At 33.4% G+C, this 72,089-nt stretch overlaps 2 protein-coding genes across 3 annotated transcripts; one reads left to right on the forward strand and one right to left on the reverse strand.

Moving 5' to 3' along the window:
• Window positions 1-417: 417 nt before the first annotated feature.
• On the forward strand, window positions 418-4,580 carry LOC124536327 (xylose isomerase-like). Its single transcript, XM_047112852.1, has 7 exons — window positions 418-553; window positions 1,362-1,508; window positions 1,587-1,866; window positions 2,150-2,599; window positions 3,058-3,155; window positions 3,953-4,110; window positions 4,461-4,580. The coding sequence occupies exons 1-7, from the start codon at window positions 475-477 to the stop codon at window positions 4,548-4,550; spliced, it is 1,302 nt and encodes a 433-aa protein (XP_046968808.1). The 5' UTR covers window positions 418-474; the 3' UTR covers window positions 4,551-4,580.
• Window positions 4,581-11,578: 6,998 nt separating this feature from the next.
• On the reverse strand, window positions 11,579-34,812 carry LOC124536333 (uridine-cytidine kinase-like 1). Of its 2 annotated transcripts, none has more exons than XM_047112860.1 (12): window positions 34,645-34,812; window positions 30,962-31,083; window positions 29,889-30,068; window positions 24,121-24,227; window positions 22,777-22,947; window positions 21,895-22,031; window positions 18,556-18,742; window positions 16,793-16,882; window positions 16,072-16,231; window positions 14,490-14,635; window positions 13,368-13,565; window positions 11,579-12,945 (listed from the first exon to the last, which is right to left on the reverse strand). In XM_047112860.1, the coding sequence occupies exons 1-12, from the start codon at window positions 34,695-34,697 to the stop codon at window positions 12,829-12,831; spliced, it is 1,668 nt and encodes a 555-aa protein (XP_046968816.1). In that variant the 5' UTR covers window positions 34,698-34,812; the 3' UTR covers window positions 11,579-12,828. The 2 variants fall into 2 exon arrangements, with proteins under 2 accessions (XP_046968816.1, XP_046968817.1); XM_047112861.1 differs by lacking the exon at window positions 34,645-34,812 and adding an exon at window positions 34,249-34,638.
• Between the last annotated feature and the right edge of the window lie 37,277 nt (window positions 34,813-72,089).

Consider the following 72,089-nt stretch of genomic DNA (forward strand, 5'->3'; position numbering starts at 1 on the left):
ATATTAGTGTTCGCTTGGTTTCATGCACTACTTTCAATTTTACTTTTTGTTTAGTCCTTATGAAATTATACTGAAATTCTTTCAATGAAATCAACAACTTGACTATGACAACTTTACTTTGAATAAAATTTCCAAAAAATAAATACTTCAATAGGCTTGAAATGAAATCTCCGGTCCCTTGGACGTGAGCGTGGGTTACGCTTGTTGCTTAAGGACGATGGAACCCAAAATTAAGGGCAAACTGAACCTTTGTACTAAAAAATAACTATAAACTTACAATTTGTTTGTTTAACAACTCGTATTTCGTACTAAATATGTACAGGTTTGAAACAAAGAGCCATCCGACACAATTCCGCTCTGCTGCCTCTATTCACTCGATATTATATAAGATTACCTCGCATCCGCCCCTCACTCAGTTGTAGGATACATTTATGAGAGAATTACATAGTTCTAAAGGGAAAATATTATTGAAACATGTCGTACGCTCAGCCTGGGGGTAAGAGACAGAAGGTCCGAGAAGTGAGAGGCGCTGATAACGTTGATTATTTTCAAGGTAAGAATAACTAGCTATAATATCAGTTTTAACGTTGAATATTACTTTGTATTGCTATTTTAAAGGGAGAAATTGTAAGAGGCATAATATTATAGATGATACGGTTTTTGCCCTGTTAATGGTGTGACTTATCCACTATCAGTGCCATGGATTTTCTACATAAGATCATGTAGATAAATATACTCTTTTAAATATATAGTGGCAGAGGCAGATTTACAAATCTGCCGCTAGTAGGCTATTCAATTTTTGCCGCCCCTACTTTTTTCTAATATTTATGATTTGTGTTCTATCGTCCTCATTACATCGGTTTTTGTCCCGTTATTAGTATGATTATAAACTAGGTGATATTTCTGTCAGTTACTAGATTAGTTTTCCAACCCGCTATGTACTGACGAATATACGGATTATGGACGTAATGTGTATATATTATGTATGATAATAAGTTATTTTTTAATTTAATAATAAGTTTTTTTTTATACATATAATAGTAAGTTTTTTTTTTAATTTCTGTAAGATAATACATGACAATTTTGGGCTAAATTTGCCGCCCCTCTAAATCTGCCTACTTAGCCTATACAGAAAGAGGTTTTCTTGTATATTGTCTATTTCATGAGTTCTCTATTTAAACTTAATTTTTGTTACAAAACAGAACACCATTGTAATTGTCATTTTTGTTTAATAAAGTAAGGGTATATAAATGTTATGATTGACAGCAACAGCTCTAGATATCTGAAGTAAGGCAGTGACTTATTTTTATTGACTGTTACGATACTACAATTATATTTATTCAATGTTAATTATATTTTAGGCATAGAGAAAGTAGAGTATAATAACATGGCAACATCGACGGATACAAATAGTTACCGTTACTACAACAGTAGTGAAAGGGTTCACTCTAGAAGCATGGAGGACTGGCTTAAATATAGCGTTTCGTTGACAGAATTTAGATATAATGGTATGAAAAACACATTTTTTATTTAAATACAATTTAATTGACGTTCCTTTACAAATATAATTATAAATTTTCATTAAGGTTCAGACACACAAGGCAGGCCAACGTTCTGTCGTTCTTGGGATGACAGCTCTAACACCATAGACAATTACAAACGTTGCATCAAAGCTTTTTACGATTTCTGTACTAAACTTGGCATCAAATACTGGACCGCATTCGATACGGATTTAGTTCCGCAGACAGATAACTGGGAGGAGAACAAATCCAATTGGGATGAAATTGTTGAATATATAAGTGAATTGTCGCAAAGAAGCCAAATTAAATTGATGTGGTTGGCGCCTGATTTACATTCGCATCCGAAGTGAGTATTAATGAAATAAACAATAGTATATGTTTAATTTTGCCGGTTTTTTGATTTATTCTCATTTTGATATTAGTATCTGAAGGCTTATAAAAAACAAAATCCAGGTAACTGGTTTGAGAAAAAATAATAACAGTGATTAATAACATTATTTATTACCTATGTGAATTAGTCTTTTTACTTATTGGCCTTCCGAAAATGGAAACTATTTGTATAAAGTATATAATTATTAATTTCGTTATACAAGAGCTAATGATTTATTAATATAATCAATAATTTATAGATATATATCAGGTGCATTCACGAGTAACGAGGCATCAACGTTCGTGCAAGCGGCGACACAGATAAAAAAATGCTTAGAAGTGTCACAGCGTTTGAACGTGGAATGCTTTCTCTTATGGCCATACAGAGAAGGCTACAACGCCATATTCCAGACAGAAGTTGCCAAGGAAATAAAATTATTCTCAAAACTTTTAAAAATAACCGCAGAATACAGAGACAGGCTTAATTATAAGTGTCAATTGCTTATAATGCCGTATTACAGCAGCTTTGGAAAGAATTCAGGCGGTTATGGTAATTTAACATGGCAACCCCAAAACACTTGGAACGGGGATATACTGAACCGCTATATGTGGGATATCACGAGTTGTTTATACTTTTTGAAGTTCCATAACTTGGATCGTTATTATAAAGTCTGTACTCCGCCTGGACACCACATGTATATGGCTGGCGTGTAAGTAAACTCTACTATGTACTACTAAAAACTTTAGTATAGTTATATTATTAAAGTTATTCATTTCGGGATATTTTTTATTTTTGTCCGGTAGAGCTCGATATTACGACATTATATAAAAATAACCATTTTAATTTAAAATCTTTGATTATGTATGTATGTGTATTGTATATAGGGAACAGTTGTAATAAAATATATACTGTTTAAATTTATGTTCGCGTAAATTATGACATACAAACATATAACATTACGAAAGGCATTATTTATTATGTACGGAAACACCTATTTTTTCGATTTTAAGAAACTAAATGTAAAATAAGAGGTAGTTTTATTTGTTATCTTACATAATGCTACATTATTATATTATTATTGACTTTGTTTTTACTCAACGCAGCAATCTTGAAGATTTTACAATTAAAAAAATTTAGTTGTCTATAAAATATTATTTTCTTCAACAGATACAACATGTTCGGTGGTGTTGCCATAACCAATCAGTTCGATCAATCCGACATCAAAACCATTACATTGATGATGAAATGTATCATAGATCAAGTAAGTGAGTCAGTGTAACAATAAACACAAGGGACATAACATTTAGTTCTATTTCCCATTGATGATGAAAAAGATAATTATTTTTTCTAACGGTGGATCTGCAGTCACCATCAAGTCTATCGATCAAAATTAAAAAAAAGTAAAACTGCTTTAATTTCTAATAGATTATGTAAAACAAACAAAGTTTAAGGATGCCATTTAATGAGTCGGTCTTTCAATCCAATTTGATTCGATACGAGAATTAAATTATTCCATCTTCCCCTTTTAGCTAACAGTGAATCTTAAGCCAATGTTTTCCAAACATTCAGTATGCCATGGTATTGTAGCATAACCACAGCGAGATCACTCAATGTGAATTGACTTCCCTATCCGAATAAATCCATACCAGTCGCTCCACTAATCAGACGGGACATACTAAGCAATATTTTAAAGGCGGTTTTTGGAATGTTCCTGTTATAAAATAATGCATTGACCAAAGATAATTAAACCCCTTAACTATTATATTATATTATACTGTCCTGGGCAAAAATTCTCTCTAATGCTAAATATGCATGTGTTAGAATTTTTTTTTTTTACAATTACAATTGCTTTTACAATTACTTTTTAATCGTCATTTAACAACTATTAAGTGAAGCTACTAAATGTTATCATTTACATGCAAGTCCTACTAATTGTACGTCGTCTTGAAGTCACAACCGTTTCAAACGATCCACAATTAACAAACGTCCTACGGTAAAAATTTAGTAAGCAATAATAGTTCTTAATGTTGTAAATATATTCTATTGTTTCCACAGAGTTCAGCTCCTTCTGGTGGGATCAATCTAAGGATAGTTCCGAAACGCGATTGTGACCTCCGTGATCTGATGACGTCACAGGTCAAGTACATCGACGCTCTCGCGAAAGGTTTGAGGGTAGCCTGTAACGTCATTTCTGAACAAGTCTTCGTGAAACACATACAGGTAAGGGTTTGAAAAAACGTTTGAATTTGAATTTTATAAAGATCTTTAGTTGATAACAGGAAAGAGAGAAAGACAGAATTGTCTCTGTACATTTCATTTCATATTAAAGTTTTTTTGTCTTTTCTTATTGATCTAACGGCCTGTGAAAAAGGCCGCAATTTTAATAAAAAAATCCTTTTGAATAACCACAGGCATAATATACGAAGCTCATATAAACATACATATAAGCTTCCGATAAAATTATGTATTTCATATAATCGTAGAATCCGTTACTTTTTTTTCCATACTATACAATATTGTCAGTATTTCTTGTTATCAAACAACTCATAACGTTCATGGTTCTCTTTCAGCAACGTTACGCTTCGTACTACAGCGGTATCGGCTCTCGTTTATTGTCTGGCGACGTTTCCATCGAAGAGTGCGAAGAATTTTACAAGTAAGACAACTTAACTTACCGTAATTTGTTACATAATTAGTTAACGTAAACAACACACAACACAACGTAAGTTTTTACACACTTACCAAAGATTATACGGGATTTCGACCTTCGAAGTTTATTTAGGATGTTTCTATTTTGTACCGACAAGCAGGTTGAGATAAATAAAAACCTCTTCTCCAAACCGCTTAATTACAAAGAAAAATTTTATTTGTAAGGTAAGAAAATTTTTTTTAAAATATAATATTGTTTTCTTGAATAATGTTTTTGTAGGTAAAAGTATTGGTCGAACAAAATCGTCCGTAGACTTATTTTTAAGAGAAATACACTAAAGAGGTTTTATTTAAAATAACATTTATTTTTATTTCAGAAAAAATCAAGCTACCAGTGAAGTAATTTGTACGAAATCCGAACACTACAATATGGTATTTCAACGCTATTTAGATACATGCGATCATGTATAAGTTTTATATTAATCGTATCATGTCTGCCTGGTAAAGTATAACAAGTTAAATATGGGAAGAATTATATTCACGAAATTTGAAATGTTTAATACAGAGACTAGACCATGGATACTTAAATTTTATATCTAAATATAAAACCTTAAAAACAAGTTATTAAAGTTTAGTTATTAAATTTTAAGTTGAATTCTTGTTAAACATAATTTTAAATATTCATTCCCAAATAAAAAAAATCTTTTAAATGATATAGTAATCAAATAATTGTATTAAATGTTTGTCGTACATATTAAATAATACGAAACGACAGACTAAAGAAGTTACCCACCGATATTAGTAATTAGTAAATGTTTGTTTTAATATTTTATTATATTTGCACAAAACTGGCAACATTTATAATTTAATGTTTGTTTATTTTTCATTTAATACATAGGATTTTAAAGATAGTTTTTAGTTAGGTAAGGTTAGTTTTGTTTTGTATAAGTATGTGTCACAAGATATGTATTATAACAATTATATATATTTGTACAGACATAATTAACTTAATGCTATTGATTCCTACTTTCTACCTGTGATACTTTTTATGCGTATCAGCAAAACTACACATTCATTTAGATTGTAAGATAACATAAAAAGAACAAGCGATTTACGTTTATTATGTAAGGTCGATTTGTATTTTGTTAAGACAAAATACGTTTTAATAAAATATTATTACGCTTAATTAATATAATAGGTTAACTAAAATTAAGGTTTTAATCAATCATAATTCACTTTGTTTCAATTTCAAATCATTATGTAAAAACAAAAAGAATTTTTTTTTTGTTAAAACAATTTAATTAAGAGGCACGAAGGTAATTATATAGTACGAAACAACTTAGATGTAGCATCGGCAAATTCAATAAAACCGATGACCGTCGATTTATACAACCAACAGCTCTCTATCGCGCCACTCGACACTATTCGTCGCTATAGATTCTCGTGTTAGTTCAAGCTGAGTAAGTAAGTGCATGTAAATCGACGTGATAAATTGACGAATATATTAGATCATATGATATTACAAGTTATTACGTTTGTGTAAAGATCATATTCACATAAGAAATTAATATAGATTATTTGGGATGACGTACTTAATTCGGATGTGATCGATTTTACGAATTTGCCTATGCTACATTTAAGTTATGTCGTACTATAATTCTGTAGATACATAAGTATATTATTATGCTTTTGAGCTTTGTTTTTTATTATACTTTACATTAATCATTTGATAAAAAAAATTCCAATTGTTTTTTTCTCCAATCATTCAAAAATTTACAATTAGTTCTGGTGATAGAAAATTGTTACAAGTTGTAAGCTCTAATATTCAATTGATCGGTTAATTTGACCAGTTCATATTTCCTTAACGTTTATTCTGCGAGTTAAATAATAATGTCATATTTTGTTACTCGCACTTATAATCTGTGATACTACCGAAATGTGTTCGATAGCCTAAATGTTAATTCAGTAATAGATAATCTACACTTTAAACAGATTTTACTCTTTTAATTCTAAATACATTTAGAATATTTTATAAGGTTATTTTAAGTCTTAATATTGGAAATGAAACTAACAATAAATATAAGTTTTTTATTTAATAAGGTGATTTTTAAAATACGTTGAACGCTTAAATGCGCAAACTTATTTGCACAACTAAGCGTGGGAATTTACAGGCTGTTGTTGTTGTTGTTGTATTCATTCACGTAGATTAAATACGAAGGGGCGTATTCGTAGTCGAATTGAGTCATATATAGTCCATTCCAATGACAAAAGGAAACATTCAAAACATACCGTATTTTTCAATATCACAAGTGTTTTGTTGATAATTCTGCTATATGATTAACTTCAAACAGTTCTTGATTAATATATCTTCATTTGTAATACAACAATATTTCACAAATGCAGAACGCAAATGACATATCAATTCAAGGTCAAAGTTGTTTATTTACCTTTTCTCCTCTTCCTATTGGAATAGACTATAATTGAGTATCAAGCCAAAAACAATTAAATCACTAATCTAGAAAATATAAATCAGTTAATTGGATATACTGGTAGAAATCGTCTCGTAAGGAAAAGTGTTATCCTCTAGGCGACCTTTCCTTCTCTTTGTATTATGTATGATTTTAAGTAATAATGTTATTTTAGTTAATTTGTTGTTTTTTGTTTTAATTAATAATATCAATTCAGTTACTTCATGATTCTCAAACGTTCTTGATCTATTTAATTGTCTGTTACTTTATACATAATATGTAGTGATGATATTTATTATCTATGATACTTATTTTTTAAATACTACATAACTTTTTATAAATTAATGATGTTTTAAATGATATAATTCCTTTTATAATTAACAATTTTGAATAAGACATAGATATATTTTAAATTTGGATAATGATAAGTAATCAGTAATCATATTATTTTTATAGATTAATTAACATAAAGGTTTGGAAAATAAAAATAAAAGATCAACACATATAATTATTTATTTTATTTCGTATTTTCTTTTTGTTTTTTTTTTTTTGCTTTTTATATATTCACAGCAACTTATTATATTCATATAAAACACAATTCTTGTGCTCAAAAAGTAGATACACTAAGTTACACGTCACTAGGGAAAGATAGTGGGAATTAAACTAACATTCCAACAGCGACACGTCAGTCGTACAAGATTTGCCACAGATACATTATAAAAAAAAAACTTTTTTTTTACATCCACAGACGAATGTATTAATTTTAAATCCGTCATAAATCATATTTCGTCGTTGCTCCTGCAAAAGTCGCTAAGTGATTTTTTTTTGTTTTTCAATTGTTACACAATTTGAATCGTTATTTCCGTACGCACGAACTGTAAAAACAGTTTTTTCATTACTTCTGTTGTTTTAAAGTTTGCAAATTTAACTATGCGATATTCATACATCGAAATTTCCAAATATTGAAATAACGATTAAAACGGCACAGCAATCGAAAAATAAAAAAAAAACATATAGATTTGATTGATAGATTTAATTAAAATCGGCTTCATAGTATTAATTTATGTGTATTATCTATAGAGGCGATGTAAGTCGCGAGCACTTAAATAAAAAATATCGTCCATTTTGCTATTTCAAATTAAAAAAAAAAGTATGTACTATGTTATCTGTGGCGACGTTTAAGTAAATATCAATAAGCTTGTCAACACATCTGTATACATTGCGACATTAAGTCATTCTTATAATAATATCTAATATATAGTTTACGTGTACAACATTTCATTCTTAGCTCACTATTTTACATTAGCAATAAATTAAAAAAAAAATGACACATTAACTTTTAAGTATTGAGAAATTATTACTCTTAATTAAATAGTAAAAACTAAATGTTCTAATAAATTAAAGGAAATTCAAAATAATAATCCTAAAATGTAAAATAAATTTGTAAACTTAAAACGAAGTATTTTTGTTTTAAAACTATCAACATACATATTATTATTATTATTAAATGAACACTCATATATACACAAAGTAGATCCTATATTATTCAGTTTGAATTTATTTATTAATACTGCAATAAATAAAAATGGTGAACCAAAATGGCAGTACTTGTCGGAATGAGCGAAGACACATGATTGGCTAATTTAATCTGTGGCATGGTGCTAAAACGTCCTATATCAATAACCCTTACATTTGAAACGGCGAATCAATGAATATTGTTTTATATAACATATGCCTTTTTGGTATTAGTTATGTTAACACTTAAATTAACATGTTCATGGCTATTTTAGCACCAAGTGACAGAAATACACTCGGAACACATTTGTTTCATAATAAAAGCACCACGGTTTTCTATCTAGTTACTGATTTTGAGAATTTATTGTAAAATTTCATATTCATAAATAAAAAAAAAGTCTTATTCAATTATATTTGTAAAGAATATAAACTAAGATTTTCATAGTCCTTTTCAAATGTTACCCTAGTCAAAAATTAACTTTCCGATTTTATTATTTTGTTATATATTTAGCTTGTTTACATTATGTACAAGATGGACCGGATCAAACGACTGAATGAATATACATGGCGTATATAAAAAATGTCATACAATTATATTTATATCATGCAGGATTTTATTTATGAGTCACTATAATTGGAGATATGAGTCTTGTTTCAGTATAGTTAAAAAAATATACGATGCATAAATATTACATAACTGAAACGCAAACATTTGCATATTTTTTTTTAAATTTAAAATTAGAACACAAGTCAAAGATATAAATATTTCCGTTCAATATTGTGTGAAATATAATAACATAGTGTTCTGACTATGTATTTATAGTTGTGCAGTGCACTTTACATTTTATCATATAGAGATATATGATTAGCGTGTATATTTAAGATATATAAGCACTATATATCTTAAGACTATAATGCGTTAGTATTTGAATTTGTTTTGTGCTTAATCTATTAAAACAAGCGTATTTTAAACTTTTTCTCGGACAGTTAAAGCATATTACTTCTAGTATACCGTTCTCAAACTGTCAATTAGTTTACATTCAAAGTATTGTGCATATATTGTGTACATTTGACAAATCAATATTTGTGTTTCATAAGCGCCATATTTGTTTTATGTTTATATGAAATATCATTTTTATTTAATGTTGGGGCTCACTTCGCATATACATTAACATTATAAAATAATACATAAGTATTGATTACTTTTAAAAGTAATTTGGTAGTTATTCTTAAATACATAATCTTTTAAAATTTGACACTACGAAGTATTGCCATTTCACTCTCTAGTGTGGAGTTGAAACGAGATAGAATTATTAATCTATTTGCCTCATGTATTTGCATTTATATAATAATTTTGTGCTTGATTGAATTTGTAGTAATTAAGATATTTTTTAATTCCATTCTGCGATGTACAGTCAGAGTAAGAAAACCTTCGTCAGTTCAGTAAACTCTTAGTACGTTTTGAATCTAAACATCAACTCATTGCGACGCAATGTCATTCTCGGTCGGTAAAGCAGATTGTCGCTCATACTGAGCACACGAAAATAGATCTTAAAGTGACGAACCTTTTCTTACCCCGACTGTACAATGTTATTTCAACTGTATGTTTTTGTAGTGTAGTGTACACCTTCTGTGACTAAGAATATAGTTGCGCATGCGCAGTATCTATCAATTTTGAAAAAGATTATGTTAAAGCGTCCCTTAATTATAGGGGCCACTTTAATTTATCTTCAACAGTGGAATCATTTCCTACTATTATAATGCTGTTGAGTTGCAAGACCTATATCTAGTACCGTAGTCACAAAAGCACAGAGCATTCTCAAATTGGCCGATTTAATTTAAGTCCAAAGATCACGTAGATAAGAATAATTACCTAATGCTGTATAATTTAAATACATTTTTAATATGTAATGATCGAATGTAATAATTAGATTTGCTATGGATGTGTCAATATTGCTTAAATATTTTTATTTGCTTTTGTAAAAAAACTTACTATACGTATAGTCTAGATACATGATTATAATGAAGTATATATATAATATCAATATTAACGAGAAAAAAAAATGTTTTTTGAAACAATTTTGTACGAAATTTCTCTAAAATTTCGTCGATAAGACATAATTTGACAAGCTCATAATTATTCTACAGCAAAATGTCAAATATTTAAATGAATTATTATTTTATACGTATATATATTATATAATCACATTTAACAACACACTGTTATTTGTAATAATTAGATAAAAATATATAATAATGTTGGTGTATCTATGAAGCTAAGACTGCAAGTAAAAAAATCTAAATCATGATTTTTTTTAAAATAACTATTTTTTAATTTCGTATATAGTAACATTAATTTCAAAATCAAATTATCGTTAAAGGAACGATTATACTCTTTGGTACAAATTTATGTGACCATAAATTTTAGTAATCAAATATTTTATATTAAGAATTAAGCTAAACTTGCACCAAAATTGCACAAAATGGCTCATGATATACTACAGATTATATATGTTTAATAATATAAACTCACATATATAGTTGCTCAACTTAGATGTAGCATCGGCAAATTCGAAAACCGATCACATCCGAATTAAGTACGTTATCCCAAATTATCAATATTAATTTTTCATGCGAATATTATCTTTAGACAAACGTAATAACTTGTAATGTCATATGACCTTATATATTCGACACTTGCTGGTAGGGCTTTGTGCAAGCCCGTCTGGGTAGGTACCACCCACTCATCAGTTATTCTACCGCCAAATAACAGTACTCAGTATTGTTGTGTTCCGGTTTGAAGGGTGAGTGAGCCAGTGTAACTACAGGCACATGGGACATAACATCTTAGTTTCCAAGGTTGGTGGCGCATTGACGATATAAGGAATAGTCAATATTTCAGCTTCATTTACAGCTTCATTGTCTATGGGTGATGGTGACCACTTATCACCAGTATAGTACCATCAGATGGCCTATATGCTCGTCCTTGATGGACGTATATACCATAAAAAAAAAACAATTTGACACGTCGATTTACATACACTTGCTTTCTCGGGTTGAACTGACGCAGGAATTTATAGCGACGAATAGTGTCTAATGGGAGCTGTATTGGTTGTGTGAATCGGCAGTAATCGGTTTTATTCAATTTGCCGATGCTACATCTAAGTTGTGTCGTACTATAAGTCACTAAGAATTCGTTATTAAATTAACACAATAACTAAATTTATACATAATAATAATAGTTTATTGTTTTGTTTTTTCTTGTATTATTATTTCCTTATGGTTTTGGTCTCGTTTTATATCAGAAGTCTATATTTTATTTTCAATATATTCATACTTTATGAACAATTTTACATAAATTAATTTATAATATGTCAGATAATATTTTTCGATTGTTTTGACAATTTAGTCAAGTATAATATTTTATATCGAATAAATATTAAGAAATTCGATGTTGTTTAAGTATTTTCCGGTTAAAGTTATCATACACAGATCGGCCATGTTTTAATTTCTTATTAATTCCAGTAAGCATTAAGTACACTAATTATTTTCTATTTTATAAGAGATCACACAATTGCGACTAGAATTTATCTAAGTAATTTAATAATATTTTTTAATAAAATCAGTTAAATGAAAGTCTTTAGATAGACACACTAATATTTCAGAATAATTTCGAATTAATATTAAATTAAATAATTTAAACTCATATATAAACTTTTTATATGGTTTCCTTAAACGAATAATTTTAAAATAAACTTAAGCCTAGTTGAAAAGTTAGTTGTTTTTTTTTCTAGTGATATTGACGCAGCCATAGCAAAATGTTCGAAATATTATGATATACATTTTTGAAGCATTTTAATCCTTATATCAAATTCCATAAATACTAAAATCCTTTACATTTAAGCGTCGTACTAAATGTTTTAAAATATTAGGATTGTACGTAGTCCTACGTAGTAATAAATACAACAGGCAATTTTCGCACATAATTTAAGGAAATTCAGTCTATTTTTGGTTGTATGAAAAAGTAATTTCTTGAGGGACATTGGCAACACTGTAAAGATTAATTAATATTTATCAACCAATAGTAGCATCTTTTTTTTATATTTTATAATTCGAATCTCGAATTTTTTTATGACGTCAAATTAAATAAAAAAAAAAGATATATACTAAACACTCTTACAATTAACAAGATTACGCTTAAAAGGAACTAGACTTTTCAGTTTTCATCAACATTCACAATATTGCCAACACCCGTCGTGTTATATCTGTCTCGCTCACGCTGTATGCAGTGGCGCGTCTGTCTCGCTCACTCGTCGTCGGCGGGCTCGGTGCCGAAGTATCTGTCGCCGAAGTTACCGATACCTGGGAGCACGTAGAACTTCTCATTGATCTCCGGATCCAGGGCCGACGTCACGATCTTCACCTTAAGATGAAATAACTTATAAGACGGGCGGAAATAAAGTAAACAAAAACATTTATTTAGGTCTTAATTTTCTTAGTCATATTCCTATAAAAGTGACTTGCAAATTTACCAGGATATATTATAATGCACAGGAATGGATGTATGCACATAAGCACAGACGCACTCGCTATAACATAGCATGCATAAATCTCAATGCGACACCGATTAGATATAGTCAGAAAGTCGTAGGACAACTTATTATTTTTTTTTTATTATTCTTTATTGCACAGATCAAACATGTACAAAGGGCGGGCTTAACGCTATTACAGCATTTTCTGCCAGCCAATGTGCTTTTATTGGGAGTTACTGCTTTGTTTCTCGATTGGATAAGTCAAGACTCGAGGCTCTGAGAGTGAACATATAAGTAATAGGGGGATAGAGACCTCTGGGAAGGCGTAGGCGATGGAGTGCACGCCGATCTCGGCCATGAGGAGCGACACGAGGCTGATGCTTCGCTCGGGCACGTCGTGGTCCAGCAGCACGCGGATGGCCATGATGGCGGCCGCGCCCGTCGCCACCGTCGCGTCCATCAGCACCACGCGGTAGTCCTTGATATCCTTGGGTAGCCGCAGGTAGTACAGCTGCGACACGGTACCGGTCATTACACACTGGCCCATGGCCCAGTGGTTAGAACGCGTGCATCTTAACCGATGATTGCGGGTTCAAACACCACTATATATATGTGCTTAATTGTGTTTATAATTCATCTGGGCCATATGGGCCATCTTTGCTTTTTATACCTTACACACATAGACAAAATGACGAAATGAAAAACAAGTAAGGTATGTTAAATATATAAACATACCTTACACACTTAGACAAAATGTTTATATATTTTATATTAAAAAGCCCAGTGTTTAGAATGCGTGCATCTTAACCGATGATTGCGGGTTCAAACCAAGCAAGCACCACTATATATATGTGCTTAATTGTGTTTATAATTCATCTCGTGCTCGGCGGTGAAGGAAAACATTGTGATGAAACCTGCATGTGTCTAATTTCATCGAAATTCCGTCACATGTGCATTCCACCAACCCGCATTGGAACAGCGTGTGTGGAATATGTTCAAATCTCTCTCCTTAATGGAAGAGATGGCCTTATCTCAGCAGTCGGAAATTTACAGGCTGTTACTTTACTTTACTTTACTTACACACTCGGACAAAACGCAACTGAGCACAGCTTGGTGGCACAATTTATGATGGGTGAGTGGTAAAAGCCGAGAATGCCCAGTGGTTAGAACGCGTGCATCCTAAGTGATGATTGCGGGTTCAAACCCAGGCAAGCACCACTGATTATTCGTGTGCTTAATTTGTGTAATTCGAAGGAAAACATCGTGACAAAACCTGTACGTGTCTAATTTCATAGAAATTCCGCCACATGTCTATTCAAACCTTCTCCTCAAAAGACCTTAGCCGAGCAGTGGGAAATTTACAGGCTGTTGTTGTTGGGTGGTACCAACCCAGACCCTACCACCATAAATGAGTAAGTGATCCGCGGCGGCTCACCTCTGGCTCGTCGGTCTGCTGGTTGGTCTGGATGAGGATCTTCCCGATGCGGATGTCCTTGCACACGTCGCAGACGGCCTGCTCCATGGTTTCCCCGGCGCGCAGGATCGACACGCCGCACACCTTCTCCACGTCACACTTGCGACCTGCGACAACACGGACTGTCAGTACTCATTGCAGACACGCACGCACACACGCACATACGCACACATACATGGACACACGCACGCGCTATCGCACGTCCGTACGCCCATACGCACGCACACACTCACATACGCACACATACATGGACACACGCACGCACGCACGCACGCACGCACGCACATACGGACATGTGCACACACTCACGCACGCACGCACGCGCAATGAGGACTAAATATACGGCTCGAATTTTTATTTTTAGTCCAGGTTCGATCAGATATAGATATATCCCAGTAACATTACGATGGTTTCCTAATGTTACACGAAAGAACCTTACCGAGTATACGGTGTCAGCTGGGCCGGTTTATGTCCGGTTATGTCGGTGTTTTCTTCCACAATGATTTAGTTATACCCCTAACCCGCCATTTCGCTGGAATAATTCCAGGGTCCCTATCATATAATGTTATTTGAAGTTGAATTGTATGTTCCATAAGTTAAAATTTGGCAATTTAGATGCGTTTCTTACTGCCCAAAAAAGCTTACCTAATATCTTAGAAAGCAAGATAATGTTATTTTTGCGGTAAGTTTACTAGATTTTTTTATACCGAATGCATTTAACTAAAAGATTAAGGAATATATTGCTTGATTTTTCCACATGATAATAATGATCAAAAGAAATTTATGATTTAGCTTCGCAAAAGATAAAACATTTATGATAACGTTCTATGAAATCAATATCATCATGCACGTATTCCATTTTAACCAGTGATTGAAACAATAGAACAGGCACATGGCATACATATACATGAAATATGAAATCTCCAATTACACTGCTATATTAATATTATAAAAATGAAAGTTACTCTTTTTTTTGTGGCTTTTATTTGTGCCAAAAAGGCACAGATTATATCGCCAATGTCACGTGCGATGGAAGAGACTCTGTGCGTCGCTCTTTCACGAACCGCTGAACCGAATTCGATGAAATTTGTTATGAAGGTAGTTTAAACAAAATTTGAACTCCAAAGACGGACATAGGCTACTTTTGTGTCTAATACATGACAACCAAAGCTCTAAAACGCGGACGACCGATAGTAGTTTTTATTTTATTTTATAGGTTTGCGGACGAGCATATGGTTCACCTGATGGTTAGTGGTCACCATCACCCATAGACAATGACACTAAGAAATATTAACTATTCCTTACATCGTCAATGCACCAACCTTGGGAGCTAAGATGCTATATCCCTTGTGCCTGTAGTTACACTGGCTCACTTACCCTTCAAACCGGAACACAACAGTACTGAGTACTGTTATTTAGCGGTAGAATAACTGATGAGTGGGTGGTACCTACCCAGACGGGCATGCACAAAGCCCTACCAGCAAGTAAGTTATAACCCATGACTTCGGATATCCAAATGCCCCCCCCCCCCCCCCTTACTGACCGGTGTAGACGAAGCCCTGCGGCGTGTCGACGGCGTGCTGCGAGTAGGGCAGCAGCGACAGCGCGAACTCGATGACGAGACGCATGAGCCGCTTGGAGTAGAATATGAACTCGTCGCGCGGCGTGTCCTTGTTGCGGATGAACGTGTGCAGACCTTGCACCTGACGGACAACCCTCACTTACTGGCATGCCAATCAATTGCATCCCTTACAAACTTGCAAGATAGCTAGCTTTTTATTGGCATGACGAGATGGCAGCGTAGCTAGAACGCGTGCATCATAGCGGGTTCAAGCTCAGGCAAGGACCATTGAATATTCATATGCTTAATTTGTGACCGCACCGCTGATTCATGTACTTAATTTGTGATTATAATTCATGTCTTGCTCGGCGGTGAAGGTAAACATCGTTAGGAAACCTGCTTTTGTCAAATTTCACAGAATTCTGTCACATGTGTATTTTACTGACACGAATTGGAACAGCGTGATGGAATATGTTCCAAATCTGCTGCACAAAGGTAGAGGAGGCTTTATCCCAGCAGTGGGAAAATTACAGACTATTGTTGTTGTTTGTATATTTCTTAAAACAGAAAAGTTCAGTTACTGAACTAGTGAACACTACCTTTCTATCTATCTCTTTCTATTACATACGTTTATATATGTATTCCTTAATCATTATATTTCAGAGCATTAACTGATGTATAAAGTTTGCAATTAAGAACTCACTTGTGGCGTATCCTTGAGGACGTACAGGGAATCCGGTAGAGGTTGGCCGATGTGAGCGACCGCTAACTTTTCCCTCACTTTGAATCCGCGCTGGAAATATAACCAATAATTAATTACAGTACGACAAAACTTAGATGTAGCATCGGCAAAATCCGTAAAACCGATTTACATAACTAATAGAAATAGCTCCCTATCGCGCCTTGACGATTTTCGTCGCTATAGATTCTCACGTCAGTTCAACCCGAGAGAGCAAGTGCATATAAATCGACGTGTCAAATTGACGAATATATTAGGTCATACGATATTACAAGTTATTACGTTTGTGTAAAGATCATATTCACATAAGAAATAAATATTGATAATTTGGGATAGCGTACTTAAGTGATCGGTTTTACGAATTTTGCCGATGCTACATCTAAGTTGTGTCGTGCTATGATTATTTCTACCTAACTACAACTTACTATACAACATGCTAGCTGTGGCCCGCGTGGAAATTAGCTATCAATAATTTAACAAGTAATTTCAAATATTACGTTAATTTCAGACCGTTCTGTAAATCACATTTGTGGTTCAATTTTTGTGGGTTCTTGATAGAATTGATCAAAATCCTTTTTTAGAGGATTTCAGCCCGATCCGTCCAGTGGTTTGGGCAGTGCGTTGATAGATCACTAAGTCAGTCACCTTGAGTTATATATATACAGGGTTATTGGTTTAGTTGAATTTATGACAAATTTTGAAAAAAGCTAAAAAACGTGATAACTCAAAAATGGTTCACTTTTGCATATCGGGGTTAAAATTATTGCAAATAGTCACTCCTATCACCTCCTAGCGGATGTACGTCGAGTTACCAATAACCCTGAATATTAAGATACATAAATAGCGTGACTTGTAAAATGTACGTGATTTAAAAAATTTAATCTAATTATGCTTAAAAATATTAGTCTATTTTGGAAAATTAAAATCGCACCATTACATTGCAAAGAAAATCAGCTGTCATTATTAGATATCATAGATCATAGATCATCTGGAAATAATATAGATATAAGTAGTGTGTACAGCGGTTTTCATGGGTATGCCACTCCGAGGTTCCGGGTTCGATTCACGGCTGAGTTGATGTAGAAAAAGTTCATTAGTCTTCTGTCTTGGGTTGGGTTTGTGGTACCGTCATTATTTTTGACTTTCCATAACACAAGTGCGTTAGTTACTTACATTGGGATCAGAGTAATGTATGTGATATTGTCCAATATTTATTATTATATATATAGTTTTTTTTTATTAGGATGACACAGTTCATCAAACCCATTTTATGCTATTATGAACAATATCAGTCCTAAAGCACGAAATACTTTACTTTGCATAATCACGAGATTGCTTCTAGGTATATATTTTTTATTACTAACAATATTTGGTTTGATGATGCGTGGAATTTCCAATTTAAGAAAAAATATAATTTTCTTTCATATATGTTCACTCTTCACCTCTTGTACCAGGGAAACAGAACACAGAGGCACTTACGAGCTGCAGCTGTAGTGGCGCCCGCCGAAAGACGGAGAGGGTACCGTTTGTTTTGTGTCGGTAAACCTGGAGAGTACCCCCCCCCCTTTCCATCACGCGGGGGAAGCTCGCAGTGCGTTGTACCAGGGAAACAGAACACAGAGGCTACGTACGGTCGATAAACCCGGTGAGTACCCCCCCCCCTTTCCATCACGCGGGGGAAGCGCGTAGTGCGTTGTACCAGGGAAACATAACACAGAGGCACTTACGAGCTGCAGCTGCTTGTGCACGTGCTGCACGATGAGCGATATCGCGACGCGGTTGTCGCCGCCGCGCGGCACGATGATGTCCGCGTGCGCCATCGACGGCGCGATGTAGCTCTGGTAGGCCGGCTTTACGTGCGTCAGGTACTGCTTCAGCACGCCCTCCAGGTCGCGGCCGCGCTGCACGATGTCTCTGCGCACACACACACACACTCAGAAACCTTCATTCAAAACACAAGTGTTTATTGATAGTCAGACATCTAGCGCATACACACACTCAGAAACCTTCATTCAAAACACAAGTGTTTACACCTTCTAATTGATAGTCAAACATTAGCCCCCCCGGTTCGGAATTGAACACCTCGGACCTGAGAAGAATCGGCGAGAGAAACTCAACAACAACCTATAAATTTCCCACTGCTGAGATAAGGCCCCCCGAGGAGAAGGGTTTTAGAACATAATCACGCTGTTCCAATGCGGGTTGGTGGAATACACATGTGGTAGAATTTCTATGAAATTTGGCAAATGGAGGTGTCCTCACGATGTTTTCTGCCCCAACGAGCACGAGATGAATTATAAACACAGATTTAGCAGATGAATATTCAGCTGTGCTTGCCTATGTTTGTACCCGCAATCATCGGTTAAGATTTATGCGTTCTAACTTCTAACCACTGATCCCTCTCGGGTCTAAGAAACTCAACGGGATCTATTTTTTAATATCATGTTAAATATACAATAACAAATATATTTTTGCTATTTGAAACAGCCTTTAGCGAGCAGGCAACAAGCGCGCACACTCCTACCCTACTCTACTGGCTAGAGCGAGTGACTCAATGGAACTGTTCACCGGGAACGTGACGACTTAGCATTGGCGATACATGGAATTATATATTAATAATATATCTTACAGTGCCGATGTCTATGTGCGAAGGTATGGACTAAACAGCAAGAGAGCCATTTACCAATACACCTTAATTTATTAATAAAACTACCCAAAAATAAGTTGATCATTTTAGCACCCTTATTATCAGATACCACATTGTATGCTTTGGAGATCTCGTAAGGGACACTTAGCCTTTGACGTCATATGGGCATTATTTGCAGCCCGAGAAAGCTCAAAGATCAACTTTCAAGGGAAAGTCGTGTACCCGAGTCTTGTACGGTAAAGTATAGTCCAGTCAACAATGACACGATTAAAAATAAATATAAAGCAGCATTACGTCATAGCATTTTATACATCCATTGTCTTGGTTCAGTCACGGTATTGAAAATTCTAAATAATCAAGGTCACTGTTAATGTTGATTACATTTTTAATATAAGATATGTCTTTTACTATATGAGAAATATTTAATCAAAATACTTTTATATTCTTATTTTTTACAAAAGAGTCAAGATGTATACTTGTATGTATGTATGTATGTATGTATGTATGTATGTAAGTATGTATGTAGGTATTTATTGATATATGTACGTATGCACATTATTGAATATTTATTACTTTTATTTATTTATGTATGTATTTAGCTTGTATTCATTTTAAGAGTAGTTATAATTGCACCACCCTATACTGTCTTCCACAGACAACTTTCTAACCCAAGGTAGTCTGGAAGAAATGGCTAGTAAGGCATAAGGCCGCCTTTGTTTCACCATTAGTTTTTAGTTTGTGTATTCTGTAATCGTTTGTAATTGTAATTGTGGTGTACAAAAAGTGTTAAATAAATAAATAAATAAATAAGATGGCCCGGTGGTTAGAACGCGTGCATCTTAACCGATGATTGCGGGTTCAAACCCAGGCAAGCACCTCTGTTTCATGTGCTTAATTTGTCTTTATAATTCATCTCGTGCTCTGCGGTGAAGGAAAACATCGTGAGGAAACCTGCATGTGACAAAATTTCATAGAAATTCTGCCGCATGTGTATTCCACCAACCCGCATTGGAACAGCGTGGTGGAATATGTTCCAAACCTTCTCCTCAAAGGGAGGAGGCCTTTAGCCCAACAGTGGAAATTTACAGGCTGTTGTTGTTGTATTTATGGTAGTTGTTCCCTAATTTCCAATTTCAAATAACAAGTTGGGACGTATTCTTAGTTAGCATCTTGGATTTATTTAATTGGCGCAGTTTTTAAATCTTTGCTCCGGGTACAGCTCAGTACGCAAAACCATTATACCGAATTTGTCATGGATAGTAGTCCTTCTATTACACGGAGTTATTAGATTGGATCAATAGAAACTTTTTCGTGTACACAGACACAAATGGTCATATATCATATTTGAGGTTAAAAAAAGATTACACATACGTATATGTATGATCATGATCATATATGTATGATCCTTGATGACAATGATCACAATCCTCATCCAATGATTCTGAGTTCAATCCCGAGGCAGACTCCTCATAATTAATATGGGTAAAGTTTTTTGAAGTGAAGCATGGTGTGGTACGGACCAAAATTGAGTGATGGCGTTTACCCAGCACTGGGACGTTAGGAGGCTGCCTTGATAATAAGAATGAAATTCCGCAGACATTTCTAACTTTACCGTTTCGTAAATTCAAATCGTTTATAAAAAAATACATTGGTAAAAAAAGGCATTTTATTCGATACAAGATTTTGTAGATGATAAAAAAAAGCTTGGAATTAATACCTGTTGACTTCCAGGCAGGATACATTACATACACACATAAGGGTATTCAACTAACATGACTGTATTTTTTGTTGAAAAAGAGTAACTACTGAGCTTCTTGCCGGTTCTTGTCGGTAGAATCTACTTTCGGAAACGGTGGTAGCTTCACTTGATTGTTAAATGACGATTCAAAGGTGCTTGTAAAAGCCCACTTGAATAAAGTTTAATAGACTATTTGACTGGTTTTTAAAATCCATTTTATATTATTTAGTAGAAGTTAAGGAACCCAGTATAAGTTGATATTTTTATTTCTATATTAAAATTTCCGTATTTAAAAAGCGCGCGAAAACGCTACTTGGACAATATGGCGCAGCAATGGAGTCGGTGACGTCACTTTGCTGTATTTTAATCTGTGGTACATATAGTAGAAAAGCAAGGTTAACAAGAAAGTGACTTCATCATAAGCCCGGCCAATTAGGAGCGTTTTGTGTCACGTGACAAGCGTTTGAAAACTTGCATTTTTATTTATGGACTTTTGAATAAAATAAGTATTATTTTCAAGCTTCGTTAGAAAATAACCATTTTCAAACTCATAATATACACTGACTACAAAAATTCACAATTTATTTTTCGCATTGTCAAATAGCCTATTTTGATTTTGTGTGTGTGTGTGTGTGTGTGTGTGTGTGTGTGTGTGTGTGTGTGTGCGTGTGCGTGTGTTACCTGCGCAAGCGTCGCGCCAGGCGGATGTCAGCGTCGGTGTCCACGAAAACTTTCATGTCGAGCATCTTGAGTACGTCCGCGTTGTAGAACGCCAGGATGCCCTCGAAGATTATCACGTTCGCGCCGTACATCGTTTTCTGATCGTAAAGTACATACATATATTTACATAACTACAATACTAATGTATGAACTCCTAGACGTCGCTCCTAGACGACGTTTTCGCAATTGTTTCATATCAAAGGTCATCAAATTCAGTAGCGTAGCAGAGCAACGGACAGACAGACAAAATAACTTTCGCATTTATAATAATACGGAACATAGAAATTGAAAAACATTAAATTGTTCAGTACCATTTTGTTATCAGTTTATTCCGAAGTCTATTTTTTGGGTTAGGTAGTACAAAACTAAACACAATAAAATAATTATTAATACTTTATAAATACTACGATGTTTTTTTTTAATCTTACAAAATATTTCCACGCAGGATATATTAATTTAAATAATTGTATTTAACTAGTATGACTTATGTTAAAAAGAGTAACTACTGAGTTTATTGCCGGTTCTTCCCAGTAGAATCTACTTTCCGAACCGGTGGTAGCTTCACTTAATTGTAAAAAGACGATTCAAAAGTGCTTGTAAAAGCCTACTTGAATAAAGTTTATTTTGATTTGATTTAATCCAGTCAGTGTATCTAAATCAGCAACTAGAAAACTCTATCCATCTCTTTCCAACACACGTAACATACGATGGTCTGTGGAAGCGAGACAAGGCAACTCCAGTCAGTGTATTTAACTCGATCTAATTCTAGCAACTAGAAATCTCTATCCATCTCTTTCTAACACACGTAACGATGGTCTGTGGAAGCGAGACAGGGCAACTCACCGTCCTGTTCTCCCTGGAGTGCGTGACGTAGTTGTAGATGGGCACTTCCACCTTCTTGCCCTCCTTGAGTCTCTGCAGCACCGTTATCAGCAGCTCGATGTCGAACGCGTCCGGGTGGTCGAAGTTGTATTCGTTGCGCATAGCAGCTTGGTGCTGTTTCTCGTTCAGAACCTAGGAGGCAAGTTATTACTGGTTACTACCAGTATTATAGTTACTGCTATAACTCATTGGAATAAAACTAGTTATAATGGATTTGAATCGCGTATATTATTTTTTTTTTTTTTGACATCCCGACGTTTCGAGCACTTTACAGCGTTCGTAGTCACAGTCTACCAGTGACATTTGTCTATTTGAAGAACAAAAGAAATATTATTTACAACTACCGCCAACGATTTCTCAATTGGTATCTTGAGTAACGTTCCGGTTGCACGCAGAAGGCACTGACTGTATCTTTAGGTCTTGCAGTCTGTTGGATTTGGGATTTTAAATTTTTAATAAGTGGATCCCAGGTGTTAGAAAGTCTCCAATCATCTTCCCTATTGAAGTTCGGATGTTTTTGAATTTCAATAGCCTCGCGTATCATTCTAGGAATGAATCTGTGTTCTCTAGCGAGGATCTGTGGTTTATCAAATCGAAAAAAAATGGTTAGGTTTATCCAGAGCATGTTCACAGACTGCAGACTTTGAAGAACGCCTATTGACATCTCCTATATGTTCCTTGACACTGGTACCGATACTTCTCTTTGTTTGGCCTATGTAAGATAAACCGTCAAATCCGTTATAACTAGTTTTATTCCAATGTGTAATAATCGCGAAAATTTAAGACAACATTAGCTATAACTTCTTGGTAGGACTTGCCTAAACATGTCACTAAGAAAAGCAACTTAAAACATCCTTTAAGCCCAGTTAAATTTGAAATTTAACTGGTAGCAGGTAAACTTATATGAATTTTACTCATACGAACAAACATATACACATCTAGTTCATTTACTATGTGTTAACTGAATTGTACTTTAATGAATTAATATATTTCGCACAAGAAACATTTTGCAGGTGATAATTTCTTGGTGATAGGGCTTTGTGCAAGCCCGTCTGGGTAGATACTACCCACTTACCAGTTATTCTACCGCCAAATAACAGTATTCAGTATTGTTGTGTTCCGGTTTGGTAAGCCAGTGTAACTACAGGCACAAGGGACATAACATCTTAGTTCCCAAGGTTGGTGGCACATCAATGTAAGGAATAGTTAATATTTCTTACAGCGTCATTGTCTATGGATGACCACTTTTCATCAGTTGGCCCATATGCTCGTCCGCCAACCTATACCATAAAAAAAAATGCTTACCTTATAAAACGAGTCCATACTGACAATGGTAACCCATGGTATGTTAAGAGATTCTATGATTTTCGTCGCCACCGTCGTTTTACCGGAGGCGCTTGCTCCACCGATACCTTTGAAAAGAACACTTCTAAATTATTTCATAGTTCAGGACCTTCAAGAAAACAACAACAACAGCCTGTAAATTTCCCTCTGCGGGGTTAAGGCCTTCTGTCCCTTTGAGGAGAAAGTTCGGAACATATTGCGGAATATGCACGCTGTTCCAATGTAGTTTTTTTGAACTAGACACATGCAGGTTTCCTCACGATGTTTTCCGTCACCGCCTAGCACGAAGCCGTACACTAAATCATATTTTTTAGATTAGACTTTTAGCATTGGCTCCTAATAACCTCTTACAGTGTTACCAGTAGTTAACCCAGTTAAAATACTCAAGCCTACTAAAAGTTAAAGGAAATGTATTACTATCGTATCGAAAACAGACTCTCCAATTTGATACGTATAATTAAATTGGAGTCTGTTTTTAATATAAAAATAACCACTTTTTACTAAATGCATATGTATGTATACACGGTACATGTAACAAAACAAAATATTTTTAAAATTTTTGTGTGTCTGTCTGTTCCAGCTCATCTCTTGACCTGCTAGACCGATTTTGACTGGACTTTCACTAGTAGATAGCTGACGTAACTTAGGCTACAACAATATATTTTTGCTCAATTAAAATGCGCATGGAATCGCGGACACAGTTAGTTTAAAATATTGATATTGTTTACAAAGTTTAAATAACATAATTTTAAGGATAATTTATTTCAAAAATGCTAATGAAAGGGATTTATAAATTGTGTGGTATACATATACAAAAATATAGTAATTACCCCTTAAACATGAGTGACCGGAAAATAAAAGATAAACATCTCATAATATGTAATCGATTTTAAAGATTTTAAAATGTAAACAAAGGTAAAGGTGTTGTTGGAACAGGTAACACCGAACGATTTTAATGTTGCCAGCATCTTAACTTCGAACTTTAAACCGTGTAACTTAACTTTACTAATATTACAAGGGTTTAAAGTTATACCTTTAATTTATTAACATAATAATTATTAATATTAAGTGCTTAAATATATACAAATATGAACTAAAACTAGTTACTGTATTGAGTAACATATATGTATTTACGAAACTATTAGTATGTTATAAGAAAAATTCCAAATGAGATGTTAATTATAAAACTCGTTAGGAAGTCTCTTATGTCATTTATTATATTGATCTGATTATATATTTCTATAATGGTTAATTAGTATGACGAATAAAATTAAAATCATCAAAAGATTATAATCTTAAATGCCACGAAGACTATAGACGTGTAACCGTTTTGAAACCTCATCACAACAAATCAAAATATTGTTTATTCGTCATGTAATGTCATTCAATATCAAAATATACTTTATTTAACAACCATATTAAGTAAACCTACCGGGTCGGATAGTAGATTCTACCGAGAAGAACCGACAAGAAACTCAGTACTCTTTTCCAACATTTGTTGGAAATTTAGTTAAATACAGTTTATATATAAAACGAGGAGTCAGGCATCAGCTCGTTATCAGACATGATGATATTCGAAATATAAGAGCTAGCGCGCACCGGTGATTTTTGTCATGGTGACTGTTTCGTGACTCTTATCAAGTCCGTGAATATGTATGGAGTTGCGCGCACGTTACGACGAGACAACTGGGTGTCATTTGTGTACGCCGACCGGCGAATAAGCCCGTGACGAAACTGTTTTTCATAGCAATGCTGCGCGCATTGCCATGATAAACTAGCGACAAATTTGTCACTCTCATCTCATCAGTCTTTCTATCTACACTTTGACTGGCGACTATGGCGCGCGCAAAATTGCGTCACCATCTATTTAAAACGTAAACATTCGTGAAGACGATACTAATAATGATGTTCTAATAGAAGAAGTGGAAAAGAGACCAGCCCTTTATGATAAAAAATTGAAAGAGTATTCAGATATTCACGTGAAAACTAAAGTGTGGGAAGAAATTAGTACCCAGTATTCTCTTCGCTTTCTTTTTCTCCCGAGTCTCACGAGGTCACAGAGAACCACCGTCTCTTCGAAATCCATAGTGGCAAATGACACTTCGATTTCGAAAATGTTTTGTCACTGTCGCTATTAATGAGCGCACTTCACTTTGGAAACGTGACGTGACAATGACAAACACTTTAAAGTCGCGCGCGCTAGCTCTAAATCTAGTCGTTCACAATCGTAATATCCTTCTTTCGATCTCGTTTGGAATATCCCTTTTTTCGCTGTCATGTGTTGTTCTACGTCATAGTGACGTCGCCATTACGTACGATAAAAAAATCCTAATTAAGCTTTTTGACGCTTCGATGTATGTATGTGTGTAACATGTCCTGCTGGGAAATGAACAAATACATGTAAAATATAAATCCACGATATTTTATCATCAATATAATCTCGTATTGAATGATACGCTTTATTTATTTATTTTAGGTAACAGATTTAAATTTGGTTTAAAAACAAGTTACCCCCATCGCATCTGTCTGCGATTAACTCAAAAACTACCGAATAGATTTTCTTGAAGTAAGAATATTTATGTTTAAAAAATCAATACTAATATTACAAATGTGAAAAATACTCTGCCTGTCTGTCTGTATGTCCCTCTTTCACTACCAAACCACTGAACCGAATTTGATGAAATTTGGTATGAAGCAAACTTGAGCTCCATGAAAGGATATAGGTTACTATATTTGCCTTAAATATGACAACCAACCAATAAAACGCGAGCGAACCCGATGGCGACCACTAGTATTATGTAAATTTGTTGATAAATGAATTTTGAAGATTTTGGAATTAAAAATATATCGAAGGGTTATTTTACGAGTCCGCCGTGTTTATACAGATGTTTTTGTATACCATACCATACCATATTGTACCGTTGTACCGTAGCTCAGTGGCGGATTTACAAATTTGCCGCTAGTAGGGTAATCGATTTTTGCCGCCCCTACTGACTTTTAAAATTCGATACGTTTGTTTAGGTTACAATCACAATTTATTCTGAAAATGAAAATTTATGATTTGTTTTCTATCGCCCTCATTACATCGGCTAAACATACTAATTACGTGAAAATTAGTATGATTATGAACTAGGTGATATTTCTGTCAGTTACTAGATTATTTTTGCAACCCATTATATACCTATAATTATAAGTTTTTTTTATTACTGTAAGATAAAGACAATTTGGGCTAAATTTGCCGCCCCTCTAAATCTATCCGCCCTAGGCTCCAGCCTACTTAGCCTATTGGTAAATCCGCCACTGCCGTAGCTAATAGAAAATTTTGCAATTAATTTAACACTCAAATTACACTCTTATCGCGCCTAAATAAGATTCATTATAAGTTGTATGAAATTAGCTTCTAATTACCATTAATTTAACGTAAATTTAAATTTTATCTTACAATAACATCAATCAAAATCATTATTGAATACAAGATTATATGATAAAAATTAGCGAGTTTGTTTACGTTGATTTCCGTTCAAGATATATAAAGTTAATTGTACATACTTGATAATGTAATTCATATGAAATTTTTTTAGTAGTGCCCCCTTTGGCGGTACTCATTATAAAATTCACGTTTAGAACCAATGGTTGATTGTGTAAAATGACGAACTAAAAGATGTCCGTTGGAGCGAACATAGTATATATAATGTAGCTTTTTGTTTTGAATAGTACATTGCCAAGTATTATTTTTTAATTTGATCGCTCATTCATTAAAGACAGTACACAACAATACTAAGTACTGCTGATTTTCGGTAGAATATCTGATAATTCTCACGTCAGTTCAACCCAAGAAAGCAAGTGCATGTAAATCGACGTGTCAAATTGACGAATATATTAGATCATATGAATAAAAATACATTTTTATTTATTCAAATATCAATAAATAAAAATGTATTTTTTCAAACGTTTGTCACGTGACACAAAACGCTCCGGATTGGCCGGGCTTATGATGAAGTCACTTTCTTGTAAACCTTGCTTTTCTACTATATGTACCACAGATTAAATTACAGCAAAGTGACGTCACCGACCCCATTGCAGCGCTATATTGTCCAAGTAACGTTTTCGCGCATTATTTAATATGGAATTTTTAATATGATATTTTTCGGCAAATATGTACTAGAAATAAAAAATTCCACATTTGTTGGGTTCCCTAACCTCTACTAAATAATATAAAGTGGATTTTAAAAATCAGTCAAATAGCCTATTGTAAGTTCACGCGTGAACAATGAAGACACTGGAAAAGCGAGGGTCAGCTGTACGACAGCGCGATACATATACATATAATACGAACGACACACTCTGGCTTCGCACGGGTACAATGCTGATACTAAATATACTACAGAACTTTTTTTTTTCTTTACTATATTGTACATGTATTATAAAGAAAACCTTCCTGTCGATTCACTCTCTCTATTAAAAAAAACCTTATCAAAATCCGTCGCGTAATTTTAAAGATCTAAGCATACATAGGGACAGACAGCGGTAAGCGACTTTGTTTTATACTATGATACACAATACGAGAACGCCGTCAACAAGTGATTGGCGACAAACACTCTAATTGGTCCACCAAATTAACTATACTTCAAAATTATGAACAGTAGTTAGCCATCGTAATAATAGATTGGATTCATAAAAGATGTGGCAACAAAAACATCTGTCATAACAAGACAATTATTATAACACTTCCCATACATTGTTTGTGGGCTTATGTTTAATGTTATTATAACTGGCGTTGCGTTCTTAATAAACGTAATGAACAATAAGACTAAGGTATATGCCGTTAATTCAACAACAACAATAGCCTGTAAATTCCCACCGCTGGGCTAAAGGGCTGGCCTTCTCTCCCTTTGAGGAGAAGGTTTGGAACATATTCCACCACGCTGTTCCAATGCGGGTTGGTGGAATACACATGTGGCAGAATTTCTATGAAATTTGTCACATGCAGGTTTCCTCACGATGTTTTCCTTCACCGATGAGCACGAGATGCATTATAAAGACAAATTAAGCACATGAATCAAGGGTGCTTGCCTGGGTTTGAACCTGCAATCATCGGTTAAGATGCACGCGTTCTAACCACTGGGCCATCTCGACTCTCAATATAACATTATTCTAAATAATAAGCACATTTCATATGAAATTTCAAGCGTCGATAATGTTACGGTTCACTTGACGCCTACGATTTAAAAAGACACAGGATCGAGACTATTATTGTTTCAAAATAAAGGCCTAAGTTACTCCTTATTAAATCAGCTACCTGCCAGTGAAAGTCCGGTCAAAATTGGATCAGGCGTTCCAGAGATTAGCCGGAACAAACAGCCAGACAAAATTGAAGTTTTGATATATGTGCCATGTATACGTACACATGCAATTAGTAAAAAGCGGTTATTTCAATATAAAAAAACGGACACACAAATAATATTATATGTTTAGCCCGCCCCGGCTTCGTGCAATACTAAATATACCATAGAATTTGTTTATTTACGACATCACATTAAAAATTTTTAAAATTATCAGTGTTTCCTTAAAAACCTTCCTCTCGAATCAATCTATCTATTAAAAAAAAAAAAAACACAACAAAATCCGTTGCGTATTTTTAAAGATCCAAGCTTACAAAGGTACATAGGGACAGAGAAAGCGACTTTGTTTTTTACTATGTTATGATATATTTGATATAAGCTACTCACCAATCAGGAACGGTTCCACTTCCTGACCACCGGTACAATTGTACCAAGGCGGTCTGCCAGCCGTGTAGATCGTCCTTCTATCTGCATGGAGTATGCTCTCAGCCGTTGTGCGTTTATTCGACTGCGACATAGATGCGGTACGAACGCGGCGAGCGCGTGGCGACTTCAAGATATTTGAACCTTAAAGATATATTATACACTTAACAAATATAAATAAACTCTTGACTCGTTACGACGAGTTAACTCAGCGTCACGCGGTTAATGTTTATTTGAGTTAACAAAAATATGGTTAATCAGAAACGCGTCTGATAAATGATTACTAATAAAGATAAGATAATCGTTCGATACGCTGTAATGTATACCAAATCAAATTTAATAAGTAAAAAAAAAAACTAATTACAACTAACAAAAATTAAAAAAAAAAGAATCTTATATAATCTGTGCATAAAAATTATACTGTATAACAAGTATCGAGTGTTCGAAATTTAAACTTAAGAATCCCTAAATCTGATATTTGAGTTGCAATATTTGGTCTGTAATTGGTTAAATTAAGGTTGAGACAGCTCGGTGCGTACGTCAAGACGCTTGTCTTGTCGTGTTGTTCGAATCCCTTCATTATAAAGTGGACGTCAGTCTAAAGCATCGACACTAGTATGGTCAACACTCAAAGAGTAATCAATACATAGTAATAATCACATACATTAATCTGCTCCCAATGTAAGTAGCTAAAGCACTTGCGTTGTGGAGAAATTAGAAGTAACGGCAGTACCACAAACACCCAGATCACAACATAGAAAACTAATGAACTTTTTCTACATCGACTCGACCGAGAATCGAAACCTGTACCTCGGAGTGGCGTATCCATGAAACACACTACTGTGGTCGAGTTGTGTGTCTACTCGACCACAGAGGTCGTCAAAAAATAAGTCATAAGAAGTATCACTTCGTTATAAATTCAACACAAAATTCGATATTTAATTGAAATTACTATTCGAAATTTAAAAAAGCAGCTTGATTTAAAATGTTCCAATTCACAGTTATTGGAATATTATTTAATATGATATATCTTTTACCTGTAGAGGGTGGCCGGTAAGGCCTGACATTAGGCACGGTGGTGGGGGAGGCCGGCGCCCGGGAGTAGTCGTCATCGTCAACAAACACTTGCTCGCTCAAATCCAACGCAAGTTCTGTGTCACTGTCAACATATCACAACCTTAAAATATCTGTTATTAGGTCATCGTTAATCAAATGTAATTGGACCGCATTGGGCACAAATGTCCCAACCCACAAAACATCAATTATGTTATTAAAGAAAAGAAAGAATTATGTTACATCTTTACAATACATATTAGTATAGTTATATACGTTTCTAATTAAACAGGTTTTCTATCACAATAGTAATTGTTTTATATTTTAATCTTAAAAACTTTTATTGACACTTCTGTGGGTTGGTACATTTCTGCCCAATACAGTCCATTTAAAACCAGTACAAACCAGTTTGTACAAGAAATAACCAATATGTTTGTATGTATGAGTTAAATTGAATTAGAATACAACAGATGTGGAAAATTTTTAAATCTACGTAAATAACATGTTATGTTCATGTATTGTACAAATTGGAAAGTGAAGGCGTAACATTCAACAACATTTAACATTTAAAGGTGAAGGTGCAGTCGCTGTGAAGTAGATGTTTGTTATTTTGATAGAAATAAATAAGACAAATAAATATTAGGATTTATTTTATTTAACCTGTGCCTATTATTTTAAAAATCTGATAAAGGATTGCTTATACAGAAAAAAAAATAAGTAAAAACAAAATTTTACTGAATCATTGTGATGATTACCTATAAAAAAAGTTTCGTTGTTTTTTTTCGTAAGTACTTGACACAAATACTGTACTTTAAAACATTTGTAATACAAATAACAATCATTGTAAAGTTAGGGACCAGTCGAAAATCTAATCTAAATGTATAATAAAACAACAAGCAGTGTCAAAAGTAGTAATCTGCCGACAAGAGGTGACAGTAAACACAGTAATTAATTTTATTGAACTTGCTATAATTTATATATTTATTCAAACATTAAAAATAGAATGCTTTATTTCTTTTTATTACAAATTTGACCTTAATTTTAAAACGATTATTTGCAACGATTCATAAAAACATTGTATTGACCTTATATGTTACCTTCTATATATTGTTGTTATCGTAAATTCAAGGTTTTTTTCTCTTTGTATGAAGTACTTTTATTTTAATTTTCTGATCAACAATGGATGTATTCTTTTATTGTATGTTTTCAGTTTTATTTTTAAGAAACGACAGAAGTTCATGCACTTCTAAAAAGGTGATACTGGCTTCTTAAGGGGGGTGTGTGGACATTTCTCAAGCAATGACACTGCAAGAAGTATTAATCACTCCTTAAATTGGAAATGGCATGCTCACCAATCTAAGATGTTAATCTTTTGTGCCTATTTACATTGCCACATTTATTAACCAGAATACAGAAATACAGAGTATCACTGTACCAGAAGCATCATTTATGAGTGGTTAAGACTGGATGTATAATTTGTGTCATGCATAATAAGTCTAAACAACATTTATGAATATACATATAACACACACCACACACATATACATAGACATCCTCGTTGTATTTAAAGTTTAATGCAGGTAACTTAAACATACAGAGATTAGGGTTTTATTTAATAGAAAATAAACTAACAAGGCAATAACAGAAATTTTGTAAGATGTTCATCAAAGTCATACTGAATTTTTGTTTCATTCCATTGACAATCAACCTCACCAAAAAATAAGGTCAATGTTTTTGTAGAACGACAACAGATTTGTCCATAAAATATATATTTAAATTTATTTATTAATTAAACAAGTTTTTGCATGTTATTTAATTAAATAATAATAATGAAGTATATTATTTACAATATTAAATAAATGATAAATATACAGCATCATTATTCATAATCATTTCCAATTATTTTTTATTGAATTAATTATGATAAATTTTGTGTGTTGTGTTTGTTACATTATAAATGTGTATGATTGGTTTTAAATAAAATATGGACAGATTATATTTTTGGTTATTTTAATTTAAAAAAAGTCTAGTCTGTTTGTTCTCAAGATTATGCCCAAAATTTAGTGTCATATGATAATGTTCAGGGCATTTCTAGTTGGTTTGTAATTCGACCCAAACTATATGTGACTTAATCCATTTTTTTAAATCTTTGGCAGACAGAGCCTTTTCCCAAAAACATCACTAATTGATATGTAGTTTCTACCATACATATTTCTATTGTAAGAAAATTCAATCACCCCTTTCATTGCAAATACTTGTTTTATAAATTAAGATGCCCTCTCTCTCTATCTCTTTTGTCTTTAGAGATACTGGTTGACCCGCTTCAAACCAAAACACAACAACACTAACGTTAGCTGCTTGCTGGTAGAATACATGATGATTGGGTGGTACCTATGCAGGCAGACTTGTGCAAAGCCTGACCACCAAGCAAAATTTACTCATCTGATTTATTCAATAATAATGTAGATTAATTGAGGGATATATTTATAAAAGTGTATATAAGGGCCCAGTAAACATTGCATATGTGAACATAGAATCATACCTTTATACTAGTATGATCACAAACTAGATTAGTCATAAGTAAGATACATTTAAAAATACGTCATTTTAATTGGAAAATTATGAATCAGTTGTTATTAGCTGTAATTTACATGTATAAATAATATTTATAACTCCCTTAGAATACTGAATACACTGAAGATTGTGCAAAAATATATGACTCAAAGGCATCTCAAAATATATATCCAGGAAAAAGGGGATTGGGGATATTTGTGTAGTCTTATCCTAATGTTCAACATTTGTGCGAACAACACCGCATGCAAAGCTGTTTGTTTTAAATCATAAAATTGGTGTTTGATCAGTGTAATGTTTTAATTATCATGTAGATTTTTAAATTCTAATTTCATGATAAATGATAATGCTTATTCAGCATTATTTTGAATGAGATAATATCATGTTTATGTTCGGAAAGGAAATGTTATAAGATATGACATGTTTTTGTAGTTATCATACTTCGAGTTCCTTACAATTTGTATATTTGATTATCTTATCATATAAATTCAGATGTATTAATCTGTGTTCATGTTTTGTTTACAAGTTTTACAATGACTCATATTCTGTGGAAGGTTATGTTTGTGTTAGAGTACAGAAAATTTTGCCAAATGAAAACATATAAAAAAATATTGCATTTATTGGACAGCACATAAGCCAGAGGAAAGCTGTTGTCTAATCACGATGACAGGCTAAAATTAATAACATCCAAATATCTTACGCATTCGCGAAGATTACGGAACCTTGTTCCATATCTTGGAAGATTTTGTTCATTTTCTCAATTAGAGACAAGCCCTCCGATATAAATCTTATCCGAGCACGTGTCTATTTCACGACGCGATTGTATAGCGTAAAGCAAGCTGCCAATGTATTTAATGAACGTCTAAAAATAAATCACAATGTGTGTACGCTGAGGTTATAATTCCAGGTAGCGGATTGGTATTACAGTACACCGATCCTGTTTCCGTTTCGCACTGAAACACTGCACGTGAAAACTACGGTTAATCGTGCCCGCGGCGAAGCTAGCACTAAATAAGAGCCTTCTCAAGTGAAAATTTTGTTGACACGAGACAGCTGTACAAACAAACAATATATAAGATTAGCACACACGATTTACCTATCCGAGCTAGCCGAACTGGGAGTTTCGAATTTGTTCAGCTTCCCAGCCATCACTGGTCGTCACAGAAAGGTTTAATTTATTTAAAAAAAATTAGTAAGTTTCATAAAATTCACGCTTAGCACACGCAATTAGTGATTTTGACGACTGACATAAACCGTTTTGAAACTACGTCACACGTACGCATACTGCTGCATCATAGACGTCATTTGTAGTCGAAAAAACAAAGTAACGTAATTTTGTAAGGTACACTTATAAAAAATACACTTTAATTGCAAAATAATTTATTCCTCATTATGTTTTTATTAGCATTTCTCAAAATATAGTTATTTATTGTTGTTTAATGAATAGGCTATTTCTGAACGTTCCACTTGTTACGTTCCGTTATACAAAGGAAAATTAAAATCAATAACACATTTTCATCTAGGTACCTATTTAAAATAACTTTACCAAAACAATGTTTGCTTGTTATTTTTCTTCTTTTTATTTTTGAAAGTATTCTTACTATAACAACTACGTTTTATGATTATTATATTCTCTTTAACAATGATAATTTTAATTCCTATAATCAATAGAGAGGAATTAAACGATCATTTTGAATATGTTTCTTTTTAGGGAGTAAGTAGCAAACGCAACTAATAGTCATTTTCAAACTCAAACTCAAATAATTTTATTCAATACTAGCTGTGCCCGCGACTTCGTCCGCTTGGATGTGGGTATGAAACTGGGTATTTATGAGGATAATAGTAATTAATATGTTGTAATTACAACAATGCTTCTCTGTAAACAATATTAGTTGTATTGCCGTCTGGAATCAAAGCGTATAAGTTTTTGGGATTGCTCACACGCGATAAAGCTACATAAAGTTGACCGTGCGAAAAACAGTTAACTGTTAAATCCAAACCCGCAACTTTCAGCGTTTGCCCTTGCGCTTTGTTGATGGTCATTGCATAGGATATGCTTACTGGGAATTGAACCCGTTTGAATGAAAATGGAAAGTTATTGGGAATCAAAGGAATTCGAGGTATAAAAACACTCTCACCGGCTCCACACCCCGTTAAAACTTCTGCTTCTATGATATTTTTCTGCAAATAAATTACTTTTAACCTAGTAACATTACAAAGTTTTGGGGGACTAAGATTTCTAAGCAGCATTATAGGTACCCCGACTTTTAAATTTATTCAGTGAGCCGGTAATCCAGGGGCATTGAGAGATTCTAAAAATTCAACCGGATAGTTTGTAGATTCTCCTTCATCCATCACCCTATTAATGGAAATATACTCTACACTATCCCCCGAAACATAACTTAAAATTTCAGCATTTATTGCTGCCACTTGGTCGTTACGTGGAGTTAAAATCGCTCTTTCGCATAACCAGGAGTTTTCGTTACTGGATATTTGTGATGTATTTCCATATACAGGTGATATAAGTTCTCGCATCGAAGTAACTGTGCGACATAGGTTTTCGCGCAGAATAACTTTTCCTTGTTCCTGCGGATACAAACCGTTGCCAATCTCAAGTAGCAAGTCAGAAAACTCCTGTGCATTTTCGTTGTCTCCGATTTGCACACGCATATTTACTGTCATATGCATAGGTATAATGTGGTGCCATAGTTGAGAACTTTTTATACATGCTCCAACTTCATCTGCCCTAGTTCCGCGTGGTATTACAGGCAGAATCTGACGAAAATCACCACAAAAAAGTACTGTTACACCACCCATAGGTTGGTCATTTTGCCTAATATCACGTAATGTCCTATCTACAGCTGCAACAGCTTTACGGTTGGCCATTGTGATTTCATCCCATATAATAAGACTACAATCACGTAATACCTTGGCTTTATCGCTATTTCTAGAAATATTACAAACTGGACTCTCTGTGCGCTCTAATTCGATCGGAATTTTAAACATACTATGGGCTGTTTTACCTCCTGGCAACAAAGTGGCTGCTATACCCGATGAAGCGACAGCAAGTGCAATTTTAGTTTGACTTCTTATTTTTGCCAAAATTGCTTTGGTAAGAAAAGTCTTTCCCGTTCCCCCGGGAGCATCTACAAACAGCATTTCTCCTATTGCGTTGTCTACACTCCGACATACACGATCGAATATTAAACGCTGTTCTGCTGATAGTCTTAAGACATATGTTTCTACAGTTTCGGCCAGTTCTGCATGATTATAGTTTATTTCCATTGCGTAATCTCTATTAATGTGTTCGCCATCAAGTTATGGCTCAGGCATGCCATATTGTAAAATAGGATTACCCCCAATATATATAACTATATCCTGAATAGCCAGCAAACAACGATTCAAAAGACTTTCACGTAATCTTTCATTATCATGGTTGTCAGTCAATAGCTGCGCGTGCCTGAAAAAGTCCTCAGATAATTTACCTTGATATTTATGCCACAGCTGTGTGGCATCTGAAAGTGCACAGAATACCAGCATGACTGCAAACAAATGACGCAATCTTTGAGGACTATCACTGACACTTGCTTCGGACAAAGCATTATCCCAGTGTTGGTCATTGTCTAGCAAGTGACGTGCCCGACAAGCTGCTTGGAAAGTAGGGTGGACAATATTATTAACTTTTCGAACTTCTTCAAAAGAAGTTCGAAAAGTTAATCAGAAAAATCTTGACACCGCGTTTTAGGAATTGTGACTGACGGTACAGCGCCATCTAACAAAATCAAACGGAAACTACTAAAAAATTTAAACAGCTGCGCTTTGGGTTTAATATCTTTTGAACGGAATGTCCGATTTGAGTAATTCAAAAAGTAATTAGTAGGTATTGAAACAGACTTGAATATAAAATAATTTATTACGGTAAGGATGAATACAATATTGTGGCGTTTTATTTTTAATTTGATCAGATTGATTGATGTGATGATGCAATTCTTTAGATTGACATAACTTTTTTATTTATGAACCGATTGAAACAAAACAAAGACTAAATGTTAATCCCTGCAAACCATAACGAAATCGTGAAAACTGCATTCAATTAGATTAAGCCGTTTTTGAGATTAGCGCGAACAAACGTACAGACAAACAGACATACAGACATACAGACAAACAGACAAAAATTCTAAAAATCATTAATTTGGATTCTATTGCCTATTTAAAGTTCCCCTTACAAAGTTTTTCTTATTTATCTTGCATGTACAGACACCGACCTTTTACAATTTTATTATATGTATTGATAGAAGTATTAAACTTTCTTATTGATGGTCAATTGAAACACTACCACCGGTTCGGAAAGAAAATACCCTGACCTGAGAAGAACCGGCGAAAGAAACTCGGCGGGTTTTTTTTTGTTTGTCTTATGTATTATATAAATAAACAATTTAATATGAGATGAAATAGCCAGGACGCGATCGTTTCATTCCCAAGGTGTGCTATCGATCATAAACTCATTAATTGTATAATAACCTTTTGCACACAAGCGTTCCTTAATATTTTTTTTTAATTTGGCAACAGTGCCTCTGTTGCCAAATTTAAACGCTTAATTCTTTGAACGCTTTCTGGGATCCTGTTGTAAAACCGTATACATTGCCCCACAAAGGAGTTACTGACTCTACGCAGTCGAGTAACAGGAGTAACAAGTTTGTGTTTGTTCCTTGTACCAATGTTATGAGTATCACATTTTCTCATGAAATCATTAATATTTTTTCGTACATACATAACATTAGAGAATATATATTGAGAAGCAACAGTCAATATCTTGATTTCTTTAAATTTATTCCTTAACGATTCTTTAGTTCCTAGGTTATAGATTGCGCGAATAGCCCTCTTCTGTAGCACAAATATGGTATGGATAGCGGCTACATTGCCCCACAGCACAATACCGTATGACATTATACTATGAAAGTAACAACAGTTTTCGATACCTTTGAGGCCGACAACACACCTGTGTTGTCGGCCTTCAAGAAATGGGTTTTCTCTCTTTATGAAGGCTCCCAAGTCGTTCGGAAAAACTGCCGGCCAAATAGTAGTAATAGTATAGCACTTTTTTATTTTTTTATCTAATTATCTATTAGTCTAAATTTTAGGCCAACACCTCCGATAGCTGTGGCTGATAACGTGAATCTTATCCGTGGGTTATAGGTTCAAAACCAGGCAACTTTTGAATGTTTTTGTGATTAATTGAGTCTATATTTAATGATTACTTACGGTTTTACGCTACAATGAAACAGAAAGCATATATTATTCCTAATTTTGATATGAGTTAATTGTAGTATTTTTGTATAATAAAAATAAAGAATTGATCTTATATACATAATAGTGTACAAAGTAGGTACTCTTACTAGTTATTTACTAGCTTTTTTGCTTTTATAACAGTTGTATCTAAAGTTTTATATACATATGTGGCACAATAATTAATCTCGTTCTCAGCAGTAGTGTGTAAGTAAACAAATATATTTCGGATAAAAGTGATGGCGCGTGTAACCAGCCGCATTAGAACAGTTTATTGTCGCACAAGAACTCTAATGCAGCAGTGGGACATTTACAGGTGAATTGAATACTGTGAATACAATGGGATGTATCAAATATTCTGCAACATGTATAACTATAACTGTATATTTACCACGCCGCTGGAAAAACCGCTTCCCCCACGTGATGGAAAGTGGGTTCTCCCCGGTTTCCTCTCCGTCTTTTGGCGGGCGCCACGGGATCGCTAACGCATGCTACCGTGACGCCCTGTAAAGTACATCAGATGTTGCTTGTTTATTCCAACAATATATGTATATAATTGCTCTCTTTGTAACTCGAACCATTAATCCGATTGTCGATTAACTTTGGTAAGTTGTTTTGCGTATGCCTGCGATGATACGCGGCCCAAAAAAAGTAAAATATGTAGATCCTTATTCTACCTCAGCAAAGCCGGGACAGGTAGCTAGAAATATATAAATATATTTGACTCGTAGGTCTTGTGCCTATTAGTAAGGCTCTTTGGCGTTTCGCTCAGGAAATTTTCAGAAGATTTACAAAATTTCACCAGACAAACCGACAACAGTAAACAATGTTCTTTGATATTCCTCTGATATTTTAGTCTTCTAGTCAGTAATATAATCGTAATCCAAATGATAATCTAAAATAGATATTATAAACCATCAAAATGAATTTAATCAACTCGTTTCGGACAAGTTGCCGAGACGCGACAGTGTTGCAGGCAATTAGACGAAACTTTTCCCATTTGCATGTTATGGAGAAAGTTAGCAACCCCAACTGCTAAGAATTTCAAATTTGAATTGATTATTTTTTTAATTTCACACCAACGACCTCTCAAAGCCTGTGCGTGGTGACTATGAAATTACTTTCAAATAAATTTGAAACTTTACGAAATTTTAATGGCAGAATGAGTTGCAAATAAACACAAAATAGAAAAAAAAAACAAAATAATTTTAGTTGTATTATCTGTTTCAATTGCTTTAAGCGAATCGTGTTTAGAATTGTCGCGTAGTAAAAAAGAAAAAAAAAACAATTGAATTAACTAATTTAAGAACCTCTTTATTTCAGGGGCTTTTTGTACTGGCTATTAATGTAGCAATCTAATTTAGCCGCTATTGGTGTTCTTTCTTAGCCATATTGATTCGCCAATGGAATTCCGCTCTTTCTGTATTATTTCTATATATAAAAATAGACAATTGTCTTAATTTTCAATTATTTCATTGAAACACATTTCGTAAGTTTTAGAGAAATATTCAAGACGTTGCAACTATACAGTCAAATTGTTACAGTAAATTAAATTATTATCTTTTAGTTCAATTAATATAAACTAAAAATAATTAGATACGATGTTATTTGCTAACAACAGGAAAATTGATGGCACACGGAATCCCACCACATCCTAATCCTAAGATTTAAGATGTTTAATACTATATACAATGAAATGAAAAAACTCCTATGCGAATAAAATGATATAATATGTTAAGTATGAAATTTCATAAAACTTGTCTATAGATAAATTTCATATGAAGAATTTTATTTAAAAACCCGCAGACATGAAAAAAATGAGTATAATCTATTCAACCAGCTCGGGTGTCGGGTCTTTTACGTGACACGGTTGGGCAGCCTTCAATTTGGCGCCGACTTTTAGGTTATTTTACGTCGCAACTTTGATTGGGACCGACTTCCGAATAGAAGTGAACGCATCTTGAATGTTAAATAAAACCTCTTTGTTAGCAAACTCCAACATTCTATGGGAGATTGAACGACTGTTTTATTGGTATCGATTCGAGTTTTATATTCAAAGTTTGCGTTCGGTGTGACACTGAATGGTGAATAAATGTTGATCGAGCAATTTTTTTTTTATAGTTTTTATCGGTGAGAAATTATTTTTATTGCTGTTTTAAAACGTTCTTCAGAAAAAACTTCGAATTGCTGTTGATTTAGTGGTTTCGATGTGGTATTTATATTAAGATATTTATACATAATTATTTATATATATTTTTTATATTGAATCGGAAGTGGGAAGCTGACGAGCAAGATTTCAATATGCTCTGTTAATGTAGTATACATAATATACAACATCTTTGTTGTGTTAGTGTTGTGTTGTTAATTGGAAGTATTTGGCAAAAAAAAGGTATTCCGGCAAGCTACATAAACGTATGTTAGCGTATACACCTGTATTTACCATCAGCGTTGAGCACGAAATGAATTATAAACACAAATTAAGGAGAAAATGGAAAATTCATGAATGGTATTCATCAATTTACCATTGTTATTTGTACTGTTGTGAATGCCTATAATGGTGTTTCACAGTGTACTGGACTATTGTACTGAAAATGTACAATGTCCATATGATACATCTCAATCCCATTATGTTAAATTAAGAGAAATAAATAAGTATGAAACCGTGAAACGGAACGCAATTAACAAAAATTCTTTTCTTCCGAATCGGAATCTGTGAAAACTCTTAACTAATTGCTGGATTCACTCGCTTTAATGAAATCACCATCTGCTCTTGTTCTGCGTTTTCTGTCTGTCCGTTAAACGATCCGTGGGGATTATTAAGTGACTCGTTAGAAAAGGAATTTGTTTTAGCTTTTAAAGTTGAATTTACCCAATGCTTTTTATTTTTACAAAGTTATATTAGTTTGACTTGTTTGTAACTAACAAAGACAAATATACATTTAAATATAAGGCAATTTAAAAAATAATGGTTGATTTGGTTTTTGGATAGGAAATTTGGGAATTTTTCTTTGTAACCCCGTTTTTTTGGATATCTTATTGCTGATTTTATCCATCAATGACATTTTGGGTATAGTTCTTTCCAACCTATAATTCATTTGTGGACTAGTCCCGAACAACATATTAAGACGTTTGTTCTGAGTTTGCTAGATTTAATTGACTAAAATGGTTTACATAGGTGCAAAACCCTGTGCTTATTCGCTCTATGTTGTTGGGAAGAAATTATAATAAGATTCTTTGCAAAAATAAACTGTAGGTTCCAACTGAAACAATTTGTTGTTTTGTTATTATAGAAAATAGCTATCATATTAGGGTATTATGCATATCCAAAAAATCCAAATCAAAATCCACAATAGCGCGATTTTACGACATTTTCTACTCCGCACAATCAGTCTGTGGAATCTGCTTTCACTGTTGATCTGCCGAACACATACGACTTGGGAACCTTCAAAAAAAGATGGTATTTCTTCTTAAAAGACCGACAACGCCTGCAAGCCTCCATGGGCGTTGGAAATCACATTCCATCAGGCGAGCCTCCTGCTCGTTTGCCTTCTCTAACAATAAAAAAAAAACGTGTATATGTACTATGTAGTAAAACATATTTATTAAGTTTTTGTCAATAACGAGTACCACGAAAAAAGGTTTTAATGTAACTCAAATGAAACCCACCTCATATGCCACATACCTGAAAACAATATTCTGAAAGAAGGCACGTTCACAGCACCCCTTTTTAATGGAACATCAGTTAAGTTTCTATCAGTAATAATAGTCAAACGGGTAACTACCCTCATCGGCCCTACGTGATATGAAATCTCAATGAATTTAATTTGCTATCGACTCAAATGGCTTAGCTTAATAGTCGGGTGAGATTTATTCGTCTGGACTGCGAAATTAATTCGGTAAATAACTCGGAGAAACAATAGAGCAATATAAGTATTATTACAAACTAATTATACGCCTTTGAATGTAACAAAAAAAGTATTATTGTAGCCTAAGTTACTTCCTACTATATCAGTTATCTGCCAGTGAAAGTCCCGTCAGAATCAGATCCCAGAGATTAGCCGGAACAAACAGACAGACAGACAAAAATTAATAAAAAAGGTTATTTTGGAATAAGTACCGTGTATAATTTCATATGCTTTGAGTAAAAACGAACTATTTTAATACTACAAACAGACACTCCAATTTTATTATATGTATAGATTACGTCGATCAGTTTAGAAATGTTCAGTTTCGGAATGTTTTTTTTTTTAATGTTTTCGTATAGGAACAATAGCTATTGTTAAACGCAGTAGAGTCTCACGGCCCAAATAATATTTAAAAAATATATAATGAGTAGTAAAATCAAGTTTTTATTAAATGTAAAGGTATTTTTAAACGTTCTTTATTTTTACAAAAATAAATTCGATTCAAAAACGCTACATTGTAAAGTTTACTTGAATAAAATTGATTTGATTTTTTATATATGTTATTAATGTTACTCTGAACGATTTCGGCTACGCAGGCCAATACCTTTCAAGGGTGACTAGTGAAGTACGCTGAAACATCTGATTTAAGGGGTACCTCTGGTTCGGTAGCTTTATGTCTAGTCACTAATCTAAGGCATATTTTTACATAGTTGACTAGTCCTAGCCCAGTGGTTAGAACGCGTGCATCTTATCCGCGTCTTTGCTCGCTTTTTGGGTGTAGGTCATCAGGTGTTAGGTAAAATAGTTCTGGGAGTTTAAACTAGGTTGGTTTCATCAAATTTGGTTCAGTAATTTCATCGTTAGGCTACAGACAGACAGATAAGAGTTACTTTTACATTTATAATATTAATAAAGATAAATAATTTAATCGAGATAAAAGAAAATACCATGTCCACTACTTGGCTCAAAGCCTAGAAGTGTCGACAGAGTATTTATGTTTCGTTTTTGGGTCATTGTTCAGCGGATACACTTACCACTTGTTTTCGATTTCACCTCGAACTCAAAATACACATTTATCTTTACTTATTCATATAAGGAAAGGATCTCTACTCCGTACCGTTCAGTACCAGTTACCATATCTTATCCATCGCACGTGATATTGGAGAAATAATCTGTGCCTTCTCAAAAAGTGTTATTTTAGACTCATGATACTGAGCTTTCTTTATACATATGTATGTATCATCGTCGATTGTAATTTGAATTTGAAAGCAGATTATACCTTGAATAATTCTATGTACAGTAGAGTAAGAAAACCTTCGTCGGTTTTCAAATTAATTAATTTATCAAGTCGGAAACTCTTTATACCTGACGAAACTAAAGCACTGCACTGACAATTGCATCTAAAATTAAACTTACATAATATGATAACTGGGTTCAAAGTAGTGTAGCATATTTGGACTACGTCTAGTTTTATATCAACACGATTTTTTTTAATGGCGTAATTAGTCACTACAAATAAGTTAGATATGATATTTTCTACCGAATTTTCTAACTACGAGTATGTCTGTCAGTGTTATATTAGGTTGGGAAAAAAGTCTTTTCGCATATAGTATGTATGAACTTGTAATACAATCTCTTTGGCTATACCATTTGTATCTGGCTGGTTATGGTATCATTAAAAAGTTTTAATTTTAAAGAAGGCACTTCCAAATTCAAATTAGGAATTTGTGTGATTTTCATTTGCTTTTGTTGTTGTTAAAATGAGTGAATCTAAAGAAGAAATTCGATACATCTTAAAATTTTACTATAAAAAAGGTAAAAATGCAACTCAAGCCGCGAAAAAAATTTGTGATGTTTATGGACCTAATGCAGTATCTGTGAGAGTAGCGCAAGTTTGGTTTAAGGGTTTTCAAGCCGGAAATTTTGATATCAAAGATGCATCTCGCTCTGTTCGCCCTGTTACGGACAAAATTGATGCCATTTTTGAAAAAGTGGAGCAAGATCGGCATATTAGTAGTTACGATGTAGCTGAAGAACTGGCAATTGACCACAAAACGGTTTTGACTCATTTGAATAAAGCTGGGTACACAAAAAAGCTCGATATATGGGTGCCTCATGAACTCACTGAAAGAAACCTAATGAACCGTGTACTCATTTGTGATTCTTTATTACGACGTAATGAAACCGAACCATTTTTGAAGAAGCTGATAACTGGTGATGAAAAGTGGATCACATACGACAAGAACGTGCGAAAAAGATCGTGGTCAAAGGCCGGTCAAGCTTCACAGACTGTGGCAAAACCCGGATTAACTCGCAACAAGGTAATGCTGTGTGTATGGTGGGATTGGAAGGGCATCATTCATTATGAGCTATTACCGCCCGGCAGGACCATCGATTCAGAACTGTATAGCGAACAATTGATGAGATTGAAGCAAGAAATTGAGAGAAAGCGACCAGAATTGATCAACAGAACGGGTGTGGTTTTTCACCATGACAACGCTAGACCTCACACATCTTTAGCCACTCAACAAAAATTACGAGAGTTTGGCTGGGAGGTATTAATGCATCCGCCGTATAGTCCTGACCTTGCACCTTCAGATTTTCATCTGTTTCGGTCTCTGCAGAATTCCTTAGGCAGTGTCAGGTTAACATCACGAGAGGACTGCCAAAACCACTTGTCGCAGTTTTTCGATCAGAAGCCCCAAAATTTTTACAGCAATGGGATCATGTCACTACCAACAAGATGGCAAAAAGTTATGGAACAAAATGGCACCTACATACTTTAGTCAAATGTAAATAAACTATAAAAAAAAACTTTTTGAATTTTCATATAAAATACGAAGAAACTTTTTCCCCAACCTATTATATTTTCGATCGGTAAAGCAGATTATCGCTCATACTGAGCACACGAAAATAGATCTTAAGGTGACGAATCTTTTCTTACCCCGAGTGTACATAAGAGAAAAAAAGAGGCTTCCGTATAATTTTAGTGCAATTGATATGTGTATCCATATTTAATATAAAAAGTCAAAACTATAATAGGTATTTACCAGAAAATTTTATATAATAAAACTATTTAAAAGTTTTGTCACCCATATCAAAAGTAATACGATTTCATTCCAACAAAAATAAGGCTCAATATTTTGATATAAAAATTAATTAATGGATAAAATCGTAATTTTTTTCATTAATCGACTTCTTGTTTAGTAGTAATGGTTCTAAATAAGACAGGATTGCAGACAGACGAATATCCGCGACGCGAAAAGCGGATACTGGTGCCGGGTGGGCCATTAAAATAGCGATTTAAAAAAAACGTTATTTAAATAGCCTTATAAAATCATTTTCGAATTGTTATATTACGTAGTAGTTGACAACCGGCTTCGTTCGCGTTTTAGGGGTTGGTTTTCATGTTTAAGGCAGAAGAAAGAAACGCCTGGAGTTAGGCTCGGGTTCCATGATAGGACGCTAATTACTGTCAATAACAGCATTGTAAATGTGTTTATTTGAAAAGAGCAACTATGCGAGTTTCTTGCCGTTTCTTCTCGCTAGAAGCTGCTTTCCGAAACGGTGGTAGTATTTGATTATTGACGATTCAAAAACGCTTCATTGTGAAGTTTACTTGAATAAAATTGATTTGATTTGATTTGATTTGATTTGAAGAAACTAGCCTATGTCCTTGTATCCTTACTTGGGGTGCAAGTTTACTTCAAACAAATTTTCATCCAATTCGGTTCATTGGTTTGGTTTTGAAAGAGCGACATACAGACAGACAAAGTTACTTTTAAGTTTATAATTTCAGTATAGATTCAAATAAATGTAAAGACCTAACGGATCGTTATGTAGATTTTACTTTTCGATAGAAATATAAGTAATTGCTAAGTTATTATTTTTCATTTCTATCTTTGAATAATTAAGGCCCAAAATAAATACATTTTGTGGTAAACTGTACACGTTTAATATTTATTCAGAGTCAGAGATATTAAAAAAGTCATGCAGTATAAAAACCCAAGCTAATTTTTTTCGGCTTATAAAACAGCAGAATATGCAGTCAACTCTAAAAAATCAACCAATGAGATCACGTTTCCGTACTTGTTCTCGTAATGTTTGTTTTCTCTATCATAATTTAATTCTGTCATCGCTGTCGTTTAAACATACAAACTTCATGGTCTTCCTAGTTTAATAATTATTTCGTGCCTCACTAATATTTGTTTTTGTATTAAAAATAATAGTTAAAAAAAAACCTTTTAAGTTGCCGAGATTTATTGTGAAACTTTACTTGGTGGTAGGGTTTTGTGCAAGCCCGTCTTGGTAGGTACCACCCACTCACCAGTTATTCTAGTGAGTGGAGTGGAGTAGAAGGGTGAGTGAGCCAGTGTAACTACAGGCACAAGGGACATAACAACTTAGTTCCCAAGGTTGATGGCACATTGACGATGTAAGGAATAGTTAATATCTCTTACAGCGTCATTGTCTATGGGTGATGGTGACCACTTACCATCAGGTGGCCCAATTGCTCGTCCACCAACCTATACAATAAAAAAAAGAAACCAGCAAATCCTTCTTTAAGTTTCTTTTCTTTACTTTACATAAACAATAAATATCTTGAGTCATCTTTATGGGTTAGTTTATAAATAAACATAAAATAGAATAAAAAAATAATAATTTCATCTTAAAAAAAATAAACGTCATTGTCAGATAATCCTCAATATCATCATTAAATAGTATAAAAAGAAGTCACTTATCTATCCATGTCCATCTCTATGTATCCTTAGAACTTTAAAATTATGCAACGGTTTTTGATGCGGTTTTTTAATAGATAGAGTGATTCGAGTGGAAGGTTAATGTATTATAATACATGGATAATATAGTTAAAAAACAATTATAATTTCAGAAGTGTCTAATGTGATGTCGTAAATAAATAAATTCTTTAATATATTGAGTATCAGTATTCCACTTGTGCGAAGATAAATATGAAAATACTTTTTGAGATTCCAAAGGAGTTGAACAAATTGAACTAAATAATTAAATACGAACTGATAAACAGCCATTTTCGTGGCTTTAAGTAAATCGGGAAATTCATTGCTATCGAAAAGGATGAATCCTTTTGATTCGTCTTCGTTTCCAAACGGTGTTTCGTGAGGCGGAAATAAGTACGGGGATTTAAGTTTATTCTATTTTCAAATTAATCTTGTTTACATTTATCTGTATTGGTACTTTTTTAAATTGCATCGTTGATCGTAAATGCTTTTCGTTGTACCGCTTAAAGTCTTTCGACTCTTAAGTAAGCGATGAAGACACTTCCAGGTAGAATTAATTAAAAATAAATAAATTCAATCGTATTTATTGAATAAAAAAAACGATATGAAATTTAATTACAATTTGTTCATTTATTTTTTTAATTAACATTTTATTTACTTATCTGGCAACACCTAATAAATTGTTTAGCAGGTTTTTACACAGCATAATACAATATTGAAATAATGGTTTTTAAAATGGAATTTGAAAATAGAACACGCCTAGTTTTGGTAAAGAATATTATATGATGGTAGATTTGTACGTAAACGGGTGTACTTGCACAAAAAACTACCATCATCAGAATATATAATATGCTTAATATTATATATTCTATCATACATTCAGATAATTAATAAAATAAATATTAAAAATGATTATTAACTAATATAAAACAAAAAAATTACAATGTACCTGCTTAAGAATATAGGTATTTAAAAAAATATATGAAAAAGAAATGACAGAGACATTTCGTTCAGATTTCATACCATACGAGATATTTATTATACGCTCGCCGAGTCGTTCGAGTGATGATCGATCAAAACCTTTTGACATATTGCTCCACTTCCCGCCATTGAAAGGCGTGATTCGATTTTCCACTCGTTTCCTTCACAGAGCTGGTACCCAAATCAAGTGTAGACAGTGATCCTGCAGAATTCATTCAAATAGGGTTACCAGTTATAAAAAACCTTCATTTAAAAGTTTGAAAAAACATATAACACATACCTATAATTTTTACGATTTTTTGTTCCGAATATAATCTGAACAAAAACTTGGATTTTCTTGAGTTTTCCTTTGCGTTAAAATATTTCTTTTTACGATAAATAATTTCATGTGCAAACAATTTTGAATAAAGAATAAAAATTTTTACATTACATTTAAAATATTTATAGAAAGCGAAGCGAAGCTAAGATAAAAGCAAATGTTTAATTTTTTGTAAAAGAAATCTAAAGTAAGTAATGGAAGCCCTATTTTTATTATCCTTACTATTATCCGAACCAGTGGTTTGTGAATTCGAATTCTTATGTAAAACGTTTTTGAACGGGCGGGCGCGCAGACAGCGCGTAATCGCGACACGCGCGCCAATTTCGCGGGTGTAGAATTAAATGTTTCAGTCGCCATTTTTAATCAAATGTCGTATTGAAGTCCTTCGCTTTTCAATCATTTCACTTTCCATAATTATTTTTATGTTCAATAATTTTATCATTAAATAATAAATAATGTGTAACTTAAAGTCGTTTCCAAATTTAGTTATGCGAGCATCATTAACACGCAAAAGCGTTACAAATAAACTGTTTTTTTTTTTATTTGGCATAAAGTTTGATTCGTTTGTATTCATTTATTTATGACAATATTGATATATAAAATTAACACCGAAACAAGATGATATTTTGAAAAGGCGCAATATTTCTTCTTATTCTTTTTACGTTCGTTTGTCCTATTGAAATTGTCATAAAAAAAAAAACAATATAATCAAACTTTTTTCCCCTGGGATCTCACACCTATACTTACTTTTAGACGTTGACCTTAAATAAGTTTTGAATTTAAACTGTATGGGTAATTCGAATTTATTATAGAACTAGCGACCCTTTTTTTTCTCAGGGGAAATTCCCGAAAGATGTTTCAGCTCCTGGGGATTGAACTGGATTTTTAGGCTGTGTGAGTTTTATATCCAATAATATTTATGTAATGCGATGTCCGTCTTTGAAGATTTAGGGAGAAATTGGCAGATTCCCTCTGCACGTGTAACATCGTTGCTCTCAGTCGTCCCCTTCGCTGTATGAACACAATTGCCCTGTTTTGCTTAAATATAAGAGGACAATACATTTAGTTTAATAATATTTAGGGGTACTTACGTAATATTAACGGCACTATAAGTTAGGCTAGGTTTTATTTTAAAATTACCTATAAGGATATGTTTTTTTTCTGTTTTATAAAATATAGGTACGATCTCTTTACTAAAAATATCTTTAATAAAAATTGCACGAAAATTTTAAATTAGAAAGAAAAACTTAGAATAAAAAATTAGCTCCTTTTTTGTGCTGAAATAATTGGTAAGTGGTAAGTAAAAACAGACCAATAGTGTGCTCCGTTTTATAATTATATCTGTCATCTGCTTGGGTTCTGTGTGTGTGAGCCAGAGTAAGTATATTAGTTGAGTGAGACAGGTTCTGCAATACAAATATGAGCAGATAATTTATGAGAAAAAGCAAAATTTCTTGGAAGATATCAAATATTATGGATTGGATCATCTGGCTGGCTGATGTGTTATAAGCTGACTGGTAATATATAAATGAAGTTTCTGCAACAAAAATAATCCTTCCTTGAGTGAGATTTTCGCTTGTGTAATATAAATCCCTAAAATAATCTCAGTTTTTTCAATTAATAAATTTGAAACCTCGTGTTCAGCTTTGAATAATGTGTGTAATTATACACATGTTAAAACGCGGGTAGTTAATTATTATTGATTTTTTCATTGAAAAATTTTATGCTTTATTCTATGCTTTTAATTACATATTATGCAATATAATTATTTCTTGATTGACCTTTTAGATTTCGATTGACAAGTTCTTGAATAAATTATAAATTGATTTGATTTCTCGTATCACAAAGAATATAGTTTTGTATAATCTGTAGCAGTTACCATAGATACACAATAAGGTCAAACCGCCTGAAGCGAAACGTTGAATGTTGTCTGGTCTCTGCCCGGGGGCGATGGACAAAGAACGCGAAATTTAATGGAATTTCGTATCTGTTTTATACGACATGAAATTATTTATAAGCAGTTTACGTGTAGTGCTTTTGTTTTTTTATTAAGAATTAATTTATTAAATTTAAATTAAGAATTATGTTATTTGAATATGGTAACATTGAAATAGAATATAATGAGGTTTTCTTCACTTATTTTATTGTTTATAATATGTAAAACATTCGTTCGCTTGGTATGGACTTGTGCAAATCTGTGTAGTAACCACATAGCAGATATGCTTCCACTACACAGTAATACATTGTATCGTCATTTCAATTAAGGGGTGAGTTAGGATGTGTACTTGTAATCTCACAGAAAATCTATAATAGCTGAGTTAATTTCTGTTGGTTTTAAGATTTTTTTTTCGTTTCATACCAGTATTGACTTCATCTTTAATAAGAAGGTATTAAAACATTATTTCGAAACATCTCATCTCGTATTTTATAATACATTTCACATTTGCACATTGTACAAATATCCAAAAACTAAACATAAATGTTTTTTACATCAGATATAAAAGAAAACATTGTGTATGTGTACGTCCGTCCAGTGTCTGTTTCTAACATAGTTAGTGCTTTAGATAAAGAATAGTTTTAACGAAATTAATATTATTGCGAGTTGTTAAAGAACAAGGTTATATATTTATACCAAAATAAATAACAGCATTTTTACTTGCATTAACATCACTAATACTCTTTCGGACAAGAAAATGCAATTATTTTAACTAGACAAACATCGCCCGAGGATTACGAGGGTGCGTGGTCAGCCCAATCAATTGCTACTATTGTTTTCGGGTGAGATAAAATCGAGTTGACTTCGAGATGAGATTTTTAGAGAGAGTTTCCCATTTAAATAAATTTTAAATAAATATTGAACAACATCACATACATTACTCTGATCCCAATGTAAGTAACTAAAGCACTTGTATTATGGAAAATCAGAAATAACGACGGTACCACAAACACCCAGACACTAGACAACATAGAAAACTAATGAATTTTCTACATGAACTCGGCTGGGAATCAAAATCAGGACCTCGGAGTGACGTACCCATGAAAACCGGTGTACACACTACTCGACCACGGAGGTCTTCTACGGAGGTATTTAAATATGACACTGCTCGAAAACATCTCATTCAAGTAACTAAATTATAAGGCTGCAGAACTCAGAAATTCAATCCAATGGAAAGTCGTAAAAGTTTGGAGAGCAGAGTATGGCATTATACTCGGTGTATTATATATAGGTTTACTTTTTTTTGCATTTTTTATAATTGTTCCGTGTCCTTAATACGCATTTATTTCTTACTTATAACGATTAAAACCTATTTTTCAGTTTTATATGGAAGGGATGGTAATGGTGATTGGTGAGCTAAAGTTTTATGAGATTGAAAGAGCTGTGAGCACCGTAATATTTCCCGTTCAGTTTGCTATTGTTGATTGGCCACCTTACTCGAAAATATAGTAGACATTACTAAGCATCAAATGTATTCGGTTTTGGTCATCGAAATAAAAAGTAAATAAATCTCAATAAAAGAAAGTTTTATTAAGAATTAAATAATTAACTCAGAATTTTTTATTAATTTGAAAATTAAAATTAAACAAATAAAATCAAAACATTCTTTATCGAAGTAGGCTTATAAAAGCACCTTTGAATTGTCAAGTACAACTGATCCGGAAAGTAGATTCTACTAAGAAGAATCGGCAAGAAACTTAGTAGTAACTCTTGTCCATTATTTTATTGCAGATCAAATTAATATTCTACTGAAACATGGGACTAGCTCTTCAACTTCACTTCATAAACATGGAATAGAACATGGAGTAGGTGTTAGCATTGTTTATTATTAAAAAAAACTGGCTAATGACTCGATCTGTTGTCTGTTCAGTATAGTTAAAGTAATAAATTGGGTGAGTAACGTTGAGCATTTTCTATCATCTGTATACGAGTGCTCTGAGGCATTAATCACTGTAATTCCTGCTTCACTAATTTACGCGTACTGGCCGATGTCATCGCCTAACAATGACATTAATTCTATAGGTCTTCAAGAAGTTTAGCAATAATGAATTTTTTTATCAGCACATGTGTTTTTCTCCTCATATAACCTGGTTTCCTTAAAATGAATGCCATGGCCAGGCGGGATACTACAGTTCATTCCTGACTGTACTGACAGTTGTCGCATTGAGATTCCACTAGCTCGTATGATGAGGTAGAGTGGAGTCATTTGCCTACCGTAATAATATAAAATGCGAAGGAATTCGAACAGTAAATATTTATGTTAATTTCGATGCGAGTATAGATCGAGTTCTCGGAACAATGGTTGTGGTTTCGTAGAGGGCGTGCGTAGCGTCAACGTAGCGTTACGTGAACCAAATGACTATTGGACGTGAGTTACACGTGCCGTTGAAATTGTCATGATCATACAAATCATTAATTAGTGTCAGCCCACAAATAGCATGAGATGTATTACTACAAAGTTAGTCTTTACATACATACATTTTCTGTATGTGTATGTATGTGTGTGTCACTGATCTCCTCATAAATTATCGCACCGATTTTTATGAGTTTTAAATGTGTCCAAACAGATTCCTAGATTATTTAAACATTAATAATAATAAAACGCCTTTTTGTTTTTTGTTTTATAATAGTTGTTAGTTATTATAATAAACACAAATTTCATTTTTATTAGTAAAATTGTCTTAAATTATGTTAGTTATTATTATTAGTCTGGTTGCAGGCTACACAATACCGGTCGTTGTGGCGATCTTTGGGGGAGGCCTATGTCCAGCAGTGGTCGTCTCACGGCTGAAATGATGATGAATGATGAGGTTAGTAATATATGTTTTGAAATATTTATAAATAAACAACCCCGGTTTGCTAACGGCCCCCCCCTGGTTTAAATATTAAAAGTTATTCATCTCGTACGAAGTCAGGGCAGGTAGCTAGTATGTGAATATAATTTCTTCGAGTAGAAAAACACTTGCAACAGTTTGTATAAAGTACACAATTCTTGTATGTTCTATTTGGTTAACCGGCCATATTAAGAGGATGTGATTCTCTTTAACAGATGTAGCGAGTGTCCTTTACGGCAGCGTTGAAACCACGTGGCAAATGTTATTAACAAACTTGTTTATTATAGTTCGTTATGAAAAGAAAGGGAATACATGGAATTATATAATACGCCGATAGTTATGTTGCGGCCTCAATTTCTTTATAGTAAAGTAAAGTAACAGCTTAGTGGTAGGGCTTTGTGCAAGCCCGTCTGGGTAGGTACCACCCACTAATCAGTTATTCTACCGCCAAATAACAGAACTCAGTATTGTTGTGTCCGGTTTGAAGGGTGAGTGAGCCAGTGTAACTGCTTGCACAAGGGACATAACAACTTAGTTCCCAAGGTTGATGGCACATTGACGATGTAAGGAATAGTTAATATTTCTTACAGCGTCATTGTCTATGGGCGATGGTGACCACTTACCATCAGGTGGCCCATCTGCTCGTCCACCAACCTATACCAAAAAAAAAATTGTAAATTTCCCACTGCTAGGATAAGGCCTCCTCTCCCATTAAGGAGAGGGTTTGGAACATATTCCAATACGCTGTTCCAATGCGGGTTGGTGGAATGCACACGTGGCAAAATTTCAATGACATTAGACACATCCTGGTTTCCTCACGATGTTTTTCTTTACCACCGAGCACGAGATGAATTTTAAACAGAAATTAAGGCACACACACATATATATGTCTCGAAATTCAACGGTTAAAACGCACGCGTTCTAACCACTGAGCAATCACAGCTCTTAATTTCTTTATATACTTGGTTAAGTCTGTCTAAAACCATGTATGTAAAGAAATAACGTATGTTATATGTATAATTATAATGCAATGCAATAAATTCACATTTATTGCAAACGTGTGCATTTCCCTTATATAAAGCCAGTAGTCAGTCTACCGATGCCGTCGATTCAAAATTATGCTTATCTGACGAGTTTGAGACAAGTCTTCAATAATCAAAAATTCTCTCATTTTTGAAAAGTTTGTTATTAAGAAGCGTATTGTGGAACTTGTGACTTTTTTAAAAAAATACTGTCACCAGCCGCGTCCTACAGTGTAACATTGGTGAGTCCCTCCAGACGGTCTATTAAAAACTTTTTTGGTTAAGGGGAGACAAGTAGCCATTTGTTGTGCTCAACATAGGGCTATACTTAATGGTCTAACTTTGTCCAAATCCATCTGTATTGGTATCAAGTGCTGGTCATATACAGTACAGCCAATTAGAGATTCGTATTGTGTCGTTCCGGTTTGAAGGGTGTGTAGCCCAATGCATAATATAGGCATATTGGTCCTAATCTTATTTTGCAAGTTTGGTGGCACATTGATTATAAGAGGAATTATTCATATTTCTGAAAGGCGGTTGTAACGAATATATACATAATTGTATTTAACTAACATGACTGGATTTTTTTATATTGAAAAATAGTAACTTTTGAGTTTCTTGCCGGTTCCTCTCTTTGGTTGAATTTACGTTCAGAATCGGTGGTAGCTTCACTTAATATATTTATTATAATAGTTTATTAAATGACGATTCAAAAGTCCTTGTAAAAATCAATTTCAATAAAGTTTATTTTGATTCATTAATTACTATCGTGGCTCATTTCCCAATGTATTATATACATATAAAAAAAAAAAACTATATGCGTCATGAAACTGTCAAGAAGTTGCGTTCGAAAATAAAAAAAAATAAAAAAAAACAAATGATATACGACCAAATACTATACATAAGTCTCAAATCAAGCAATCTCTTAGCTCGTATTCCGCTAATCTTACAATTTACCGTGCGCTCGCCCTACATCATTTCCTCTTGTGCTCGTTAAAATGTCTTTAAGAAAAACGTGCCCAAATTGCAAATTGAAAATGTTCTTTTTTTCTTATCTGTGCATGTATATTTTTGCTTTATTTACGGCCAGCATATGTTATAACTTCATTTTCTGAATAAGTTTCGGGGTTTAATAAATCTTCCCTATAAATATGTACACCATAATATATTTTAAAAAAAATTGTAGCTTTTAAGTTTTTTTAAAGCGTGCATCCGCGCTGAAACCTTAATGAAATTATATCGATTTTAAATAATCATCGGTTTTTGGGCGGGAATGTACTTAATCCTTAATTAAATATAACTATGAATTTGTAGCTACTCTTGTCTGTAACCATAGATAATACAGCAATAGCGCAATTGTTTACAGGTAACCATGTAAAAGTCTTACACTCAAGTAAAAAAAAATGATTTTATGAAATCGAGTACCCAATACAAAAATTATAAAGTATCGTTCGTACTTTATTAACATAAGAATTAATAACATTAAATGCTTAAACATATACAAATATGAACTAAAAATATTTACTGTATAAATCTTGACCGCGTGGAATGGTGGCAGGAATGCTAGCAGCATTTCCCCGTTGAATCGCAATTCCGATCCTCTGGGCAAAAAACGAACTAGCCCTCTTGTTACCAGTGGAGAAAAAAAAATATATAAATACAAAAGTGAATACTTGTCCTCTAAGCATTTTCAAAACATTTATCAGACTGGGGTGAAACTTTGATGAAACCCATATTTTAGCCGTACGTAGCCGAGTTGGTTAGCTACTAATCTATAAAGTAATCTATAAAATATTAGGTTGGGGAAAAAGTCTTTTCGCATATAGTATGTATGAATTTGTAATAAAATCTCTTTGGCTATACCATTTGTATTTGGTATCATTAAAAAGTTTAATTTTAAAGAAGGCACTTCCAAATTCAAATTAGGAATTTGTGTGATTTTCATTTGTTTTTGTTGTTGTTAAAATGAGTGAATCTAAAGAAGAAATTCGATACATTTTAAAATTTTACTATAAAAAAGGTAAAAATGCAACTCAAGCCGCGAAAAAAATTTGTGATGTTTATGGACCTAATGCAGTATCTGTGAGAGTAGCGCAAGTTTGGTTTAAGCGTTTTCAAGCCGGAAATTTTGATATCAAAGATGCATCTTGCTCTGGTCGCCCTGTTACGGAAAAAATTGATGCCATTTTTGAAAAAGTGGAGCAAGATCGGCATATTAGTAGTTACGATGTAGCTGAAGAACTGGCAATTGACCACAAAACGGTTTTGACTCATTTGAATAAAGCTGGGTACACAAAAAGCTCGATATATGGGTGCCTCATGAACTCACTGAAAGAAACCTAATTAACCGTGTACTCATTTGTGATTCTTTATTACGACGTAATGAAACCGAACCATTTTTGAAGAAGCTGATAACTGGTGATGAAAAGTGGATCACATACGACAAGAACGTGCGAAAAAGATCGTGGTCAAAGGCCGGTCAAGCTTCACAGACTGTGGCAAAAACCGGATTAACTCGCAACAAGGTAATGTTGTGTGTATGGTGGGATTGGAAATGCATCATTCATTATGAGCTGTTACCGCCCGGCAGGACCATCGATTCCGAACTGTATTGCGAACAATTGATGAGATTGAAGCAAGAAATTGAGAGAAAGCGGCCAGAATTGATCAACAGAAGGGGTGTGGTTTTTCACCATGACAACGCTAGACCTCACACATCTTTAGCCACTCAACAAAAATTACGAGAGTTTGGCTGGGAGGTATTAATGCATCCGCCGTATAGTCCTGACCTTGCACCTTCAGATTTTCATCTGTTTCGGTCTCTGCAGAATTCCTTAGGTAGTGTCAGGTTAACATCACGAGAGGACTGCCAAAACCACTTGTCGCAGTTTTTCGATCAGAAGCCCCAAAATTTTTACAGCAATGGGATCATGTCACTACCAACAAGATGGCAAAAAGTTATGGAACAAAATGGCACCTACATACTTTAGTCAAATGTAAATAAACTATAAAAAAAACCTTTTTGAATTTTCATATAAAATACGAAGAAACTTTTTCCCCAACCTATTATTTGGACATGAATTATTATTATGAAAACAAAGAACCTGTTACTTTGGCGATTAACGACATCGTTTTTGCGTCAGGAATAATATGACGGCTTGGTATTGAATTGTAAAACATTAATATTTTTGAAAAATGCCGAAATATTATAGATTTAGAGCCACAACACCCACACGCAGAAAAAAAAACCCATACTTTAGCCTGTACGGCTAAAGTATAGCCGAGTTGGTTAGCTAATAATCTATAAAGTAATCTCTTCCATATTTGGACATGAATTATCATTATTAGGTTTAATGAAACATATTCGGCGTTATGACTGCTTGCACGCGACACTGCAATCATGCTCAATGAATTAATGTAAATTGTTCTTAATTGACAAATATCAACAATAATGTTGTTTATTTAATGAAGGAGTGGCTTTTAGTTTTTTTTTAATTCAATAAATAACTTATATGAAGCAGTGACATATGTATAAAAATATCTGTAATTTTTTTAAAACATTTTTATTTAAGCGAAAGTATCCGAATTTACAGCTTTCAAAAAAAAAATCTAGAAACATTTATGTCTTACAAAATACCAAAACCTTAAACGTAAAAATAGTTTTACTGCTAATTATTCAAGCAATATGGTGACTAGTTTCTAATGTTAAAATATATTTAAAATTAGTGAGTACTAAAATGAGCCTTTATAGATTCCGGTCTTCATTAGTGCCTGTCATATTTAGATTAAAATAGATTAAATTAGAATAAAAAAGCTTTGATAATTTCATACTAAACATAATACAGGATTAACTTATTTCTTTATTTATAGACTGTACTGTAAAACCTTTTTTTGTACAGGCGGATTTGGGATCTAAGATGTTTTCGCCTGTGCTTTTAGTTTTTTTTTTTATTTAAATAAAGAGTTTACTTCAGAGTATGTATTGTTAAAATTCTTAAGTTATTTATTATTTTCACTATATACGTAATTATTATAACAACTTACTGTCAAGTATAACATATAGTTATCATAGCCAAAAATAATTTGAGATAAACATTCTTACATACTACTTTTTAATGATTGACATTTCTATAAAATATAATTATTTATCTATGTCAAGATAACATTAATTGGTATTCTGTAATTTTCATTCAGGATATATAGTTATTTATTTGTATTTAATTGGTAGAAAAAAGTAAATATTGAGCTTCATGTCGGTAGAATCTGGATCCGAAACAGAGGCAAGTTTAATTTATTTTGTAACATAACAACAATTTAATTTTATTAAAAATATCGTTTAATATAATATAATTTTCTTTTTATATTCATAATGAAATAGTACAACATATTATTCCATATTGTAGATATCATACAAAACTGTTCACGAGTAAGGAATTTTAATTTTAAAAAACGTCAGCACAATATGTAACAAGTTTAATAATCCAAGTATTTCATATTAAAATGTATCAGAGACATGGCATTTATCGGAAACATCTCAAATATTCTCCATAGCTCTCCTTTTCAAACGTGCACTTCGCTCAGAGGGCGCTCGAGTGATGTATAACTTGACCAACTTAAGTGAGCCCAGCGACCGTTCTTTCGCAGTATGTGCATAGTCAAATTATGAGAATCGCTTAGGAAGCTGAAGGAGGTTTTTTAAAGGAGTTTTTATATTTTTATACATGTTTAAAAATAGAACGCAAATTGAATTCGCCTTTTTTTCTTAATCTGATTATATTAAGACAAAAAAAAAGACGAAGAAAAGAGGTTATATAGTTTCTTAATATTTTTTATTCCTTAGATGACAGAGAAGAAATATTTGTCTAATGTCTGAAGATATCGGACCATTTTGAGACAGGGTTATGTGGCAATCTTAGCCAGTAAAGACACTGTAATAGTCGCCTTTAGCGTCGATTAGACACTATAGGTTCGTGTCGCGGTTGTAGCGCGACGTAGCTTTCCTCAGGGGACGAAATTTGATCTTGGCTACACGAGCGTATTACTGTAATCTTTAGGAACGTGTGTCTCTGAATTCTTTGACTTTTATCTTTTGGTAAACATACCGTATTAGATTACATTTGAATTATACATACATAATATTGTGTGACATATATGTGAAAATTTAATTTTGAACGCTATAAACCAAGTCGGAGGCTTCATATAGTCGCATGTAAATGTTCTAAAAAGGGTTAGACGAGTGAAGAGAGGTCACCTCAAGCTGGACGTATGACAAAAGACTACGGAAACAATGGACGACGTATAGAAGATAGGTGCTCTTTGAAAATTTATCCCGCTTGTTTACTGGGCGCGTGATGTGGAGTAATGATGGTAGTTGTTTCAATTTTATAATGAGGGTAATTATGACGTAGGTACGTGTTATTTTTCGTTGATCTAGCGAAAAAATTGCCCTAGTAATTTCCCGGTACAGCATTGAGATTACAAGCATTAAACGAGATGGCGTCTCAGGTGAAAATATTACTTAAAAAATATACAGTACACAACAGTTAAGTTAAAGATTTTGATTTTTAAGGGTCACTGGCTTTCAAATTTTATGCCAAATAATATTAGCAGACCTCTTCATATTTAGTACATATAATATTATTATATAAATAGCTGTACTATACAGTTTTCCCGCTTTGTATTATTAGATTTTTGACGTCACGTGATTTTCAGATTTCTACTTTTCGCGTTTTAGGGATTGGTTGTCTTGTGTTAACCAAAAAAAGTAGCCTATGTCCTTGGGGTTAAAATTTGTTTCATACAAAATTTCGTCAAATCACGTTCAGTTTCTTGGCTGTTAAAGAGTGACAGACAGACAAATATACAGAGTTACTTTCACATTTATTTATTTATATATATTATTAGTATAGATTGTAATGATTGTCCTTGCACAATTAAATCTGGTCATCAGTAACATATATAAAGGCCGTTACTGATATACTTTGTAATATTTCCAAAGTACGTATATCATAATGCAATGAGGAGGATATTAGCGTTGATCAATCAAGCGGCACGTGCTATTGACTGTGATACATGTAAATGAAATCCAATGTATACACATTATCATCCTAACGAATATAAATGTAAGGGTGTTTGTGTGTTCTTATTATATAATTAGGTTCCTTTTTTAATAGCTGCATTATACTATTTTACAATGTTTTAGGTAAAGTTGGTGCGTTTTGCAGGAGTTTTTACTCAGTAATGAATTACTGTATTTTATTGAGTGTTTTAATGTCTCGTGCGTGTAGATGCTAACCTTTAAGCCTGGTAGAATTTAATTAGGCTTTTTTCAGATTCTGTTGCCTATTGCTTATTTTATGGGTCCGATTTAGTGCTAAATCTATGGCTTCCTTTGGGTTTTTCGATAGAAAACTTTAACTCAAAATTCTGAGATTTGAAGTGCACGTGACGCTGTACTGCGCCTTAACTCTTGTCCGTCCTGTCAAAATCTTTAATTTACTGTATCATTTGGAATATAAATAAACAAGTTCTTGTCAGTATAGGTAGTATGTGTGGAATATAATCTTGTAAATAAAATGTAAATTTTAATAATTATATAATTTATTAAATCAACAGTGACTTATTTACGAAACATAATTATATAAAAAAAATGAAATATAATTTGAATGAATGGTTTAAAACATACTACAGTTCGATCTACGAGCTCCGAGAATTTGATTAACTGTTAAATCATTTGACTGATTGCATGATATTTACAATAAGTTAGTTGTCAGTGGTTTATGAAAGAGCAATAGATAGACAGGGACAATAGGTAGAAAGCCTGACATATGAACCAATTTATGGTTAGTGGTTATATCCTATCCCCATACTAGCACTTTAAGTGTTATTAACCCCTTAGAGCGACAATGTTCCTCTAAATCTAGGGAACCAAGATGGCCCATGTGTTATTTTAGTTCTCAATCATAATAATTCAAATCCAAGCAAAGAAAGACAGGGTTTCGATGTGTTTTAAGAAATCAAATTGTATTCTCATTATAATTTAAACTAGTTCATGAGTTGACATTTCTATTTGTGAAGAATATAAGGATTCAATGATGCGTCGGACGCTGTTGAGATACCCCTACTATTATTAAAAAAGGTCGTTAGTAAATCAATCCAGGGGAATTCAAGAACTGTTTCTATTCAAACTAATATGATATACAGTAATTTAATTAAACCTCTTAATTAACATATTTGTGTGTGTTTGTTACGCTTTACGCCTTAATCATACAACCGAATTATCAAATATTAGATTTACATTGTCAAAGTTTCTGAAAAGTACATATATAACCCGATTATAATAGGAAACCTGAAAATATAATATTTATGGAATTTTCGGTATTAAAATGTTGAAAAATTTTAAAAGAAGGGCAAGCTTTGTATTTGATATAATGTTGTTTTTCAACAATAATTACAAATTGAGGTAACCTGAAACGGAACGTATTTCAAAACACTAATTAGCGTCCAGTGACGTCACTCCTGTTATAACTACTTATTTGAGGTTATAGTTGTAAATAAAAAATCGATAAAAAAACTTTTAAATTAAATGGTTTTATCTTATGTGCACTGAAAACTAGAAAAAAAAATACAGACGAATTGATTACCTCCTCCTTATTGAAGTCGGTTGATAAATAAATAGTTACTTACTTATCTACCTATGTAGGTGGTCCCGGTCATTACGCTCTGATGGTAGTGGTCGCTAGTTCAGAAATATTTTAGCACTAGGCAGAATAGCTTTTAGGCATATTGGCCCAAAATAAAAAAGTGGCGCCAAAAGTCAAGACACCTACGCTATTTCTATCAGAATATAAAATACTTTTTTTAAAGCGCAATGAATAGAATTGTATAATATAATATAATGTTTAATAAAAAAATATTCAAACCTTTCAAGACATTCAAAAGCTCAGCAGACTGAATTAATAGAAAGAATTTGTAATGACGATTGAAATTCACGGGAATCGTGGGGCTACTTTCATTCAGTGAATTTTCCCGAGTCTGTACCGTGTTTTAATAAACGCACCTTTCATATTTATTTGATAAAGTCTTGTGGTGATTGCGACGAGTTATGGCGGCTTTTTGGGGAGGATTTTGATGTTATACGGTACGATATTCGGAACGAAAACTATTGTAATAATTTCGCTGGATTTCAATTGATTTGAATTGGCTCGGATGAAAATAAACATAGTTTTTTTTTCTGCCATGCAATAATTGAGACCTTTTTTATGTAATGTTTAAATAGATCACTTACAATAATAAAATTTTAACAAAAAGTAAAACCGACTCCAAACAAAACACTATTTTAAAACAAATAAATAAACTAAAAACTTTTTTGTAAAAATTAATAAAAATAATTGCGTATTCTACAAATTTTTAGTCTTCCTAAGTAAAATTAAAAATATTAGAGTACTTAAAAGTCGATTTACGATTATATAACGTTGTTACAGTTATTGTTATATTTGGAGCCGGTGTCTGCCACGGGAACGTGCCTTAACAATGAAAAGAAAAAAGCGATACGAGCCCCTTGATTGATCCAGTATATTAGGTCATATAAAAGGTAATTTGTAAAATACATATTTCTTAAAGTATTCTCATATTGTTTATCGATAGATATACTGTTGGGTTTTCTTGGCTGACACCGACTCCAAATATAGCAATAATTATAACTACATTGTATAGTATAGTATAGTCTAATGTTTTTCATTATTTTCCTGCTACTTTATTCCTGAGTGCTGACATTTAATTATATCAAACCATTTGCGACCCTCGACCTTAACGCGAGTCTGAGGAGTTGGTTGGAATATCTAATAAGATGTTAGGCATGACAAAATGTTTTGTCTTGGAGTTTAAGTTTGCTTCATACCAATCTTTATCAATAGTTTGGCCGTGATCTTGATCAATTATCAGTAGAGCAAATGCAGTAGCAACCCTTTTGCTATAAAAGGGTTGCTACTGCATTTACTATATTTGTATAGACCATTTAGTAAAAACTAGTAGTATAGGCTATTATAGTAAAGTAGTAGTGGCCCGCGGCTTCGCTCGCGTTTTAAGATATTGGTTGTTTTCTGCCTAAGACATCTTATGCAAAAAAGTAGCCTTACCCCTTCTTAAAATTCAAGTTTGCTTCGTACCAAATTTCATGAAATTCGGTTCATCGGTTTGGTCGTGAAAGGGTCACAGATAGACAGAAAGACAGTGTGACTTTCGCATTTATAATATTAATATAGATTACAAAGGTCCAAAAGCAGGTTTTTAGTTAAAAGTACTTAAATTTAAGAATAAATAAATAAATGAAAAAAAACCGCGTCGTGAAATGTGGTAATTCGATCCCGTATGTTAGCACGTTGTACATCCACCCTAAAGGTAATACGGAAGGGAATAAAAGTGCGCCTTGTTATTTTGGATGTGGCGGGGCCGACTGAACGGTCCGGTGGCTACGAGGAAACAGTCTTTTTTTTATTTCTTCTAACATTTACGATATAATTGGGGAATTATTATCATATTTGGTTAATGCAGTTGATATAATTGTGGGATTTGTACATGATGTTGCGTAGTAGGTATTTCAGATTACGAGTAAGATGTTAAGACCTGGTCTTAATATCTTACTCGTATACTCTCAGTATACGAGTAAGACTTTCACAGACCTAATGCCTAAAATTTAACTGGTTATGACGTCATGACTGATTTTGATCGGCAGTGAATTTGAATAGAGATGAGCTAAGCAGGATATATTATTGTGTACCAAGTGAGTAAGGACACCCAGGTGCATTATCCATGTATCATCTCTCTATGTCATAATCCGATGGGATTGGAAAGAGTTCAGGCGTAGGACCTACCAGTAGACCAGCTTCACATATTTTCCGGATCACTAGACAAACACACATCCAACTTCAGGATTCCTATAACCCTTTATGAACCCGACCTGGGGTATAAATTTCGATTACACAATTGGGCAACAATGGTGTAAATATATAATAATAATAATAATAATAATAATAAGTTTATTTCGCTTAATAAATATTCAATTTACATTAGGGTGCTGAGAACTCCTAGTAAGTATAATAATACCTGTATCAGGAGTTCACGCTCTTCCATAACAGTTACAGTGATTAATTGAAATAAACCATAGAAAGAAAAAAAAAAGAAATAAAAAGGTATTATAAAACTATAACTAGACTTTAATATTATACATTAGTGAATGGGTATGTGCTTGAGTGTGTGCGTGCGTGCGTGCGTGCGTGCGTGTGTGTGTGTGTGTGTATGTGTGTGTGTGTGTGTGTGTGCGCGTGTGTGTGTGTGTTTGTGTGTATGTGAGAATTCGATATTAAACTTTTAGAAGTCTTTCTGATTCTTCGTAGGTTAATTTACTTAACCACGTGCTTACGGTTTTTTTACAGTTGTATACGTTTAGTTTATAAATTTTAAGAATTTTGTTGATTTGATTATATAAATGAGCGGATAGTTTAACATAGTGATGATTTGTAAAAGCTGTTTTCGTGATATAGGTGGTAGCGATAGCATATTCTCTTCTTTTCCTAAATTGATTTTCGTCATAAGGTAATGTTTTGTGCATTTTTATTGTTGTCAGAAGAATGTATAATTTCCGAACGGATAATAAATTACTCATCATGTACAGATTGGCAGTTGGAAATTCTTTAGGTTTAAAATACATAACTTTTAATAGAAAGCGTTGAGCTCTTTCTAGTTCAATAAATTTACTTTTTAAAGCTCCACCCCATATAGGTATACAGTATGTTATTATCGACTGTACAAGAGCAATATATATTTTTTCCAAAAGATCGTTGGGAGCAACATATCTCAATAATTTAAAAATCCAGACAAATTTACGGATTCTGTTAGCCAAGGTTTGTATATGGGTGTACCAAGATAGGTTTTGATCAATAGTTATGCCAAGATATAAATATACTTATCTATAAACAGAGTTTGTTTGCTATAAAAAAGGAAGACAAAAGCATTGTATGGTTTTCGACTCGAATTCGAACGGACTCGGCTGAAATGCTCCAAAGTTGGGTATATTGGCTTCGGTATTGACGAACTGAAACCCTCCATGTTGACAAAGTCTAAGGTTATTGCGGACTGTTTTGGGGTTTTTGTTTAGTTCAACGTCTAATATGTTCCAAACCTACGAATCTTCTGCTTCTCAAACTTTTCAGTAATATACGAAAGGCTTTTTTGTTAAATTTTATTCGTTGAATATTTTGAAAATTGTAAAGTCAGACTTCTAGGATTATTTTGAAAGATTTATTATTTATATGTGATGGTATCACCTACTCGGTTCCTTTGAAGATGGATACACTTTCATTCCACTAAGCACTTTCATATGCATTTTTATTATTACTAACATGCTAATTTAATATGTTACATTTTCTTAAAGTTATTCTTGTTTCCATAAGATTATTTAACAAAGAGGTATTTTGTACAGTCTCGAAACTTGCTTACCATATTTAATAAATTACTTACCTTTTATTTTATTTTCTAATCTGTTAATTTGTATTATACTAATATAAAAAGTCTAATTTGAAATGTGTAAGTTGCAATTTTAGGGTGACATATTTCAAATCTCTCGAATAGTGAGCTGGTAATAATACCAATAGACTACTATCTAATAGATTACGGATATACGATTAAGGACTTAGGGATATAATGAATCTTTTGGACTTACCGTTTTGTCCGGATAAAGATGAAGAGAAAAGACTCAAAGGAATCATGGAAGAATTCATCATATCAACATGGTCAATAATCATACGTATATTACGTATGTTATATATATATATATATATATATATATATATATATATATATATATATATATATATATATGATGAGCATATGGGCCACCTGATGGTAAGTGGTCACCATCACCCATAGACAAAGACGCTGTAAGAAATATTTACTATTCCTTATATCGTCAATGCGCCACCAGCCTTGGGAATTAAGATGCTGTGTCCCTTGTGACTGTAGTTACACTGGCTCACTCACCCTTCAAACCGGAACACAACAATACTGCGTAATGTTATTTGCACAAAGACCTACCACCAAGAAAATTGACTATCAATGAAATAAAAAGCATCAGTATTTTGTAAGCGTCTTTCTTATCTCACTCGTGAATTGGTAGAAGGCGGATTACAGTTTATTATTAATGCGAAAGTCATTCTGTCTATTTCTTTTCCTTTCACTTATAAACGTCTGAAAAAAAATTTGTTATGAGAAAGTTGTAACAGCCTGTAAATTTCAAACTGCTCGATAAGGCCTCTGCTTCCATTAAGGAGAGGGCTTGGAATCTATTCCACCACGCTGTTCCAATGCGGGTTGGAATTGGAATGCACATTTGGCAGAATTTCGATGAAATTAGACACATACAGGTTTCCTCACGATGTTTTCCTTCACCGCCGAGCACGAGATGAATTATTACACTAAATATAAATATTAAGCACATAATATATAATGGTGCTTGCCTGGGTTTGAACCCGCAATCATCGGTTAAGATACACGCGTTCTAACCACTGGGCCATCTCAGCTCATGAGAGCATGAGAAAGTTGGAACCCCAAATATCGAAATTAGCTCTTTTGGCCAAACCTTAAAATACGAGTGAAGCTGCGCGACAAATAGTATGCTATCATTATATAGTGATCGAAGATTCGTTTCAGCGATTGCTTCCACGGTGAGTTTCGATTCGATATCTTATAGAATAGCTCTGATTCGATCTTCTTTATCATCTGTATAATGTTATCTCATCTAGCATATGTTTGTTCGTTGAAAGGACAATGCTATGATGTCGCTGTCTCGCGTAGTAAATCCACACGTACGCCATTGTCCATTGAATGGGCTTATTTAAACACACTACCTCATACTTGTCGGGACCATTGTTTGGAGTTATGAATAATAAAGACATTGCAATTAAATCTGTATTATTAATATTACAGTTGGATTGTTTTTTTATAGTTAAGTCGGATGGGAACCGTCTTTTCTTTAAGAAATTAATATATTGACTGTTAATTATTGTATGTTTGTAAAGTTATTGACGAATTACCAAGCATACGCTAGCTACAAATGTTGCCTGGTTGCATAGGGTTCATCCAAAGTAATATTTAAAAAATATTCAATTACAAAAGTGATACAAAACTACTTAATGACTTTTTAGATTAAATCACACCTTGGGAATGGAGCTCATGTCATTTTCCAAATACAGATTTGAATAATTGCATTGTAAATAACAATTGTTAACAGAAAACTCCTACTGATGTTTTTCAACGTTCTCTCAGTCCGAAGTGTTTCTTTCGGAACCTGTGATAAAGTTTTTGATAGTCAATAAGTAAGTAATACTTATTTGATAAATGAAGATTTACTTTGCACAACCCAAGTTGTTGAAAAATATCATACAAATAAGGCATATCATGTAGGTTTCCTTTCAAATTTTCCCGCATCACCAAATACGTTACATTATACGTTAGTTAAGTTATATGTAGGGGTAGTAGGACACAAGCTATGTATATTTAAATAACCCGATATAGCTAGTAAAAATTTTAAGCATATTAAAAATTTACCACGCAAACTAAATGTTGCTTGCTCTGATTTAAAGCCAGGATATAGTCAAGATCCAAATCTCCACTGGGAGATAAGTAGTATATACTAAGTAGCGAAACACGTAGAATATTAAAGTTAAACCGAGTTATATATTTTGATACAAAATACTTAAACGGCTTCGGTATCGAATGAATCCCTGAGGAGCGTTTGAGCTGCGTAATCCCGCATCGCTAATACCGTGGTAGATTGCCGGCCGATATAAATCACGGTGAGTGTCGGAGTGGCGATAATGTCCCGCCGGGACGGACAGGGTTGCCAACATAAAAAAAAACGATATATTTATCCCTGAAATTCTCATTTAAGTTCCATTTTTAAAATCCTTAATTTTCCACTTAGTATTCTACATATTACCAATTTTATTGTTCGGACTTAAAAAGCCTAGTTTGTTCAGCTGTAAAAGTAATGTTTTTGGTTTTTGACATATTAGTGAAGATGACATAATATTAAAGATATAATTTTAATATTCAGATACGAATTATTTAAATTAGTATTGCCACATTTAAAATAATTTAAATATAGAACGTAATACAATTAAATATTTTATTAATTTTTTTTTATCACATAATACAGATTGTAATCTCTGTTCTACACGCTTAATTTTTTTTGTACGAGTTTAAGGTAGCTGACCTTACTTTATATTTTGAAAAAAAAAACTAAATATAAAAATAAAGTAATAACAAATACGCTGTAAGTAAAAAAAAACATTAAATTTAGTTTTATATACCCAGAATGAACAATTACGCTAAAAATAAATCGGACCTATGAATTTTTTTTTGTGTCTAATATGTAATTATTACGATTAAAAAAGTTGTTTCATTTTAATATAAAGATGCCGAGTCTATATGTTATCTGTTACGTATTATAAATCAAAAAAAAATTCGCGACAAGTGCCGAACCTTCTTTTTCTATGTATCTAAAATAAATTTTTGAGATTATGAATCAACCAAGTATAACAACTCATACCAATGACTATAGGAAATGGTTACCACTTCCTAATACTTACTATTTACATATTTGTACTTTAGTAAATAATTCTAACTCTTAATCATTACAGCTAAAATAAAATAATTACGTTTTATGATATAATTCTCCACTTCAGTACACGCTACGCAGTTTTTGTCTCTATGACGCAGATTTTTACGTAAATATATTTTTTTATTGTTAATAAAAATAATAATTAACAGGAAAAACACGACTGTTTTATCAGGAGATCAAATGAACAGTTTTAATTTTTAATTTCATTGTTTTAACTTTTAAAGAGGCGAGATGGTCCAGTGGTTAGAACGCTTGCATCTAAACCGATGATTGCGGGTTCAAGCCTTGGCTAGTACCACTGAAGATTCATGTGCTTAATTTGTGTTCATAATTCATCTCGTGCTCGGCGGTGAAGGAAAACATCGTAAGGAAACCTGCATGTATCAAATTTCATAGAAATTTAGCCACATATGTATTCCACGGTCCCGCATTGGAACAGCGTGGTGGAATATGTTACAAGCCTTCTCCTCAAAGGGAGAGGAGGCCTTAAGTCAGCAGTGGAATATTTACAGGCTGTTGTTATTGTAGCTGTTAAAAATAAAATTAAATTACATTAGGTACAAATGACCACTTGGATTGGTGGCAAGAAACCTACCAGCGTTTTTGCGTCACATCGCAATTGCGAGCCGCTGGACGGAAAATGGAACAGTCCTTCTTTTACCATTGAAGGCATTAAAACGGATTGTTTTCACTTTTGGAAATATTTTGCACTATTACATGATATCATTAAGTAATAGTGCTCTCACTCTCCAACAATACCCACCCACTGACTCCACGTCGAGGCACAAATATATTCCAATGAGTTGCTGTCAAAGAAAGACTGATAACATTTTAAGAGTCCATAGCGCAATCGTTTACAGGGCCAACAGCTTTGTAAAAAGTCGCAGGATCGGATCCTTACCCATTGGACTATTAACGTCCCCATTCCAAACACAAGTCTTATTTAAATGAGCGGTAAATATGAATAGTAGTTATTCCTAAATTAATTTAGCTCATTGATTTTTCTGATTCTGGGGCGTAAAAAGGAGTGGTAAATAGGAGTATTACTTCTGTTAAACCGAACTTAATATCCAAGGGCACGTTAGAGCTTGACTCAACTTGAGTCATCTCTGATTGTAACACGGGACATAAGGAAATGGCTTAACGGTGTGATCATCAAGCCACATGTGAAGAGTCTAATAAAATTTATTTGCAACGTCAGAATAAAACATAATAAATATTCAAGCGCTGTGCATTGTTTATAATGACCATGTTAAATTATGATTAATTTATAAATCAACCTTCAATTACTTTGAAGGTTAATATGTAATTTCATGGAGGAAAAGAGTAACTACTGGGTTTCGTTTCCGTTCTTGTCGGTAGACTCTTTATTCCGTACCTTTACTTTCATTTCTAACATGACGTTTCAAAAGTGCTTTTAACAATGAGCAACTTAGATCACTCTATCCTAAGAATCCGTCGCAACACTATTATTCGTTATTATAACTATGTATATAACAGTTTGCGAATCTTGCCATCGCGATATAGAAATTTCTATAATTTGACATAAAGTCGTCCTGTATTTGTCAGCTGTATTAATTACGTGTATAGCGCGTCAAGTGTAAGTTGGCGTGTGGCAAAAACAAGTACTATTTCTTTTGTTCAGTTATATCTTATTTGTTTTATTCATCCTTATTAAGAAAGCTTACCCAAATTCTATTAAAAATGAAACGTAGAGAATTATTTTCTAGGGAGATATTGGTAAAATAAACAAAAAAGTGGCAAGACAAAGGGTGTAGCAGGTGCTGCCACAGGAACGCCAACTTATAATTGACAGTCTGTACAATGAAACCACTTTAATGAAGTAATTTTTGTCGAAATATTGGTTAGTAAAAATTTAAGGATGTGTAAAGTTTAGACGCTAACAATTCTTCAAGATAGAGACTATCGAATCGCCGCATAAGAAGTTTCACTGCGAAAGCCAATTATTAAACAACTAAGAGAAAATAAGGCAGCCCTATTTAAGAAAAACATTTCGGAAAAACAGTCGAATCTAACTCAGCGCTAATGACGTATTAGCCGGTTCCGTACGTTTTGTTCGCGCCATTTATTTTATGGACTCCACGGAGATTAACGACTTTCCGTTGTACACGCTCCGTTCATTGCGTTTAATGAAATATCATCACTTTAAATGTGATTTTAAACTTTCTTAATGAGTTTTATTTATCTACATATATTATTATCTATAATAAAGTAACTTTGCCTATCTATCTGTTGCTCACTCACGACCAAGCCGCTTAACCAAACTACCTTCAGATCTATGTTATAATATTTCAAATAAAAACATTAGACAAACTGAAGCAATATTTTTTAGTTTTACTTTAAGTGTGTATGACGTATTTAGATCTGTACTATAGCGATAGTATTTAAATGTATATAATATAATATATTTATAGTGTAGACTATTGATGGCACACGTATAAACCTTAGTGGTTTTTAAGCTGCTATCATTATATTAAATATTGTACTGTCATTTTTTAAATGGATAAATAAATTTAAAAAAAAAACCGAATTTGATGAAATTTGGTATAAAGCAAACTTGAACTCCGAAAGAATTTAGGCTACTTTTTTGCCTGACACATGACACCCAACACCCTAAAAATCAAGCGAAACCGCGTGCGATTACTAGTTGCTAGACTTGTAGGTCCACCCACTCATCAGTTATTCTACCGCCAAATAACAGTACTCAGTATTGTTGTGTTCCGGTCTGAAGGGTGAGTGAGCC

Source organism: Vanessa cardui, chromosome 16 (assembly GCF_905220365.1).
Source record: "Vanessa cardui chromosome 16, ilVanCard2.1, whole genome shotgun sequence".
Lineage (NCBI taxonomy): Eukaryota > Metazoa > Arthropoda > Insecta > Lepidoptera > Nymphalidae > Vanessa > Vanessa cardui.

Excerpts from the sequence above, each read along its gene's own strand:
- LOC124536333 (XM_047112860.1), bottom strand. The coding sequence starts at position 34,697 with ATGGCTGGGAAGCTGAACAAATTCGAAACTCCCAGTTCGGCTAGCTCG. Across the intron at positions 30,069-30,961 it reads TTACCGGCCACCCTCTACAG|GTTCAAATATCTTGAAGTCG; the intron begins GTAAAAGATATA and ends TATATCTTTAAG. Across the intron at positions 16,232-16,792 it reads TCCTCAAGGATACGCCACAA|GTGCAAGGTCTGCACACGTT; the intron begins GTGAGTTCTTAA and ends GTTGTCCGTCAG.
- LOC124536327 (XM_047112852.1), top strand. The coding sequence starts at position 475 with ATGTCGTACGCTCAGCCTGGGGGTAAGAGACAGAAGGTCCGAGAAGTG. Across the intron at positions 554-1,361 it reads TAACGTTGATTATTTTCAAG|GCATAGAGAAAGTAGAGTAT; the intron begins GTAAGAATAACT and ends ATTATATTTTAG. Across the intron at positions 2,600-3,057 it reads CACATGTATATGGCTGGCGT|ATACAACATGTTCGGTGGTG; the intron begins GTAAGTAAACTC and ends TTTCTTCAACAG.